At 55.7% G+C, this 69,178-nt stretch overlaps 3 protein-coding genes across 3 annotated transcripts in view; 1 reads left to right on the top strand and 2 right to left on the bottom strand.

The window, feature by feature from the left end:
• The window catches only part of SLC6A7 (solute carrier family 6 (neurotransmitter transporter), member 7), a 12,987-nt gene extending 8,446 nt beyond the window's left edge, over window positions 1-4,541 (bottom strand). Inside the window, exon 1 of the mRNA XM_010578930.1 lies at window positions 4,472-4,541. Coding sequence (XP_010577232.1) covers window positions 4,472-4,504 — 33 coding nt within the window. The 5' untranslated portion in view covers window positions 4,505-4,541. The remainder of the gene's footprint in view (window positions 1-4,471) is intronic.
• Window positions 4,542-11,310: 6,769 nt separating this feature from the next.
• CDX1 (caudal type homeobox 1) lies at window positions 11,311-24,149 on the bottom strand. Its single transcript, XM_010578928.1, has 3 exons — window positions 23,723-24,149; window positions 11,743-11,888; window positions 11,311-11,517 (listed from the first exon to the last, which is right to left on the bottom strand). The coding sequence occupies exons 1-3, from the start codon at window positions 24,147-24,149 to the stop codon at window positions 11,311-11,313; spliced, it is 780 nt and encodes a 259-aa protein (XP_010577230.1).
• Window positions 24,150-46,797: 22,648 nt separating this feature from the next.
• Window positions 46,798-62,479, top strand: PDGFRB (platelet-derived growth factor receptor, beta polypeptide). The gene is made up of 22 exons (XM_010578927.1): window positions 46,798-46,840; window positions 48,356-48,652; window positions 49,079-49,348; window positions 49,633-49,760; window positions 50,110-50,284; window positions 50,863-51,055; window positions 51,268-51,383; window positions 51,924-52,050; window positions 52,206-52,417; window positions 53,184-53,278; window positions 53,571-53,703; window positions 54,107-54,211; window positions 54,321-54,431; window positions 54,812-54,965; window positions 56,352-56,518; window positions 56,781-56,899; window positions 58,120-58,242; window positions 59,675-59,786; window positions 60,074-60,173; window positions 60,293-60,398; window positions 60,895-61,133; window positions 61,641-62,479. Exons 1-22 carry the CDS (start codon window positions 46,798-46,800, stop codon window positions 61,789-61,791), a joined length of 3,276 nt encoding a protein of 1,091 aa, XP_010577229.1. The 3' UTR covers window positions 61,792-62,479.
• Window positions 62,480-69,178: the final 6,699 nt, after the last annotated feature.

The raw sequence follows: 69,178 nt of genomic DNA, 5'->3' as shown, positions 1-69,178 counted from the left end.
GTAGGGAACAAGCCCATGGGATGCGGTTGAGGAAGAGGGGCCTGGATTTGGAGGGATCATCCATAAGGAGTTGTGGGTCTCCCTGCACCAGTATGCACATGTGCTTGGAGCCCACAGCAGACCTCCATCCCCTGGGAGATCAGAGCTGGCTGGTGAGCAGAGCCCGTCACTGCCCTGCCACAGCCCCTGGGGAAGGCGGTGGCCATCTCCTCTCCTCCTCTTCCTCTCTGGCCGGACCACAGGATGCTCTTGCTGCCGGTTCCCATGGAGACAAGGATCTGTGTTGCCGATGGCGATGGCTGTAGGCTCCCACCCTTCGCAGGGTGCACCCCGCTCCTCCAGCCGTGTGCTGCTTGCAGCCCAAAGGGACCGAACACGGAGGTGAACCCGTCCCCACCCAGCGTGCAAACCCCTCGAGGGACAGGACGAGCCGGGGCAAACTCTTCCCAAAGCCGACCTGAAATGCACAGCTCGAGCAAAGGCGTTACACTGAAACCCACCATTAAAAGCCCGTCCCTGCTGGATGCCACCATCACAAGGCAAGGGCCAGAAGAAAAAGCTTCAGAAACACAGGCTGAAAAGTCAAATATAACACTGTTGCTATAAAACAGTTGCTACCTGGCAGCCCTCCTGCAGCTGTTTAACACAGCTTTCTGGCTTAGCAACTTCTCCAAACCGTGGCCATGCCTGCTAATTAACCCAGCACACACAGCAGGCATGACCTGCAGCAACCCGTGTTTGCAGGTGATGGACAGACTGTTCTGCAACATCCTTCCCGAAAGTTTCAGCGGCTAAAACCTGTATTCACAAAGGTTCCTGCCAGGGGGGACAGGAGCTATGGGGCCATCACAGTTTGGTCTTCCCCCAAAAAATACTTCCCAGTCCCTCACACTGCCTGGGGAGCTCTCACTTTCCAGGTTTGTGTCACAGAAAAATAGCAAGTAGTGATGCTGGAAGATCATTAAATCCTCTTGCCTAATTCCTGCACCTCTGTCTGAATCCTAAACAGCTGCAAGAGGGCACCGGTGGAGCTGTGTGACCTGATTAAACCCAGGTGCTCATCCATCAGATGTAGCACGGAAATCAACACAGAAGCAACAAAAAAAAGGAACCGGCAGAACTTTTTCCAAACTGTACACAGCCTGGTCCCCATCTCAGTCTCTCTTTTCAGAGGCCATGGGACGTAGTTTGTCACCCGTGTCTCGATGGTGACTGCCCCCCTTATTAGTATCTTTAGCTGGAGCTCTGCAGTTTAAATTTGGGACCCCAGGGCAGAAAGCAGAGACTGTTCAGGAGTCGGATAGACTCCAAGGATGTCACACGTTGAAGTCCCCACCAGACAGGCTGGGGAGACACGGGCCAGGGATGCTGCTGGAAAACACACACAGTAGGTGCTCCATGACTGCGATGCCCCCAAATGCCCCAAATCATAGCCTTTCCATAGAAATCACAGAAAACCTGGGCTGTTTGCCTGACTTAAAATTAATTGCAAAATGCAGTATTTAAGGATTCTAGCCCATCTTTGTCCCAGATAGCAGAGAGAAGCACACCTCTCTGCTTCAGGCTGCTGGAAATCTCACACACCAGCTTGATTCCAGCCCTTTTTTTAGGATTAATGCTCCCTTTCAGCCTTTGTCATAACAGGAATTTTCTTTTTCAGAAGCAGCTGAAGTGCTATAGTGCTACAATATTGCTCTAGTGCTTTCCACCGTCAACTGCCATTTTTCAAACTGGGCTCCCGTCTCACGGTTATAAACAGACGGGGACTAACAGCTCCCTTGGCAACCACGTCCTCTTTGAACACGGCATCACTTTCCATTATTCACCAGAAGATGCTCCCAAAGAACTCAGCAAAGCAAAGGTCACCAAGAAGAAAAAGCACTTTAGTCTCTGCCAAGATAAGAGCTGCTTCCATAAGGAAATTGCCCTATGCTAATTATTTTCTGTAAACCAATTTACTTAAACCAGTGCAAAACTCAGCTGTGTCCATGAAAAACCAGCTAGTTTAAAGTTACTTTTTCATCACATTTTTTTCTCCATTCAAACTGGCATTGTGGGGTTATTTTGTCAGTGTTTTGTGCGTGGACCACAGCCTTTGATTGGGAGAAATGCCACCCAATGCCAGATTTCTCCCCTGCGGATCTGAGCCATGTGCGAGCACAGCGTGTCTGTAAAATGTGAGTCACTTCAGATTAGTTTGAATTGCTTATTAATCTCTTCAAGGAAAAAAAAAACCAGCCTAAAAATTAATTCGAATGTAATATCACTTAGAAAGTGAAGTAAATAAGGCATCTCTATGCCGTGGAAGAGCCCCTTAAGGGGCTGTGCTAGCCCGGGTTTCCCCCAGCCCAGAATCACAGCACATGCCAGGAGAGGGAGCAAGTGATGCTGGAGCCAGCACAGGGGGTTTGGGGGCTGGAGATTGCTGAGGCTGAAGCAAACTCATTACAGCGATGTCCAGAGCGCAGGGAGCACGCACCGCTGCAAATGCTGATGGTCTTTCATCTGAAAACCCTGAGGAAGGAGCAGGGAAGGTTTGAGGCAGTTTGTGGCAGGCAGAGGAAGGCAGCAGCTCAGGCAGGAGGATGCTGCTCGGCAGCCTGGTCGGGTACAGGGAGGGGAGCCCAAATCCTGGCTCCCACTGCTGGCCTCTGTGGGCTTTAGTCCATTTCTACCAAATAACCCTCAAAGAAAATACTCAAACAAATAAAAAACATCCACTCAGTTCTTCTGGAAATACTATTATGCAAAAGCCAACCTGAAATCCTTAGAGCCTGAGAAAGATCTTCTCTATTAAAGAGGAATTTCCATATGTCTAAAACATGTCTGGTGAGAAGGCTTAAAACTCCCCGCTCACTGATGGGAAGAGGATCATAATGAGAAGGAGAGGAGGCTGTCAGGGTCCCAGGGCAGGACCTGCAACCGGGGCTGTGCAAACTCCTCCGTTGGCCCTGGCTGGCTCTGGGCGAGCCTGATGCCAGTGTCAGACACGGTGGTCCCAAGGTGCCGGGTGGCTGAGAGCACCAGGTTTTCCATCTGGAGTTCAGCAAGAGTATTTTGGGGTAATGAAGGACAGCAGTGCCCTGAACAGCACTGGGAATGGGGGAAATAACTCTGGAGACATCTGCTTTCCATTCCAGCTGATCGCTGTGGGACTAAATGAATTCCTGAATAAATGTTAAACAGGATCACCAGCAGCAGAGAAATTCAAGTATCTCAGAAAGCCTTTGAAAGGGACAAAGACAACTTTTAGTGGATCTTGCAGTCACAAAGTCATCTGAAAAAGCAATTTGTGGGAAAAAGGAGGAGAGGGAAGAGCCAGACGATGCCTCCAAACAACAGTGGAGAAAAGTAGGCAGCCCTGAGGCTGCCAGGGCTGTCAGATAGCTGCTGGCTTTCACCAGGCCACTGCTGGCTTTTTTACGTCACGTCCCAATACCCTAGGAATTTCCTAGCAGGGATGAAACTCTCCTGGGTTTTCATTCATCTGAAGGCTGTCACAGGTTGGAACCGCCCTGCCCTGTGGTCAACGGGCATGGCTTGGCAGAGGGTAGACCCCAAGGGGCTCACAGCCCTGGGTCGCTGCCCGGGATGCTGTGGGAAGGGCTGATCCACTGGCAGCAGCAGCACATCCCCACGCGGGAGCTGTGGCTGCCAGCCTCTGCCACCCTGCTTCACCCTGTCCCTGTGCAGGACGGGCACGAGAAGGGGCTCAGTCCCCGACGTGACAGGACATGGGGACTCAGAGAGCCTGGTAAGAGCAAAGTGGCAGTGGAGGAGAGCCTAGGATAGGAAAGCCTGAAAACTGGGTTTAAAAAGGGTTTCCATCAGGATATAAAAAAGGTTTCTAGCTCTGCCAGCTGCCAAAGGGCACCAGGGGAGTTCAGAGCCCAGCACCACCCAGACCCCTTTAAATCCTATAGAAGAGGAGGCAATCCCAGCTGCAGGTGGGAAAGTCGCTGCCCACATCCCTGTGCTCATCCCAGCGGGGGGGAACCCCTCACCACCCCCCCCCACCCCAAGACCAGGCAGTCCCCTGATGGGAGCAGCATCCCTGGGGTGCTGCACCGCAGGGAGCCAGCTCTGCCCCCGGGTGCCCACCCACAGCCGCCCGGCCAGACACAACATGAATCATCTCCGGCAGCACCTGCTCGCAGAGGAAGGATGGGAGAGAGCATCCATCCAGCCGGAGCGGGCAGCAGGCAGCTCTGCCCGCAGCGTAGGGCCTCCGTGGTCCGCTAATTACAGCGAGACGTGAGCGGTGGTTATGAAATGCCCCCCGTCCCTCTCCCCACGATCCCGCTTCGGCCCCACACATGTGCGCTATCCCCGTTTGCAATCCCTGCCAGGGAAAAGTCTGCCAGCTGCAGACGGAGGTTCCCCGGGCAGGGGGTGTCAGGGTGATGATCATGCCTTGCCCCCGCTCCCCAGCTCCCAGCCCTGGAGGGCACCCTGGCTTCCCGGCTCTCACCTTCCGGAGATGCTGCTGCCGAATGTTCTTCATCCCAGAATCCTGTTGCTATGCGCTCTTCGCTCCGACACTTTTGCTTCTCGCTTTCTCCAGCGATTGGGAGGGAGAAGGGGGAGCAGGCGAAGCGATAACAGGCAAGGAGGGGTGCCACGTTCCTGCTGGCTGGGCTGGCGAGGCGGAGGGAGGCAGGGGGGGACAGGGGGAGCAGGGCTGGAGGAAAGGTTTGCCTGGAGTTGAGGATGGCTGCGTGCTGAGCAGGGAGGGAGGAGGGGATGGCTCTCAGCAGGCTGGAGAAGGGCTGTCTGTCAAACGCACCCCTGCGGGGGGGTGGTCCGGGACCTCAGCCCCCCGCCGGGGCAGCGAGGAGGAACGGCTGCCACCTTACTCATGCCGTGAATGCGTCAGGTCTCCCTAGGGATGGACCTGACTTTGCAGGCACCCTGCCACTGGGCACTCCAGGGGTCCCACGTGCCCCAGGCAGCAGTGGCAGCAGTGCAAGTGCAGATGCCAGAAGCTCCCAGCATCTTTCTGTCCGGCTCTAAGCTGATTTTCCTATGGCAGGACACAGTTGGAGCCTGAGCAGGTCAGAACTGACTTCTCCCCGTGCTGCCTGAGCCCAGTCCCCAGCCCAGGGGAGGGGGATGATCAACAGCCATCGGTCCCTTTGGGTAGGACCAGCACATCCCACCGTGCTGGGGGCAAGAGCAGTGCTCAGGCAGACCCCAGGGTGAGCAGCTGAGTCTAGCATATCATGGACCCAATGCTGGAGCACAGGTCACATCTCCAGGATTTAGATGTCCCTGTTGAGTGAGCAGTGGGATCCTACAGCCCCAAAGTCCAGGAGATGCAGGCCCAGGGAGATGCTGGCTTTTCCCCATCACGCTCAGTCACATCCCCAGTGGGGTGTCAGAGAGCTGATCTGTGGCTTCTTTTCCCTCTTTCATGGTGGGAAATGTCCCCTCTGGGGCTGCGAGAGGGGCCAACCCCACATGCCCCAGGGCCGGTGTGGTACCAGGAGAGCTGCTGTCTACCTCAGGACCCATAGTAATGCCTCTTTCCCTTGGTAATATCCTCTTGTCCTTCACTTTCTCCCTGGACTGTGCCCAGTTCATCAGGATGTGTGTCTTTTCCTTGCAAATGCCCTACAGTGCTCCAATCTGCCCCAGACATGTCCCCAGCTGCTTTTCTCAGGTTTAAGGCTGACCAGGCAGCACTGGGGAGGTGGAGGACAATGACAAGGCTGGGACTGAGAGGACCCAGCCTGCCAGATGTAAGAGCAAATCTCCCTGACATCTAATGGCAATCGTGCTCCTACAGCCCTTCAAGCACTTCTGAAAATTTTCCCCGAAAGGAAATGGATCCTGAGCATAAAGACACATTTCTGCAGAATCTAACATGATGAAGTGGCTCAGCGTTTGCACAGTGGGTCTTTCAGAGCTAACATTTACCTGGATTTCCCAGCGGGAAAGGAGGAAGGAGCAAACTATATAACCCAACAAACATCTTTTTTCACACACTCAGAGCTTCCTCAAAAAAAAAAGTAGTATTTGGGAAAGTCTTTGGGAATCCACACATCCACGTTTTACCTGCCTTGGACTTACCCATTGCTTCTCCCTCTCCCAGGACTCTGGCAGGGAATCCTGAGCCCGGAGCTGGCCAGGCTGGTGGCTGGGGGCTGTGTCAGGCACTGTCCCAGTCTCACCCTTCCTGCTCAGGGCAGGGATCCTTTGTTTGCCTTTCATGCTTGTGTGATCTGAATCACCCCTTTAGCTTTTTCCCTTGGGATACACCTAAAGAGAAGTGTCCCACGGCCACTGCCACAGCATAGGAAGGGAGAGGCTGGTGCCACCTCGTTACAGCTGCCACAGCCCTGCGTTACCAGTATGGACTAAGCCCTGCACAAACCACCCAGCCTTCCCTGGGTGGACTTCAAGCCCCCATCTTCTTGTCTCCAGGGCAGTATTTACCAGTAGAGACATCCAGGGCTGACACTACCCTGAAATGTCCATGTTGATACTGCTGCTGATGGGATGCTCTGTATCTGGAGCTCCCTTTTCTGGTTTGGCTGGTGCTGCTCTGGTAGCACCATCAGCTCTCCATTGCCTGGGACCACCAGGGAGTAGACATCCCACCCTGGGCATCCAGGGTGTTCCAGCATCTCACTGCAGAGCTGGCTCGAGTCTGGCATTGCCCTGGAGCCGGCAAGAGACCCACCTCATGGAACAGCACCCACCAGGGGCAGTAGGAGCCAGAGGGGTGTTCCCGTGAGAAGCAGTGCAGTCCAGGGACCCCAAAAACCCCAGGAGAGCTCAGGCAGAGGACAGCAGTGTTGCACAGCTGCCCCTGTGCCCTGATCCCCAAGGGCCCAGCACTAAGGAGCACACATGGGGCTCGCAAGCATTTTCTAGCAAGCTTTGCCTTCTCCCACCCCACCCCTGAGCCATCCCTGGGACACCAAGTAAACCTTTCCCTTCCCGTGGGCTGAAGCATGGGCGCAGCGGGGTGGTAGGGCAGCAGGAAAGCAAACACGCATCTCCATCCCGATGCAGTGCCCAGCAGGCACCAGCACTGCCCATGCTGGCTGCCATCAGTAGGAAAAGAGAGGGCAGCACACAGGCTGGGGAAACACCCTTGCCCACCCTGTTTGGGCAGCCCACCCGTGTCCCGGCGGCAGCCGCCCGGGAAGAGGCGAGAAGGTGGCTGACAGCAAGATGGGACCGTGCCCAGATCCTCTCCGCAAGGCACGAGGAAGGCGACAACGGCAGTGGCGCTCCGGTTAGTCACCACCGGGAAGCGTGCCATGCCGGAGGCTGCTGGCAGGCCGGCGGCGTTTTCGGCCACCTGGTGCGCGTGGCCTTATTTTAATGACGATTTCAAGACTTCTCCAAGGAGAGGTGCAGCTGGGCAGCGGGAGCCGGTGGGAAGCACAGAGGAAGGAACGGGAAGAAACTGCGGGGGCTTATTGGGGACAGTGCCCAGGGTCCCCTGACCATGGGGCCAGGCTGTCCCTTAAGGACTAGGGTCCATATGGGGCTGTGTGACTCGGGAGGCAGCTGCTGCAGGTGCTAAAACTGGGTGCCTGTGACCTGCCAGGGGTGCAACCAGCAAGGTGACATGTGTCCAGGAGGTTTGGACCAAAGGTCCCAAAGCTGGTGGGGACGTGGGGTCTACTAGCCCCTTTCCTGGCATGGGGGGGACACCACAGGGCTTACCCATCCCTGCCCAAATGACAGCTGGAGGGAGGCAGGGGAGGACACGGTAGCAGGGACGCAGCAGATGCATTTCGTCACCTGGCCAAGGGGCATGTGTGTGTGTTGGGGGAAGGGGTGCCTGGGTGTGTGGGTGCATTTATTGCTTCTTCCCGCCAGTGCTGGCTCCCTGTGCACACACGGGCAGCAGGGACCCAAGGGCACAGCCCACGGTTCGCTGGACTTTTACCCTGCTGTGCAAACAGGCAGGCGCCAGATTAGGGTATCAGTTGGAATTTCATCCTGTCAACGGCACCCGCAGCCTCTCTGGGCGGGCGGCAGAGCATCTTCCCTCCTGCCCGGCCCCTCACCCATGCACAGGCACCCCAATGCAGAGGGTGAATTTGGGAGATGCACATTTCATCCCCCCACAGGACTCCATTCCCCTTCAAGCTTCCCCCTTGCAGGCGATGATGATGCCTGGGGCTGGGCTGCCACCACCGCATCCCCTGCCAGGGCAGGATCCCACCGACTGGTCCCCATGAGGCAATGACGAAATTGGATGTCAAAAGCAGGTGAAGCCTGGTGAGGGAGGAGGATGCATGTGGAGGAGCCAGCCCCCGGTGTGGGGACCATGCTGGAGACTCCATGCAGAAGTGGCCCCAGTTTTCCCAGTCCAGCCCAGCTATTTGGGCAGGTAGCCCATCCAGTCCCATCCCTTTTCCCATATGGCACCAGCTGCATTTCCTTTGCCTCTCCCAGCCTGTTTTAGCACCTGATGCCCCATGTCCCCTTGCAGGGGTGCAGGGAGGCAATGGTCCCATGCCATGGGCAACCCAGGTGCCGTGCTGATGAGTGCGGGGTCACCAGGGTGCAGTGGTAGGTGCAGCCACTGTTGCAAGATCAGGAAAAAACCCTTTGCTCTGTCCCTCTCTCTGCAATGCCACCTCATCCTACCCCTGCTCCTCCATCTCCTCCACCCACAAGGACTTTATCCCGCATGAGGTGTCCCTCCACAGCCACCTGCCCTGCCTGGACACCTCGGCACACATGTCCCCCCCCTTTTCTCAGGCAATGCTTAGCACATTTTGGAGCTGGAGGAGCTGTTTTGGGCAGGGATTCGAGGGCAGCCCCTTGCTGAGTGCCCTGCAGGACCAGGGGGACGTGACTGGGATGGAGAGAGGAGAGTGTCAGGCACCGATGCCAGCTGTCCCAGGCACTATCTCACATCCTCGTTCTCTGTTTGCTCTTCTTGGACAAGGAGGATATTCAGCCCATCAACAGCCATAAAATGAGATTAGAGGCCGGGAGGCACCAATGGGAGGCGGCCACGTCCGTGGGCAGCTGGCCTTGTTCTTTGGCCTCCACCAGCCCAAGCCCAGCCTCACCCTTTCCCCGGCTGCCCCCGGGGCTGCGAATTTGCAGCCGCTGGGTCGCCTGGCACGGCCAGCTCTCTTGGTGGCAAAGGGATGGGACGCGGTCGTGCCGCACCACAGTGTGGGCAATGCCACTGCCGGCAATGGCCCTGTGGGATGGGCACACCGCAGGCTACAGGGGCAAGGCTGCTACATCAAGACATCCACCTGTACCCTTTTCAGTGGGGCTGGGCAGGACCCCTCGCTCCTGACCCGGGCTGCGTTCAGGGGCATCAGCTTGGGTGCGACCCTGGAGCTGGCATCCCTCCCCTGCCGCAGCACCGCCGGCTGGGAGGAGACAGCAACAAACTCGTGGCACACGGGATTCCTGCTCGCTTTTATTTTCACCGATGCCTAAAAAATAAAAAGGAAAACCAGTTCTGCCTTATATACATAAAAACTGAGCCAAAGTCCTGAGCCAATGCAAACATTCATCCTTGCCACCGAGCACAGCTGGAGGTGTCACTGGCCCCTGCAGGAGGGAGACCCAAATTCTATGAGGGCTGGAGTGGGGTGGCAGGCGCAGTGGGATGGCAGGGAAACATTTGGAAAATCCGCAGTGTGCCTGGGCACCTTGTTTTCTGGGCGAGGAGGGGCTGGGAGTGGTGCAAACCTGGTGGCACACAGGGTGGCGGAGGGATGTGATGCACAAGCAGTGTCAGATGCAATGCAGGGGCTCAGCTGGGGGCTCTGCAGGCAGCAGGGGACATGTCTGCTGCTCCACCTTTCTGGAGCTCGGAGAGATGGTGCTGGGAAAGGCCAAGCAAGCTGCCATGCGAGGCTTGTGCTCCCTCATCCCTGTCTTGGTCTTGGAAAACCCCAGCCCGGGAGCACCTGGTGCAGCCCTGAGCAGGAGCCACAGACCCTCCTGTCCCCCATGCTGTGCCCAGCTGGCCTTTGGGACATCTGAAACCGGGCTGTAAGTTAACCCAGGCCAATACGGTGGTCCAGATTCAGCAGGATGAAGGGACATTTCAGCTGCAGTTCACCAATAGGAAAAGAGGGCTATTAGTTACTGGCCTAGGGCACACAGTGGGCGAGAGGTGGTGCAGTGCATGGAGGAGGGGGGAGACAGGGAGAACAAAAACCTGGAGTCCTGTGGGTTTTGAAGAAGATAGGAAAAAAACAATTCTTTGCCTTTCTGGAAACCACCCCTCTATCAGCTAACACGAGGGCACGTGCCAGCCATTCCTTTGCCTGAGCTGGCCCCTGCCCACCCTGGCAGCAGCTCCCAGTGCCTGCGGCAGCTGTGCTCCCTTGGAGCAGCACCCCAAAGCTCTCACGGTATTTGCCCTTCTGGACGGCCTGGGGCTGGTTCTTGCACCCTGTCATGATGGCGAACCTTCTTGTTCTCCTTCCCTTCCCCGTGGGAAGGTGGTCTCAGGGCTCAGCAGGGTGGTCTGCCTCCCGTGTGCCTGTGCCTGACTCCCTTCTCTCCTCTCCCTGTGCTCCAGGTGGAGGATGGCTGCAGTGCCGCCTTGCCATGGCACAGCCAAGGGTACCAGGGCTGCCAGACACGTCTCTGTCCGGCTCCTTGTGGGTGCAGGGGCAGAGCTGGGGGTGCAGGAGCGGGTGCTGCCAGGGTGGCTGGGGGACGTGGGTGGGGATGTGCAGGGACTCCCACCAAGGATGTGCTCCGGCTCGCCACCATTGCCGTGGTTTGAAGGAGTCCCCCCTCGGGTCCTACGGCCGAGGGTCCTGTCTGGCTCCCGCAGTCCAACTCACTCTGCCTTCGGCAGCCTCCTACCCAGCACGGCAGATCCAGGAGACCAGCTCAGCAGAAATTTGTCTTGCCTTGAGTCCAGCCAGGTCTTTTTTCTGGTTCTTGTTTAGACTGCCCCAAAAGCACCAGGCAGATGGATCACCAGGAGGACCAAAGGAACCATCCTACCAGCTCCACCTGAAGCACCGTAGGAAAGCCATCCTCCACCACCACCCCCTTCCTTCTGCTGACGTTAGGACCTTGCTTTGGGCTACAAATACTAGAGACCAGACCCGTGCATGTTTCCTACAGGAGAGCAATACTACCTAACCTATGGTTTTTACATAGGAGAGAGCCCACCAGCCCCTTGGGAAGGTCCTGGTGCCACCTCGCCCAGCCTCGCTGGCTGCCCCATTGGTTCAGCCGGGGACCATCATGTCTTTGGGAAGGGGCTGTCACACTTCAGAGCACACGGACCAGCTGGGCTCTGCTGCATAGTGCTTATCTCTTGGTGTCTATAGCTGGTGAAGGGGATTAAGGCATGAATTCCTCCTTGATCGTCAGCGGAGACGAGGAGACGAGGTTCGGGGCACTGCTGCTGCAGAGGCCTCCAATGGGTCCCAGTGTGCCAACAGCTGGCGGCGTTGGCGTAGTGGTGCTGGTGGGCTGGCTTTGCTGCTGCATCTTCTTTTTGTTCACCTTCCTCTCCTTCGCCCTCCGATTTTGAAACCAGATTTTCACCTGCAGAAAGACAAAGTTGGTGATGCAGAGATGCCGATGGATGCAGCCAAGGATGACAACCCTCAGGGTCCCCCTGGGGCAGGGAGGGAATCCCAGAGTTTGGAAGAGAAGGGAGATCCATCGAGCAAGGTGGGACCACTGCTGCCTGTTTGGGCTGCAGCCCTTCCCCTCCCCAGCCCTATCTCCACCTGGGACATGGTTTTCCCGGGACACCGCAGCACTGACCTGCCGTTCGGTGAGCCCGAGGGCAGCGGCCAGCTCAGCCTTGCGGCGGATGGTGATGTAGCGGCTGTAGTGAAACTCCTTCTCCAGCTCCAGGCGCTGGTGGTCCGTGTACACCACCCGGTACTTGTCTTTTGTCCTGGTCTTGCCTGGCAGAGACAACAGAGTCAGGGTGAGCCGAGAGGGGATGAAAGGGAGCCGTGGAGGGGTAGGAGCATCCACAAGGGCACAGAGGAGATACACAACCACCTGTGAAGAGCTCAGGAGAAACATGGCAATGCCCTGGGGACCAATGGAAAAGAGACTCGTGCGGCTCCTATTGGATTTAATGACGATCCTGGGTAGCACCAGGATGTTTCCCCATGTTAGAAAGTACCTGGGCTTTGGTGGAAAGAGCAGAAGGGATTCAGAGGCATCCCGAGAAGATGGACCATAAATCCCATGTGCCATGACACACCGTCCCTGAGACGAGCAGAGCTGCAAGCCCTGTGGTGGGCTGAGGACAAGCTGTCTGCAAAAATACAGCCTGGGAGGGCTGAGGGAAGCCCAGCTCTTTGCCACGAAGCCCAAACCCAAGGTGCCATCACTTGAAGGCACATGGATCAGGACAGGGGAAAGATGGAAAACCCAGGGATGACAGCATCTCTCTGCCACCAAGAGGGTTATTTTCCTTCTCCATGTACTGAGCTAAGGTGGAGAGCAGTGCTTATTCATCTGGTGCAGTCTTTAAAGATGCACTGGAGAAAGCCCACATGATGCCCAAGCACTCCTGAGGACTGGCTCCACGGGCCAGTGGTGTTTGGCCAAAGCCAGCCCGAATCTCGCCTTGGGCACCCCCAGATATGGACAGAGTTCGGGGCCATCAAGTCCCACATCTCTGTGCACACAGATGCACATCCCACGGGACTGCAAATAGCACCTGCTGCTTTCTGGCAGAAAAAAACCACAGTAAAAAATAGCCCAGCCGTCTTCTCCGTTAGCTCCTCCATTAATCCACACGCACAAGGGGTGAGCTGCAGAGCACGAGCCATCGGCTTGAACTCTGCCTGGGCTGGGGGTCACGGGGGGTGTGGGTGGCACTTCAAGGAAGGATGCCCATGCCCAGCGGTTTGCTGACAAGTCCCTGGTGCTTTCCTCTGCAGCAGAACCCATGGGTGGGGAATAAACACAGCTGTAAGTATTTGCTTCTCCACCCAAAATAACAAAATCCTGTTCCAGGGCGTTGAGAGGGACGGAGCTGTGCTTTCAGCTGAGCAGCCACTGTCCTTCCGACTGGGAACCCAGCCATTTGTTTGCCTGGCAGACACGGTTGCCCGTCTTCTGAATTTCTGCTGCTAAGAGCAATGCTGCCATGGGAAGGGGCAGGATTTCCATGGACTTCCCTGGGGCTGTCCTGGGTGTACCAGCATGGACAGGATACTGCCCATTACTGCTGCAGATGTGCAGGGAGGGATTTCTAGTGACCCAGCAACCCATATAACCTCATTTGCAGCCTGCTTCCCCCAGGAAAGGGGATCTTTGTGTGCCTGCCATCCTGTTAATCCCTTCCCCCTCATGAGTCCTTGGCACATCAGCCAGTTTGGGCCAAATCAGATGGACATTGAGAAGTCACAGCAATATTAAATTCTGACCATTCTAGTGGGAGCAGAAGTTTGGGTGGCACAGAGCAAAACTGTGCTTCAGAGGCGCCAGAGTGGATTCAACCCTAATCAGACATAAGAGAATCTCCACAGAGCAAAATTCTAACCCCCAGGCTGCGAATTTGTTTCTCAACCTACTCAATTTTATTTTTAAGGGTGACTCTTCCCTGCTTCCCCATTGCAAGAAGATGGGGACTTTCCTAAGCCACTTATGCTGAAAGATAAATGTAAAAGAGTGTCAGAGACAGGACAACCCACGGCCACAGTACACTGCGAGTGGGAGAGGGGCTCCCTCGGGGTCATTCCCCTCGCAGCATCCCATAGGATGCAAAAAGGCAGCTGGTTTCCTGCTAAATAAGCAAGAGCCAGCAAAGGTCCAGCTCCTGCCATTGGCCACCGAGAAAACCGCATGTGGAAGCGCCTGAGTGTGTGTGCACCCGTGGGTGCACGTGGGAGCCAGGGTGGGCACGGGAAGTGTCTCGCCCTGCTGGGACTTGACTCCGGTGCTCCCAAGCACAAAAGCAGCAGCCCTGCGATTCAAGTTAGCACCGAATTTCCATGACTATGTCACCCTCTGTGTCCTCCTGCCGTTGCTCCTGGAGGTGCCGGCACGGGCTCAGCGCAACGTGAGCAGGGTAATGGGTGAGGGTCTCAGCATGGTCCCCAAGAAGCACCAAAGCTCTCCAGCGATCCACAGAGGAGGGTAGGAGCACAGCAAGGCTGCCACACGGCCAGGAATTGAAACCAGACCTCCCAGCACCAGGGCTGGGCTTTAGCCACTAACTCCTATCTGAGGGATGTGATGAATTCAGTCACCGCTTTAGAGAGCGGGGAGTCCAGCTCATCCCGAGGCTGTTTAGAAACGAACACCTAATCCCTCCTCACCACCACTGAGGACAAACCTGCCTCTGGCCACATAGGGTGACTCTGCAGGTAAAAACAGGGTAAAAAAGGTAAATTTGATTGAGCAAGGTGCATACGGAGTTGTCTGCGGGCACACGGCTGAAACACAGTGATTTAGTGTGCGAGGGGTCTATGGCAGCATTGCTGGGTGTTTGTCTCCTCTTTGCCACACATCGGTTGTGGTGGCTCGAAACAGAACTGACCGTGGCACAGTGCCGGGCACCCAGCCCACGAGGGACCCCACACTCTCCCCTCACTCTCCCACGGGGTCCCTGTCCCTCCCGTGGGGTCGCTGCCGCCTCTCGCCACCCCGCAGGTGAAAGGTTCATTGGCGTGAGAAGGACTTCTGCATACCGGCCCAGGAGGGACCTGTGCTGAATTTGCAAACACAGCGATTCCCGGGGAGTTACAGAATAAACCAGATGCACCGGCGGAGATTTATGCAAGGTTTAGCAGCTCCGTGAGAAACTGGGCTCCCTCTGTCTGCTCCAGGCTCAGGGACTCCTACATGTTTTTTTCTTTCTCATATAAATGTATCTGGTTTTTTTTTCATTTGAAAGCAAAAACCTTTCTGAAGAGATAATGACTTAAAAATGATCTTATCTGCCATATTGCTATTTGAATACCACTGCTTGGAGAAAAAAACAGCTGGAAAGCAAAGGAATTGACAGATAAAGTAAAAAATATAAATTAAAGAATAAAGAAGTAAGGCGGTTTGTGAATACCACATATTCCATGAATTCCAGCAGGAATTATTATTTCCTGCTGCAGCTGTAAATACATCCATCACAGCTTGTTCTTTGTTATTCCCTCTTCAGTGTTCATCCTTGATAAAGCTTCTGCTTTGCCTTGGGTCTGGCAGATACCCAGCCGTGCCCGCGAGCTGCCGCCATGTGAGCTGGGCACCAGTCTGTTGCTGCCCAATATCAGGTAGCAAAGACTCAAAGCAGAGGACTCATGACCAAGCCAGAGATAGAAAGTTATTCATCTCAACTAATTGCTGGTTTCAGCGATGTTTGCTGAATTTGGGAATGTATCATGGGTGATTCACAAGAAAAAAAAAAGGATTCGCAAGAAATACTATTGACAATGAATAATTCAACTACCTTGAATATGAATGCTGGGTTACACTTAACTCTCTCCTGGAGACTTTTTATGGCTCTGTGAAAAGAAAGAGGAAATTCGGGACAAGCCAGCCCAGCTCCTTACAGGGAGCCCTCGTACCTACAGGGAAACCCCGGTGCCACAGCAGGGAGCATGGCCGAGCAGAGGGATGGAGCCGCTCCTGCATTTCCAGGGAAGCCTCATGGAGGTGGATCGGGCTGTCCCATGGCTGGGATAGCCCGGATCTGCTGCTGCTGCACCAGGGGGGGAGCGCGGATGGGGCACACGAGGTGCAAAGGGTGCGCTGGTGATGCCTCCTAGCATGGCTGCTAGCCCCTTCCAGCCCTGCTATGCATTTAAAGTCCCTCCTGCTTGTCCCCAAAAGACCAGGCAAAGGAACTGCTCAGGCAGCCAAATGGAGCCATTCGCGGGGCCGGTGGGAATGGTTTCGGCTTTGGGATCAAGGCAGGGCCAATGGCTGCATGGGGAGAAGGTATCGTTACTACTGTTAATGTATAACCCTAATAGCACTCACCTGAGCTGTGATTAGATAAGGGAATAGCTTTAATGTGCTGTGCAAACCCCAAGGGACACACTCCTGAGTGTGCACGCACATGCACTCGCACACACGTGGAGGGATGGGGTCCTGACTCCCAGCCCGGATCCGCTCCCCATGGCAGCCCTGCCCCGGGGATGGGGATGCTGGAACTCCTGCCCTGGACCCAGGGTAGGAGCCTGGCAGGGGAAGGAAAAATCAAACTAGATCCCTGTGCTCACCATCCCGGACTCTGCACCCTCATGGCCATGGTGGAGGCTGCCAGGGAGGTGGCAATTCACCTTCCCCAGCCCTGGCCTGCCCAAAGGATGGCTTTCAATAAGAAACTGTGCCCCAAACACCCTAACAGATAGGCAATATCGGGTATTTTGAGGCTGGTGTTGAGCAGCTCTAAGAACAGCTGGGAAGGGGCTGATTCAAATCAGGGAGGAAAGAGACTGCATGGCACTGGCACCCTGGGAAGAGGTGGAAAATAGCAAAGGAGCAAGAGCCGGCATGTGTTATTTGGAACTTCTCTTTTCCCAGTCCCACAGAGTGATGCACCCAGCCCAGTGTGCCCAGCACGGCTAAGAGGGGATCAGGCCAGCTCCGAACAGAGGATCCCCATCCACAGAACACAGCCCTCCCAGCTGCAGCAGGAGCAGCACGGCTGCCAGCAGCGAGGAGCATAAACCTGTGCACTTTTCTAAAGGTCTCTATTTCACAGGTCAAAGCAGCTCGAAATTGCAGCAGCTGCAAACCCTGGCTCTGTGGGAAGCCACTACGCAGCCGTCAGGGCTCTGATCAGGGCAGCCGGGGTACGGCAGCCCCGACTCGCTTGCCGGAGCTGCTCAGATGAGAGCCCACCGCGGTGCTGGCTGTCGTGCCCCACCGCAGAGGTAGGTCCCCGAGGCCTGGGCACATGGGGGCATTGCATGGTCCTTTGCATGGGAGATGCTGGCGTGGGGGATGAAGGTGTTGCTGGCCAGTCCTGTGGCTGCTTGGTGGCTCTGCACGCCCCGCTGCGCAGCGGCTCTTTGCATGATTGGCATGAAAAGTCCGGGCAATGTGCTCCTGGAGCTGCCCTGAATGGTTTCACCTTCCTGGCGATGCTTTGGCCATGCACTGGCTCCATCTGTACAGCCTCATCTACCCATCTGTCTGTACTGGGTGCCTGGTTCCACACTATCTGATGGCACTACAATATTTTAATTCTGGAAAACATCAGATGTGAAAGTCCCATCACCAGTGAGCACCAGGGAAAGAACTTGTCTGCACTGGAGTTAAAGTGCAGCAAGATGGAGTGCAAGGCTGTCCCCCTCGGGGTGGGTACTTTCTTTCCGTGATAAAGCTGCTTCATTCTGAATAAGCAGTATTTGCTTGCAAAGAGGGTAAAATCCTCCCATTCCAGAAGAATCAGTGCTTTTTCAGGATTTGCCATTCCTCCCCAGGGAAAGCATCAAGGAAAACTTACCCCCACCCCTGGCATAGCTTAGGCGATGCTATGGATGGAGAAACTGAGGCACAGAAGCAGCTCCAAACAAGAGTGAAGTTCCAGGGTCAGAGCCATGGGGTCCCTGGACAGCTTCACCCCCAGTCCTTCTGCAGCTCCATGGTGGGGTAAATCCCCACACACATTGCAAAGACAGGGACAGCCAGCAGAGCAATGCCCCATGACAAGAGACCCCAGGCCCGGGAGAGGGCTGGGGTTGTCTTCTAAAGCTCAAGAGACTCCAGGCTGGCTGGAGCCACCCACATCTGGCAGCCAGATGTGCTCCAGCTGCCTCTGTGCAGAGGGGTCGATGCTCCCTCTGCCGAGCAGCGGCGATGGCAGCTGCTCTGCGCAGCAATGATGCTGATGTTCGGGACAGACAGCCCAGCTCATTTCACTGTCCCTAAACCTACTGGAAATGGGAACCCCAAAGTCTGCACTGATGGTGGCAGGGGCTGAGCCCCCTGACGCCCTCCCTCTGCCCCCCCACCCCCACCCCACACACACTTGCTCCTCTCCTTTCCCCTCCTGCTCCAGCAACCGCTCCAAAGCACCCACACTCCTCTGTGGCCTGGGAGGGGGATTAAACCCGAACTCCCCACCCTCCCTGAGTGCTGGGAACCAGCAGGTCAGGCTTTTCACAAGCCTTCCCCTTCCTGTGCGTGCTTCAATATCATCAGCTATTTTTCCTCTGCTGCAGGAAGCAGAGGGGTGATGGATGGGACGACCGACATGGAGCAAAGGACCAGAGCCATGTGGCTTGATTCATCACTGCCAGCGAGAAACGAACTCCTCCGGAGGGCTATCCTTCCTGAGATCCCTGCCTGAAATCATTCCTGCGCCAAAGGGCATTGGATTTAGACAACTGCTGGGTGTCAAAAACTGGGTGAGAGGAACCACCACCCCCCTCTCCCCATACATATTTAATGTCTCTGTACTGCAGAGGGAAGGAGGGGATGCTGGATGAATCCTCACCCAATGGCCCCTGCCGAGGCTCCCCCTGCTCTGCTCTGGGTTGGGAAATGGGCATTTCAGCCATCAGGGTTGAAGGTAGGACTTATCTGTGCCCAAAGGCACTGGGGGCCCCTCCGAGGAGCCCAGCAACCCTCCTACTCCCAGGGTAGCTCCTTGCATGGCTGTTCACCTGACATTGACCCAACCTGGGGATTTCTTCCTGGTGCCAAAGACTTCAGAGCAAACGGTAATGCTCCCATGGGCACCCACTAGCAATAAAATCTGATTCACCTTTGTACATCATACACTGGAAATGTTTCACTTACAAAACCATGCCACTTGTCCTGATGGCTTTCTAGTCTCCCATACACAGAGGGTCAAGCTCTGTGCTTCCAAAAAAGCTTTGCTATAAGTGAGAGCATGGCTGGGAGTTACATGCCTGGAGGTTATGGGACTGGCAGAGCCAGAGGGTAGGGCAGCCCGGCTGCTGGGAAGGGGCAGAAACACCCTGGGGAAGAGCTGGATCTGGAGACCACAAACTGGTGAGCAGGAGCACAGCCTGGCCCCTGGCTGGTCTCTGCACTGCCGGCACAGCAGGATGGGGCCAGATCCACAGTCACATCCTCACACATGGACGAAGGCACCCCTCCTGCAAGGCTCATCTTCCTCCCAGGAGGTGCAAACCCCAAGGGGATGAGGAGCAGGTTGCCGGCGGTTGCAGTGAGCTGGTGGTTCTCCATCACAACCCTACATTCTTGGGCACGGAGCAACACCACAGGAGATGCTTCAGCCCTGGGGGTGGCAGTCTGAGGCTGGGCATTGGGGCAAGCATTTCCCAGCCCTGCAGTGATTCAGTCTTTTATTTTGGCTACTGGCGAATTCCTTCAGTTGCTCCCATGGTTTTATCAATGCCAGGCTGAGCGCCGCCAGCCAGGCTCCCGCGCTGGGTCAAAGACCGCACCAGTGCAGGAGGGTGAGGAGTGCCAGGGCAGCGCACGGGCTGGGGAGTGCACGCAAGCTGGAAACAGCCCATTTCAGAGCATCGCCTTCATGCCAGCCCCACGGCACTGAGCCTGGATCCAGCTCATCCGGATCTGCCACCTGGCTGGATTTGGCCCGGCTGCAGCAGGAGGAGGACAGCAAGGTGGTGGTGGACCGGAGGACCGGGACTCCTCTCCCCCTTCGTAGCCCCATAGGGCTCAGCCCGTTCTTACCGTGGGGCAGCATGGGGGAAGGATCTGGCCCCTTATCCGGGCAATCGCAAAGCTAACAGCAGTGCAGTGGGCGTCCTTGAAGGGTCCCCTGTAGGAAACATCTGCCATTGGCCAGAGGTTTAAAGTGTCCCTCTGCTAATCCCAGGGTATTAGCCAGCCAAGCCCATCACGTAGGTACCGCCAGTGCTCCAGGGAAGCCCTTTTTGTTCAAGGAAAGTCAATTCTAGGAAAGTTTGAAAGGTCTGTACCTTGGCCAGCAGGCTAAGTGGTCAACAAATCCCAGCTGGGGCCAGGAGCAGGTTGTGGGTTAATAATTCAAGGGGAGACTGATGGGGCCCGATGCACGCACACACAGATTGACCTGGAGGAGCAAAGTGTCTCATGGGGAGTGACCGTGTCCTAAAGAGGGGTCCCCCACACAGGGACTGACCAGAGAAATGCACTGTTCTCCAGCCCCCACCATCACCCCAAAAGGTACCATGCATGGCATGAACCCCACCTGTCCATGGAAAACGTTTCACTATTTCATTAACAGGGTTTTTAGTCTTTCCTCCAACTTTCAAGGACCACACTAGGGCTGAACAAAGAGCTGGAAAACTGAGCTGCAAATAGTGAAAACTGAGATGGAAAACTGCATACCCAGCAGATTGCCGCTCGCCCACGCTCCGAGCATCACTGTTTGCTCTCCATCACCCCAAAACCTATTCCGGCACCATGGACACTGATACCACATGAAGACCCAAGCACGTTCCCCTCCCCAAGGGATGCCCCAATTGCACTTTCACTTGCAATATTTAGCACTGCAGGCCCAGCTCGATTAGTGACCTAAAAGCCAGACCCGAGGCAGTATCTGAGGATTTGCATAACTAACGAGCAGAGGGTGAATTTCAAAGTTCAGCAAGCTGCCGTTTCCAGCCACCTTCCTGAGCTTTTTATAGAGCTGGGGTGCAATTCACAGGGAAGTTTGCAAATAATTGTGAATAAGGAGGAAGCATGAGGCTCTGACATGCTGCTCGTGAAGATTTTATGAGCAGAAAAAGAGGTGACATCGGAGAGAGAAATGAGGCCTGGGGACATCTTCCAACTTGGTTCCCTTTAACTCTGGATTTCCAGCAACCAGCCCTCTGGCGTCGCAATCCCTTCTGCTGCAGGGTTATCTTGGCTCAGCTGAGTGAAGCACACATGTATTTAGCAACAAGTATATAAAATCATCCCCCTGTAAGCCTGACTCTGCGTGAGTCACTGGGAGATTTCTCATTGATTTTTCTTGGGCTCTGGATTGCATTTGCAGAAGCCCCCAACACACTCCTATTCCCTGTGTAACATTTTGTCTTACCACTGCACAGCTCTTTCCCAAAAGCTTTCAAACTATGGCCAAGAGCTGTTTATACAAGGGAAGACGGAGAAGGAACCTTAATTTACAGCCCTCTGAAGTATTACGATTTATAGCATTCGCAATGAAACTGTTGATATTTATAGCAAAAAGGTCGGCGTATTCATTTCCTATTCCCACTGCGGTGAGATGGGTAGTTAATCAATCCAGACTGATTAAAGTCCAGTTTATTGATTTCAATAAAACGGTTCATCTAAGAATTTCACCTTATCTATGTCAAACCCATCTCTGCCTTGCTCTCTTTCAAGCTTAATGGAGAAAGGCTCTTTTTTTATTTAAAGGGCAGCCCTGGAAAACACAGGCTGCATCCCACTGTCTCCCAGCACATGGTCCCACCATGGCCGAATCCTGCAGCCGCTTGGCACCAGCAGCACTGGGCTTGGACCCGGCAGAGACGCAAGGACAGGTCCTTAATCTGCAAGTGCCTTAAAAAGGGACCTCGCTGGTCTTCCGACCTGTGGAAGCACCATAAGAAGGGGCTTTCACTGCAGCACCCATCCCCACATCGCTGAGGCTGAGCTGGGGCAGCTCCTCCTCTGTGTGCAAGGGGAACGAGGCTGATTTATTTCTCCCTTTGTATGTATTTAATCTAAGAGATACAAACTAAGCAACTAATGATATTTTTCCAGAATTCAATCAACTCAATTGTCATCTAACTCAATCAGAGGCACTTTCAAGCCCCTGTTTTATCTCAGCCCCACTGCTGGGTGTAAAACTGTGCCCTTGATCCAGAGGAGAGGTGTGCCAATGTCTTTCTCCCCCCATTAATTTTCCCTCCCACCTCTCTCCTCAGAAGAAACCGAGATGTTCGGACCTACAAAACCTGCAGAAGTAGCAGGGTCCCAGCTGCGGGGGGGGGGGGGAACTGCAGGATCACACCCCCCCTTCCACCCCGACGCAGAGGGAAGCCCTCAGCCCCAGCATGCCTGTGGGTCTCTATCACTGGGTATGGGGGGAGACATTTTTCCTAAATAGGTATATTCAGTACTTAAAATAGGCCAGGAAATACCAGCCTGCCTCTCCCCCCCTCTTTCCAGACCAAGGCTGGTTTTTTCCATTTATCGGGATATTCTGCCTGCTCCACTGCAGCCACTAGTTCCACTGGGACAACCCCATCCCTGCCATGTGGATCTGGCCAACACGAGGAGCTATTTTCCATGCTGGAAGACCCTAAGGACCTCTCCATGAGCCCCTTGCATGAGGGTCTCTGCATGGGGCTTGGCCAGCAGGGCCAGTGGGGAACCAGAAACAAGCCTAAAATTGGAGACACTTTGCAAACAAGGAGCCCCGGCCTCGATCCCAGGGATATGGGGCAGTGGTAACCAAAACCAAACTTGCCCCTGAGAGATGCCCAGAGCCACTCCTGTAATGAGTTTGGCCCCAGCAGGGCTCTGCAGACCTCACGGCCAGCACAGGCAAGGGAGAGGGGTGACAGGTCCGGCCAAGCCTGGCAAGGCAGAGGGTCCTGCTGCGGGCAGGATGGGTCCAGGCTGGGCTGGCAGTGGCGATTGCAGCCTGGAGGGGAAGATGAAAGGGCGCGGGCAGGACAGGACAAAGGGCCCCCGCACCTCACCTCGCTGCCAAAGGAGCCGGCCACCATCTCCATGACAAAGCGAAGCCCTTGTCAATTTGGGCTGGCCCCAAGGGGGGATCTGCCCACCGCCTTTGAAGTGGGCAGCAGGGCCCCCTCGCCCAGTGCGGGCAGGGGGCTGGGGTCCCCCAGACGCTTCCCCCCCAGCCTGCCCCCAGGTCAGGAGTTCAGCGGGGACAGGACCCCAGGCACATGGGGACATGGCAACAGGACCCTTGGGATGGCATGACCGCTCAGTGCCCACGCCGGGGGTGGGCACAGGAGCGGGGGCACCCGCTCACGCGGTGCATGGCACCCACGTGCTGTGCACAGGCACCCGCACCCCACTGCACCAGGAGGACCCACACGCGCCCTCCGTGTGGCACCGACCCCAGACGCACCGCACACGGCACCGTGCTCAACGCCCAGCACCTTGCACACGCGTGTTCGGCACGTAGCATGCCCCGTACACGCTCAGCGACACTATCTATACAGCAAGGCCCATACGCACATACAGCTTATGGTACTGTATGCACACAGAGCCTATAGCACCTCATGTGCACCGAATACACTTTACATACATACACACAGCACATGCAGCACCTTCCCTACACATATATACATATGGTACCTTCCCTGCGCACATATACACACACGCTACACATGCACACAGCATAAGGCACCTCGTGCACACATATGCGCACCCCCCCATACGCAGGCTCTCCCATGCAGCTGCACGCCAGCTCACACCCCCATGCACAGCCACAGCCCTGCACGCTCACCCTTCCATATATGAGACACCCTGTCCAACACCCCCTCGGGGCTGGCAGGACCCCGGGATCTCAGGGGTCTCTGGCTCTGTCCATCCTACCCAGTGACAGCAGGCGAGGGCAGGGGTGCGGGGACAGAGACCGGCCAGGGAAAAGGATTTTCCAACTATATAACCCCAGCTGCCAGCAACGCGGAAGGACGGTACCCTCCCTGCCCATCCTCGGCCCCTGCCACGGCTCTTTGGGGACCAGGTGCCATGCCGAGCACAGGCCAAGCATGCTGTCCTTCCTAGCAGTTCCCACGCAGGGAGACCTGCGGAGCAGGATCCGGCCCTGCAGGACTTCAAGCCCAGGGATCCTCTGCACCAAGGAAGGCGCAGGGGTGCAGAGCTGGGAGGGTTTCCTTACCGCTGCTGCTGGTGCTGGGAATGCTGCGCCTCATCCACTCGTACGGGGTGCGTCTCTGGGCGTTAGGGGAGAGCTGGGGGACCGAGCTGCTGATGGGTGGAGGCAGGAGTCCAGAGCCCGGGGGCTGGATGGGGTTAAAATCTGGGGGGCTGAATCCAAACTGCCCCGGGCTGGCGGTGGAAGGCATAGCAGTGGTCCCGTAGGAATGCCAGTCCTCCTTGGCAGGGGTGTAGGGAGAGCCCCAGGCAGCCGCCGGCTGCCCGTGGTGCGGGTCGTTGTTAATCCCCGGCACATGGTGGTAGCTGGCGAAGTCCGAGTACTGGGGCGGCCCCGGCACATAATTCTGGGGGTTGAGGTTGAGGCTGGGATGCCGGACGGAGCTGGGATACATGTTGGTGTCCTTATCCAAAAGATAACCTACATACATCTTCCCCGGCAGGCTCCGCGCACATGCTGCTCCGCCGTGCCGCCGGCTGCGGGCCGGGTTTGGTTTGGCGGGGAGGCGGCCGCCCCTCCTTCGCCACTGCTCACCTGGGCGCCTTGGGGAGCTGTGTCCCGGGGCCAGGCACCTCCCTGCCCACAGGCTTTTATTGGGCCCAACCTCTCGCAGCATTTGCATTGAAAGGCAGGTTTGCATTTCAAAGTGCAGGAACCCCAGCGGGTGAGGGGGACGAATTCAAACCTCCCACCCCGGCTGCAGTGGGGTCGAGGTGGTGGGTGACCCCGGGGAGCACCGAGGACCCCATGTCCCCTCCGCTGTCCCTACCTCACAGCTGTCCCCATGCCACCAGCCATGATCCCTTGGTAGCAACGGGCTTTGGGGACACTAGGGCATCACGGGTGTCACCCACGAGGATGCCCCAAGTGAGCCCACCCCATCCCTGCAGCCATCTGTACCCCAGGAGCAGGGAGCCTTGGGCTGAGCCCTCGTATTAAAGCCCAGCTGCAAGCAGGGGACAAGCTGGGCTGTGCCTGCCATCAGCCCTGTCCCCACGTTGGGAGACACCAACCCCTTGCTCCGGGGCGATGCTTTCCCATGCCCGATGCCAGCATCCTCCTGATTCGGAAAAGGGGGGCTGGAGGGAAGGGAAGGCTCTGGGTCCCCCTGTGTTTACTCCATTCGGGGGCAAACTCAGCCCTCCAACCCCAATAGCAAAGCTCAGCTTGGCTCCGGAGAGCAGGACAGACGGACAGGCAGAGTCAGCTCTGTGCAGGGGGAATGCCCCCACCATGGACCCAACAGGGAGTCCCTGGGTTCAGACATGGCTCCAAGGGGCTCGCAACCCTGCAGGAAGAGAAGTTTCTTGTCTGTTTTTTCTCTTAAAGAAGCAAAAACATCCCTGCATGTTTTCTGATAGGGAAAACCAAGCAGAAACGAGACACTCATGAAGCCATGTCTGCCTGCAAGGCAGGAGGTGGAAGATCACCAGCTTGTCACCCATCACGCCAGACACACCTCCGCTCCGGAGGGGGACGAGGGACCAAGGACCAGCTCTGTGCCATCCAGGCTGGCAACCCCCACCATCTGCAGCTGGGATCCTCCTCCCCGCTGACGTCCCCCTCCCCGCCAGCGTCACACTCCAGCTGCACTGGCCACCACCGCGTAGTCACAGTCGTCATTTGCAGGCTGGCTTTTTCTCTTCAAACCAAAGCACAGCCCAGCAGAGGCGCCAGGAGGGTGTTTTGTCACCTCCCCAAGACCACCTCTGCCCTTTTCTCTGCACCAGCCCCTTCCCCTGCTGGAAACATGAGCAGGGCAAGGACTGGTCAGTCCTCAGCCTCCCGGGACAGAAACAGCCTGGAATTTGACAGTAAGGAACAGAAAAAAAACAAAGCAAAACAGGGAAAAAAAGATTTAGGATGAAATTGGGAGGACGAGATAAAACAAGAGACTTTCAGAGCTTTTCCTGATCACACATATGACTGTGGGAAGTGTTTCAAGTGTGGAATTGCCTCCCGGATTTGTGAGGTTAAAAGGAAAATGGTAACAAAACCGGCAAAGCCTCTCTAACTTGAGGAGCTCAGTGCATTTGATGCACGGCCATTTCTTGCTTTTCCCTCCTGCAGCTGGTGGCAGATATCCCCAGCGTTAGCCGGTGGGTAGGGGACAGCACCCATCCAGCGGTGTTCCCCGAGGCCTCACTCGCTCCCACACCAGCCCTTCCTCCCCACAGCATCCTGAGCTCTCCCATGTTCGTGGAGGGATCGGCGCGTCCCCGAGCCCCCGCAGCACTGCTGTCATCTGTTTGTTCAAGGTGGACTTTGTGAGATCTCGCCGTACCCACCTCGCAGCCCTTCCAGCCACAGCCAGACCAGGCTGCTGCCATTCCCACCCTGCAATCAAGCACGCTGCGCTGGAGCCATAACAGGGCAGCACCCCCAACCCTAGAGCTGTGGACCCACAGTGGCTCTGCATCAGTCCTGGGCACCTTGCCGCATTGCTTCAGCCCCAATTCCGGCTGAAACTGGGTGAAAATATTACACAGATGCCCCTGTGCCACTTCTACTCCCTGCAAGGAGGTGGGAGCCAGGACAAGATTGAAGGGAGTTGGGGTAAGAGGGAAGGGATCTGGTTTGCAAGAAAGGAGCAGAGTAAAACCCCAGTGATGGGAAATCACCCCCCCCAGAGCTGGCATCGCCTAGGCTATCCCTCCTGAGACCTGGCATGGCCAAAGGTACTGCAAGAGGTGAGCGATTTGCAGCATCGCATCCTCCTCTCCCTTCCCTGTGCCCCCCAGCATCCCCGGCCCCTCGCCCAGCCTTGCCCGGGCTCCCTCCCTCGTGACATAGGTGACTGTCATGACCGTCCCACCTGGTGACAATCTCAACTTACGCCGCAGCACAGATTGATTGATGCCCCATATAACCCCATCTATCCTGGATTTTTCCCAAGGTGTCAGCACAGCCATGGCTTTGTTTAAACAAGAGAGCCAAGGCCTTCTTCCTTCTCCTCCTCCCGCCAGCAAAGAGATGCTGGCTCAGGGAGTGGGGAAAAAGAGAAGAAAAGAAGAAAATCCCCCCCTGAGCAGATGGTGGGACGTACGGAGGAATGCAGGTGGCTGCTGGGTCCCACCCCAGGGGTGGCTGCATTTCAGGGACGGGGGATGCTGGGGTTATTCCTGCCGCTGGCTGTTTCCCGCAGGCAGTGACGGGTGGCCCGGGCCCCAATTTCCCTTTTCCCAGCCCATGGAGCAGACACCAAGGGCTCAGGCTGGGGACCAGGGGGTTCAGGGGTCCAGGGGCAGCACCCCACACCTGCATCCTCCCTGCAGCAGGTGAAGGGCTCGGCAGGGCGCAGCATCGCCAGGTGCCTGCTAACAGCCGTGCCATGAGCTCCCTTGGCGCGGGGCGAAGGGGGCAGGGGAAGACAATTGGGCCATAAAAATCCAGTGACGATAACTTCCCTCTTTTCCTTTTCTTTGGCCTGTTTATTGCTAGTGGGGATTATGGTTGGCAAAGTTTATGCTGGGGAAGAGCCAGGTGAGGAGCTCTTTGTGGGGTCCCCTCCATGGATTCCCCAAGGAGCAGCCCAGCTGCTAGACTGGGGCTGAAGGGTGCTGCTGGGGACCCTCAGTGCCCCAGGATGCCACCCACACCAGGGTCCCATGGGTGAGCAGGCCAGGGGCTGTCAGAGCCCCCGGGGGTCTCCAGCTGAGTGAGAGGAGGTGGTAGTACCCTCTCCATCCAGCCCAGAGACCCCCAGCACCAAACCCAGCCTGGGGAGCTCCAGCTAGTCCTCCAGACATGAGATTCCTGGTGGAAACCAGGTGGATGCAGCGGAGAGGGAGAGCTGCCAGGGTTCCCCCGACGCTCTCTGGGGTTCGGTGCTGCTATACGTGATCGAGTGATGCCATCTCCTGGAAGCAGGAGGGCTGGGGAAGGGAGGGCTGGGAGGTCCCCAGGGCCAGTCTGCAAGCAGCTATCACAGATGAAGCAGGTTTGTAGGGGAGACCACCCCACCGCCTCTCGTGGAGGAAGCACTCATCCTCGGAAACCAAACCCTGCCTTGTCCCCTGGCTTGCTCTGAACCCCCACCATGGTTTCAGCAGGACAGGGAGATGCCCGCAGAGGGTCGAGTAGGTGCCTCCCCTCACTCCCCTTTCCCCCCCTCAGAGCCTCCTGCCCCACCACCTCCCCGGCAGCCCCAGGGGTCCGTGGCCTCCCCACTCCCCCCAGCTGCTGTTGCTCCCAAAGGCAAACCTGTGGCCTCAGACCAGCACATCCCAGAGCTACGTGGCCCCACACACGCTCCAGCCCAGCAAGCACCTTCTTACCATTCCTGCAGCAGGAGGAAAGGGAGAGCAGAGCACGTCTCTCATGTATCATTCCTGCCATACACCTTTGGAGCAGCATCCCAGAGAGCAGGGGAGAGATGGGGCAAGCACAGCCGCCCCACCAAATGCCCTGAGAGCATCCCCTCCTCTCTGGCAATGGAGACATCAGTGCAACCCTTCTGCAGACCACAACCCCCTGCCCCAGCTCCATCAGCCCCACTGCAGACTCCTGCATGTCCTTTGGCTTTTCCCAGATGCCTGAACTGTGTCTCTGCTGGCACCTGTGTCCCTGAGCTGAGGAGGGCTCTGCAGAGCTGGTCCCCAGAGAGATGGGCACTGGACTGGGATAGCCCAAATCAATGTGCTGCCAGGACTGCCGTACAGCCCCCCACTGCCCTCCCCAAGGCTTGGTGTTGCTCTTCAGGATCTGGATCAGCTTTCCTGGTAAAATGCAAATGCCACAAATCTTGGGACTATCCTCAAGAGGGCACTGGGGACAGGGACACATGCTGGCACCTCTCATTGCTTTCCAGCATGTGTGGGGTCCCTGCTCTCATGGGGCTGGTGATATGATTTCCCCCTGCATCGGTACAGAGTTGGGTGCTCACCATGCAGCTCATGGGTGCTGAGCACAGCTTGCCCACCCAGCTTGTGATGGGAGACACAGGGTCCCGAAGGCGGCTGGGGCCTGGCAGGGAGCATCCTGGCCGTGCTTTGCTCCTTCACTGCATTTCAGGCACTGCGTAAGCAGAGGGTTAACGATTCCCACATTAAGTGACTGCAGATGTGTGGGAAAGTCTGGGGCGACCGGACGGCATCGCTATTAGTATTCACCCAGGAGCCTGCTGCTGCCTCCCGGGGCTCCACAGAGCACATTTAATACCAAGACTCATAGTGGGGGTTAGGAAGAGTGCGTGGGACGGTGGCAAAAAGGCCCTGAGGCGGGAAAGGCAGCGGGCTAGCATCCTCTGCCGCTGGCTAGTGCCTCCTCCAAGCATCCAAACCCAGGGGTTGTAGGAAACAGGCCAGCATTGGTAGGGACACAGCACCATATGGTGTATGGCTCAGTGCTACCTCCTGACACCACTGTCACCCTGCGGTACCCGCGGCTGGCACTCACGGTGCTGCGGGATGCTCCCCAGTGCATTGTGCTCGGCCATATGGTCACTTTGGAAGGAGCCCAGCACTTTCCGCCTCCCCTTCCTCCCTGGGCACTTCTGTCACCCATCGCCACACAAGCAAAGCAGGACCACGCACAGGGTACCGGTTCCTCCAGAGGCTTGGGTAGAGCTCTGGAAAGGGCTGGATGAAGCCTCTGTGCAGCTCTCCCCAGGGTCCAAAAGCTGGATCCAGCCAGGAGCAAGTGCTGGCAGCTGCTGTGCTGGACGGGTTGCCCAGATGTGGTGCCGTGCTCCCCGGCACCCGCCACTCGTCTCTTGTGGTCTGTGGCTCAACACCACATCAGAGCGATGCTGAAATTCCTGGGCTGACTTGAGGTTGATAGAGGCTCGGAGGAACCGAAGCCAGGGGTGAATCTGGCCCTTGTTAAACCTTCGGAGAAGTGGGAAAGGCCAACATCTGCTTCTTTCCTACCTGCCTCTCACCTGCTGGCACATAGGATCTGTCGCTGACTCCAGCACAGCCATTCCCACCATTGTGTCGGGTCACCTGGCTCCGGGGTCTCTTCTCCACGTCAGGCACAGGATATAGGCTTTTCCCCATGGTCCCAGCTCTGCCTGGGATGGGGCAGGAGGTTGAAGAGCTGCTTTGATCCAGGTGATGCCAGAGCAGTCAAAATACCCTGGAGTGTCCCTGTCTCAGTGGCTGCTGTCCCCACCAGAGATGCTGCACTACATGACCCCAAGTCCCTGCCAGCACTTAACGATGCTTATTGAGGCTGGAAATCTCAGCCGAGAGTGGCTCTGGCAGCCCACACTGCAGCTGTCCCAGCCCCGGGGGAATCACTAAGTCCTGCAAGCGCCACAAACAGGGGCGCAGGTGCCAAAAATAGAGGTGAGCAATGAAGGGGGGATGAGGCAAAGGTAGCTGACCTGCTCCCCTCCGCCCACGCGCTTGCACAAGCGAGTCCCTCCGGCTTCGGTGCTTCCTCCAAGCTGGCCTTTCCCAGGAGCTGCCGTAACCCCAAAGTGCTGTTCCTAAACAAAGTGCGTGGCCCTGGATGCTCCCTGGGGACATACAGCATGGGCCACCATGTGCTTGCCGGGATGCTGTGGGCTCTCTGGGGCTCTCCCAGCATCCCAAAACAATGAACCCTGGCCTTCACAGACTTCTCCTGGGAGAGGGTTTTGTTTGCCCAGGTTGTCCCTGCTCCCAGTCTGGGAGTGGGCATTGGGGTCCTCCATTTGCAGGGGGAAGAATGGGGAATATGTCCTTCCTCAGGATCAGGATGCTCTGCCCTCAAGCATGGTCCGTGCTAGCTTTTCCACCCCCTGCTCACCCCAGGTAGCCCATTCCCGGCACAAGGGGCCCAGCAGGATTGTACCAGCGCGTTTCTCCCTCTCTTGCTGTGTTGTGAGCAGTGATACTGTCCTCGGAGGGGGAATGCTGCAGGGAAATAGCTCTGCTGAGCTATTCCCAGCAGCCCACATGTCCCTGTGCAGGGACCTGTCAGACACGTCTTTATCCCTTGGGAAAAGTGTCGGGAGGAGCCATGTGCGCAGCACGTCCCCTCTGCCGCCTGCCCCCCATATGAGCTGCTCTCACGCTCGCCGGCTCCTCTTCTGCACGACAGACTGTCTCGGCTCTGGGGGGGCTGCCAGGGCCCCCCCAATACGCGGCCACCACCACATCTGGAGTTGGGCAATCCAGCCAGCCCAGTGCAGGGGAGCAGCGGGGTCTCACCCAGCCATCACCATTTCACCCCTCCACGCAGCCCAGCATAAAAGCCCGTCCAGCTCCTGGGGGGGGCCACCTCTCCAGCGTCCTTCTTTTCCCCGGGCTCCCTCTCCTGCCCGGGCTTTGCCAGACCCACATCTCCCCTGTCCTGCCTGCAGCTGTACTTGCCCAGCTGCCAGACCCTGCCAGGCACAGAGCCAGCACACCAGCCCCATGCAAAGTGCCGCTCATTGCGTGCGGATAACCATGGGTGCTGCAGCCCACCTCTCCTCACCCTCCGTGGCTGCACAGAATAAAGACCTTCCCTTTTGTTTTTTCGTTGGTGCAAAGAAAATGCCGAGATAATGGGTGATAAGCGGCAATCTCTTGGGCTTGTCCAGCCAGGGAATCATTAGCTGTGCCCATTGTGCAGACGTTCGTTAGCGAGGCAGGAGGGGATGAGTCTGCCTTGCAAACAGACCAGGAACTCAGATTTCGGCAGTGTTGTCTTTATGGGAAGGGCTTTTTCATTCTTGGAAAGGAAAAAAAAAGAAAGATAGAAAGGTGTCTTTTCAGGGGAGTCTCCTTTTTCAGGATGCCAGTGCATTTTTGCAGTTTTTCTTGTTTGGATCAGACAAAAGCACATCCTCAAGATGGAAATGATGGCAAGAACTGATGGGTCAAAAGACAGTTTTGATCCAAAGAGCTTCTGCACCTTGTTACAGTGCTGAAACAAATTACAAAAAAATCCTCTTTCGGACAAAAGATAATATTTTGCCTATTGACAGATTCTCAGAAACTTTATTTGAACTCATCAAGGTGTGGGGAGGATTTAAAGCAGGTTCATCAGCTGGCTTCCACCCCCCAAAGCAGGAGGGGTGCAGGACATCTGAGATGATGGCACGGCTGAGGTGGAAACTCCTGCCACCTCTCCCAGCTCCGTGCCCTTCGGCAGCTCAAATGGCCCCGAGTCCCCAAACAAACCCACCCTCTGCTGCAACATCCCAGTTGCACAAGACATTTTATTCCCCTTTGCAAAAAAAAAAGGACTGGGAGGGTGCGTTGGTGGTCCCTGAGCGGTCGTGGCCAGCCGGGGGTCAGCGGGGCGAGAGGCACAGTGCCGGCTCGGCACGGCCCGGGGAGGCGTCCGGGGGGAATACGCGGAGTCAGTTCAGTACAGGCCTTCTTTAATAAAAACATGAGTCAGCTGCTGGCGTGGGCAGCGGATTTTCTAAACATCCCCTCATATCCTGAGAAAGGGAAAAAAAAAAAAAAAAGAAAACGGGAGGGGGGGGCTCGAGGGGAAAAAAAAAAAGAAAAGAAAAGAAAAAGAAAACAGGGAAAAAGGCCAGAATTGAAAGCAGACACAGGGAGAGAGCAGCTCCTTCCCTCCGGTTTAAGGAGGCGAGAGCCGGGCTGGTCCGGGCTCCTTTTGTTTCCCGTTAGCTGGGCCCTCTCCGCTCCAACTCATCGGCAGCCTGCGGCAAAACTCCCCTCTCCTTGCAGCCACTTCGGCTTCTCCTCCTTTTTTAAAATTTTTGTCCCCCCATCGCGCTCGTCTGCCGGGCTTTAATCGCAAGTTTTGCTCTGCAAAGGGTCCCCGCAGAGGGTGGAGGGAGGAAGTCGGAGGGACTCCGCTCCTCATTGGCGAGGCAACCTCCCCCCTTCTCCTCCTCCCGAGGTCTCTTTTATTTATACACGCACACACACACGCGTGCACATCCCTCGGCTCGGGGCTTTACTCCACGCTGAGGCCCAAGGCGGCTGGACCCCCTCCCAGGTGGGCTGGGGGCTGCTCAGGGTGCTGCTGAGATGCACTGGAGAGCAGAGCGAGGGCTTGGCTGCAGCCCAGCCCTGGCACAGCCTTGCCTCTCCTTTTGATTTTATTTTATTTTTTTTTCCCCTCCTCCCCTCCACTTCATTTCTTCCCTTCCCTCTCTTTCTCCTTTAAGTGGAAAAGCCTTGCCAGCTGGGGAAGGCTGGGAGGGCAGGGAGAGCCTCGGCAGGCAGCAGATAAAGAGCGCGGAGGAGAGGAAAGAATTTGGGGGCGGCCAGCGCCCGTGGGACGTGCGGCGCAGGCGCTCGCCCGGTGGGACCCTGCCCAAGGTAAGCCCTCGCGTCGCCCACCCGGGTGCCGGCTCACCCTCCCGCTCTCCGGACGGGAAACCTCACGCTGGAGGTGATACAGACCCCAGGTACCCTCTCCCCAAGTCAGGCTGGTTGCTTTGGAAGGGGCTTTGCTGCCCTGCAAGGGGCTGGCACCCCAAAATGCCCCGCCAAGCCCTGGGGAGGTGGTGTTTGGTGGAGAGCAGCCGAGTTCTGCGGTATCCAACGGGAAAAGCCGTCCCATCAGCTCTCGCCGGGTCCTGGGTTGGGATGGCTGCAGGGAGCCAAGGGGATGCTGCGGCTGTAGGGCAGGAGAGGGGACCCCGCTGCAGCGGGAGCAGGGCCTAGGGGATCTCTGCTTCTCCCTGGGGAGCTCTCAGTCCCTCCCTGGGTTGGGGGGTTACCCTGGCTCTCCCAGCCCGGCGGCTGTGGGAGGGCTGGGATGTGCGTGGGGATGGGGCTTCTCGCTGTTCCCAGTGAGACATTTTGGAGGCGTGAGCGTGCCCCACAGCAGAGCAGCATCACCGAAGCGTTAGACCGTCCGAACGCATCCATGGTCATCCCTAAATGCAGGGTGCTCCTAGGACCACGACGCTTCAGCCTGTGCCCTTGGTGGGACTCCTGTCCCCATGGGCCAGGCCAAGGTGGAGAAGGACATCTGCAAGTCCTGCTCTCAGCCTGCGCCCTGGCGTGCTGGGTACTGGAGGGGGGTAAAATCCCTCTGGGCATGGATGTGGGCAACCGCTCTGCTGTCCCAAGAGCCCAGGAGCTGAGGGCCTCCAACAGGCTGGAGCTGGTCTGGAATGAATCTGTGCTGACTCAGGCAGCCCTGACAGGCTGAGGACAGGGAGTTGCATGATCCGCAGGGTTTTGGTGCTCACTCTGGGACCATTGTGGGCTCAGAGCATCCAGCTCCTGCACTCACCTGCCAACTGGGAGACATTCAAAGCAGGACTTGTGGTGGAAAGGGATGTTGCGCTGCTCCATCCTTGCCCCAGAGCACCTGGGGCTTCTTAAAGCAGTGGGCAAATAGCTAAAAGTAGTCGGTTTGGAGTGCAAACCCTGTTTGTAGGGGCTCGACAGTCTCAAATCTTTTCAGAAGGTCTCCCATCGATGACAAGGACCAGCAATGTTGAGCCCCAGTGCTCCCCAGGGGCCATTGAGGGGCTGGTTGAAGGGTCATTTCCCCCTCAGCACCCCGCAGGACAAGGTGCCTGTGCACCCCATGCTCTCAGGAAAGGGGCACGTTTCATTCCGGCAGCCGGAGCCAGTGGCAAAGATGTGGCTTTGCCTGGCAGAGGGCATGTGCCGGGGGGGGGCTCAGAGTGGGAGCCACCAGGTAGCCACCCTGGTTGGCAGCCAGCCCTGACCACAGTCTGATATGAGGCTTGAATTCACTCCTTGGTATTGATATCACTCAGGCTCGGGTGTGTTGTGGCCCTGGTGGCAGCTGCCAACCCTGGGCAGTGTCCCTGGGTTCAGGAAACACCCCCAAGTCAGTCTGTGCATCAAGGGGGGTCAGTGTGTTGGAGAAGCATCAAGTCACAGCGACCCATTTGCAGCATGCAAAGGGCTTTTCTCTCTCCCTAAAACCAGTTGTCCCTTCCTTCAGCTCAACAGCACGGAGGGTCCTCGCTGAAGGAGCAGACAGAGGGACCGCAGCCACCCGCTTACCTGCCCTCGGCTCATCCCCCGCATCCCCACACAGGGCTGGGGGTTCAGGGTGCCCGCGGTCTGAACGGGGAGCACGGTCTGAACACAAGCACGGCCAGCTGTAATGCTGCAGTCAGGGAGGAGTTAGCCATGGCTTGTTGTCCAAAGTCCTGGGCATTGCTAGTGGAGTCCCACAGGGCTGTGGCCTGGGCTTGGTCCTCTGCGATCTCTACATTAACTGCCTGGATGATGGATGAGCACACGTACTAAATTCTGGGCTGGCACCAAGCTGGGTGGGCAGCCGCTGCGTGGGCAGATTGGAGCACAGGAGGATCCCACGGTCTCCGGGAGGAGTCCAGCATCAACCAGACAACAGCAAGCTGTGACAGCATGCTGCCATTAGGAAGGAAATATCAAATGGCTGCGCATGATCTTGGGAGCTAATAGCCCAGGCAGCTTGTACAGTGGGAAAGGATCTGGGGGCTATAGTAGACACAAACCAGATTGCAGCGTGGCGCAGGGAAACCCGCACCTCTTCCCGTGGGATGTGCTGAAAGGCACGCGGCTGGAGGCAGCACGAACAGGCAGGGTGGAGAGAGCAGGTCCTTCCCAGCAAGTGATGCTGAGCGCTTCAGCAGGGATGCACATGGAGTGGAAAGGCTCAGGGAGAGCAGGGAGGGTGATCAGAAGCCCAGGAGAGGCTGCAGAGGACTGGGAGAGGGGTTGATGGGGCTCACTGCTCACTGGGTGTTGTGGGCTGGTAGCACAAAGTCTTTGTGCATGGGAAAGGTCGTTGCAAAGAAAAATGTTAGCTTTTAGGGGAAATGTCTGTAGGTTTAAAGACATGAGGCTGGGTGCCTTCAGCCCCACAGGTTTCAAAGGATGTGTCGGGCAAACCTCTGGCTGGGGAGATGTGGGCACTGCAGCAGGCAATGACCCTGTGATCTCTTTCAGCCTCATTTTTGATGGGTCTGCAACAGGATTTCCAAAGCATTCAGAACACTGTTAGGAAGAGGAGAGCACTGGGCCCTTCTCCAGGACTAGGGCAAGATGAAATTGTCTTAGCGAGCACCAGAGGAAAGCTGAGGTTAAGAAATGCTCTCTAGGTGCGAGAGCAATGCCGTGCAAGAAGAGACCATGTTGGCTGGCCGCAGCATTGGCCAAATGACGGACAGGTATGACCAGCCGCTGCCAGAGGGTCCGGGCAGGGGCTTCTCCGCCTGGCTCCACTCTGGGACCAAGCTGTCCCTGAGGTCCCTCTGGCCCTGGGGTCTGATGCCATGCTGAAGCAGGATGGGATTGCTATGGTGTTCATAGGGTCAGCCTTCGGCAAAGCGTCTTCCTGGGATGCAGCAGCAAAGGGCAGGGAGCAGAGGAGCCGTGTGGTGGCCAAATCCCATGGGAGCGCAGCTGCTGGCGCTGGCGGTGGGGGCTGCCTTTGGCCCAGAGCTGAAGAGAGCTGGGGACCACGCAGGCTCGGGGCTGGCTGGATGCATCCTATCCCTGTGAGGGAGGATCCGGGCCGAACACTTCGTGGAGTTTGTTTGTTTGTACTTTAACCAAGGGAAAGAAATCCCCTGGAGAGGAACTGCAAGGGGAGGGTATAGACTGGGTATTGTTTCCTGAGAGGCTGGAGCGGCTCCAGGAGGCTCCTTCCGCTCCGCCAGGCAAATTGGACATAACGAGGCTTGTTTTAGGGGTGGCTGTTTCCCCTCCTCCTCTCCCCGGTTGCCTAATTAGGCTCCCCGAGCCAAGCGCACCTCTGCCCTGCTCCGCTCCCACTGGGACACCTCCTCCTGGAAGCGCAGCGCTTTCCCGGCACCACGGGGGACACAGAGCAGACCCTGCCGGGACAGGGACACATGCCGGGGAAGCACAGAAGGGTGCTGGGATGGGTCATGCGCTGAGCAAGCGGGTCCCACAGGTCCATTGCCCCCCCCCAGCCTGGTAGGAGGAGACATACAGTGGTGCGCTGCCCCTCACACTCTGCTTTTTCATCTTCCCTGGGCGCAAACCTGGGACACAGGCTGTGGCATGCCCTGGTCTGTGTTTGTACCTTTCTCCTGCAACCACCAACCTGCAGAGCCAGAGGACTGTGGCGTGGAGACCCCATGCAGGGAGCTCACAAAAGATCCCACAGAAAGGCTGCTGCCAGGAAAGCCAATCTGGTGTAGTGCGAGCGGTGTATGTCCTGCACCCATGGATGGACTCGCCTTCTCTTGGGCATGCCTGCAGGGGCACCTGCTCATCTCTCTGGGTCTTTGCTAACACCCATCTTATGCCGTTCCCCGGGCTCAACGAGACCCAGTACGTGATGGGGCTTGCAGGAGGCTGTGGGGTGCAGGAACAGGGAAGGGTTGGAGAGTGCAAGGATATAACCAGGGCACTGTGCTGGCTGTCAAACCCCGGGCTGCAAAGCAGGAGACAGATGGAGGAGGACGTAGCTTCTCCCCGCTATGGAAGGGGACTTCTCAGCACATCCCCACAGGCAGCACCAGGGCTGCTCGCAGGGACGAGGGTCCCAAAGCAGGCAGGAGACAGGCAAACCTGCCCCTCAGTGTGAGGCCCCATCCTGCCGGTCCCTCTGCCTTCCCCCTTCTGGCCCATCCACCATGCGAAAGAGTCTGTGACTGAAATCTTAATGCTACCGAGACACAGTAATTGGCACCAATTAAATTGCTACATTCATGTTTGAATTGCTTTAACTGGCGAGACACACTGTCTTATTTATACAAAAAAAATATGTTTGCTTGCGGGTTTGTCTGAACCGGGGCCAGCAGAAAATACACCATTTCGAGCCCTGCTCTCTGCAAGCACATTCTCCGCTCCCAAACTAGAAGTCACCTCGGCTTCAGCCTTTGCCAAGCAAATGGTTGCAGAACAGAAACCCTGCTTTCCTCGGGGCCGAGCGCTGCCGGCATCGCGAGAGGGGTCCCCTCCTCTCTCCCTGCAGGCAGCTGCCAAGTTTCCCTCTCCAGCCTGGGAGCTGTTTGGGAGAATATAGTCTGATTCTGGAATTCCTGGTGCGGGGAGCAGGACTTGGTGCCCATTTTAAAGCTGCACTCAGGGGAGGGCAGGGGGTGCTGGCAGCTGCCAGCCCCAGCGCTGAGTCCTGCCTCAGCTTCTCTTCTGGAGGATCCGTGGAGTTTTGGGGGCAGGAGATATTTGCAGAACATGGGTGCAGAAGGGAGCTGATTTTTGCTCTGTGAGGGAAGAGGAACCGCTGGAGGTTATAAAGGACCCTGCACACAGAATGGCAAGCACGGCTCATGCTGCGTGGCCAAAGCACATAGGAAGAGGTTATCCGAAAGGGAGGCATCCCTTGTGCAACCTGCAGATGCACAGGGAATGCGTTAGCTTCCTGCACCCCCTGCTCCAGAAAGCTCCATCGCTGCCCCCAGGTCCTGCTGTTATACAGAGGTGGGGGCCAGACCCTCATCATGTGGAATTGCCTGCGGGGGATCTGACCACGGCTTGCCAGCAGGCAGGAGGGGAGGCATGGGATGGGGGAGGCATGGGATGGGGGTGGCTGATCCCAGCACTGCAGCTCGGCTGTCCCTGCAGTCCTGGTCTTCCTGCCCCACAGGTGAGCTTAAGGAGGAGGGGGCAGGATCAGACCCTGGCACCAAGAGCTGCACCAGCAGCTGTGTTCTGCTCCCTCTCAGGAACCCAGAAGTAGCAGGGCCAAATCAAACACAGCCCCCCTCTAAAAGCAGCCTCTGCCCTTTGCACCCCAGCACTACCTGGCCCCATCCTCTTCTATCCTGGCCACAGTTTCAGGCTTCTCTCCGGGTCCTGCAGATGGGCCAAGTGTGCCCTGACCGCAGAACTGGTGAGTGCCTAATCCTGGCCACGAGAGCCTAAAACCCCAGAACAAAGCAATTAAGCTCGGGTACCTCGCAGGCAGCCGAGAACAGAAAAGCCAACGCATCCACGCAGATTTTCTCCTCCTCCCTGGCAGATCCACATCTCAGGGAAATTTTCAGAGGAGGATCAGATTGCTCAACCTTCACTGGAATGTGGGGCTGGTAAGATCACAACACTCTGCTCCTAGGGCTTTGCAAACCCCCTACATCCTACTAGGGCTCAGGATAGCTCTTTTTCTCCTCCTGCCTCCATCAGCTGATGATTAGTGGTTAATTAGAGCCAGTCGGGACCTTTGGCTCCAGCCCTGGCCCCATTATAGCAGCCACCCTCAAACAGTGACTGTAAGCAGGTGATGGAGATGCTGATGTGCTGGGAACTGTTTTCCTCCTCATGTATACCTTAGCAGAGTGCTTCCCTTGAATCACTGCAGGAAGGCAGCCACCGCTTTCTGGCAGCCACGGCAGAAGAGCAAGGAAAGCTCTGGGGGTGCCAGGACATGGGATGAGCAGCCAGGATGGTGCCTGACCCTTGGTCCCACATGCCCTGCTTCCCATCTCCGCTCTGCCAGTGATGGGAAAAAGCAGCAGGCGAGCGGATGGGCTCTGCTCAGAGGCAAGCGCCATCCAGCCCCACGTGCTTGGGAACTGGGACCCCCCGAATATGCCAGTTTGGGGGTGGAGGGGCCAGGGAGCTCTTTCAGTCACTGCTGCCAGCCAGCCCTGAGGCTTTGCTAGCCGGCTGGAGAGGCCAGCGGTGAAGCGACGCAGGGAGCTGCGTGGGTCCTGGCCCGTGGTTTAGGTGCCCTGCAGCCACGCTCATAACTTGCATTGCTCACATGCTTGTGAAGCAGCGTGGTGTGTTCTCCTGAAAATGTCTTTGCTGTCGGGGGCAATGGACAAGTTGGGGGATGGTCACGGACAGCCCCGGCTGGGCTCTGTTGCGTCCTTTAGAGCATCCTGCTGGCGAAGGGCAGTGGGAAAGGCTGAAACGCTCCCAAGGGGCACGTTTGTGCCTCCCCTGGGGGGGTCATCGCCCTGCAAGGGGTGAGCCCCGAGGCTGAACACAGCCCTCCTCCCCACACCCGGCGTGACCATCCCCAGTCACGCACGCCAGACTTCAGGGCTGTGCTCCAAAATGCTGGCGAGCCCCCAGCACCACCATAGACCAGTCCCAGCACTGCCACAGACCAGTCCCAGCACCACCACAGGCCAGCCCCAGCATCACCATGACCCTGGCACCCACCGGCTGCCCTAGGGAGACCAAGGTGGGGGCAAGATCCAGCCGGCGCGAGGAGTGGGGTACGCAGCAAGGGACAGCCAGGCATCACATCAGCCTTGCCCGGCACGTGGCAGCCGTCCCTCCCGACACCCCCATCCCTCCTTCCTCGGTCCCAGGTGGGCCCTGGTCCTCGCCCAGGGTTTTCCCACAGCCCGGGCCAAGATCGCAGGCTCCGGGGAGCAGCCCCACCAGCCCCCAGGGCCCGGCCTTTCCTCCGAAAGCGGAAGCGGGGGAGCATGCGCAGCCGAAAGGGCCACGAATACCAACACTCGGGGGCTGGGGGATTATTTATAACGCTGGCACCTCTCCAAACAGATGTTTCGTTTTATTTTGAACTTGCACTAAACAGGTCACTCGTTTCCTCCGTCTCCCATGGGCTTAAAACAGAGGGGGAAAGCGGGAGGGATTAGGGGTGAGAGAGCAGGGCTCGCCGTGGTCCCACGTCCCCCCGTGCCAGCTCCTCACAAACGATGGGTTGCAAATAGATAGCCCATGGCTGGAGGTTTGCTGGATCGCTTGCATGGACGTCGCAGTCGCCCCGCGCTCGGAGAGGGAGGATGGCTGCAGCCAAAGCGGGGCTGCGTAGGGCTCGCCACCCCACCCCATTCCTCACATGGCTGACCCCAGGGCTGCTGAATCATGCCGTCGGGGCTCAAACGTGGACTCGTCATCCTCCCCGGCAGCCTCCCCCCCAGCTCTGGAGCCATGGTCCTCATTTTCAGCTTTCTGACAGATGTTGTCAAAGCCTGTGATAGCCCGTGGCAGGCTGGCCCGGAGGAGGCTGGCTGCGCTAGGTCGTGTCCTGCCGTCTTGCTGCAGGACCAGCACCCTCATGACCACACAGCCACCTCCTCCAGGTGCCACCAAAGCTGGGGACCAGGATCTGGGGTCCTGGGCCGGGGCCCCGGTTGTGCCAGCCCCGTTCTCTGCAGCAAAGGCAGGCAGGAGAGCTGTCCCTGCCTGTGGGCATGGTGGCCCTGCGCTCGAACTGTCCCAGAGGTGGCATCTGCCCCTGCTTTGACCATCTCCTATAGAGCTTGGTCCACACCAGGGTTGTGGCTTTAATCACGTCTTCACAGACCAAGGAGCTCTGGCAAAACCACTCAGAGGGTTCAGGCATTCGCAACGCTGCCTGTGAGTGCTTGTAAAACCTCACCTCTGCGTGACTAAAAGAAAACCCCAAACCTAAGCATGCTGCAAACTGGCACCAAGGGCTCTCAGCACCCCTTGGTCTCACCAGCGCCTGGGTAAAGCCTCAGGACCCCCTTGGCGCTGACAGATGGCTGGGTGAGAAGGGTTTTGCCCCTAGATGTTCATCCCTTGGGCAGGGATGGCCTGTGGGACCCCGGGGACTCCCCAGCCCCTCTGCTCCTCAGCCTGGTTTCAGATTTCCTACCTCTGTGTTTTATCAGCAGCTGTTTATGAGCCTTGGGACGACAGGCTCCCTATGTGTGTGCCCTGCCTAATTCTAGCCATGTGCTGGGAAAAAGAAAAAGGGCTCTGTGATGATAATCTGGCCTGTGAGTAAACATGGTGTCATGGGAGCCGAGGGACCCCAGAGGAGAGATGTTGCAACTCCGCACGGTTCCAGCCAAAGGAAGAAAAAAAAAACCGCTCAGTTTTATTTAGATTAAAGGGTGGGAAAGAAGCAGTCGCGGAGGACGAGGGGAGGGTGGCAGAGGAAAACAGGACAAGCCAAGGAGTTTCATTGCCGGACAAGCAAGGCTTGGGTTTCAGGGGTCACCAGCCTTTGCTCGGGGAGCTGTTTGCCTTCAAAAGCGGGGGACGGTGCCCCCCCAGCCAGGAGAAGCCCTCACTCCCTGGCTGTAAGGGCATTGATCATGGGATCCATACGGGGCTTTTTTTATTGCATACGGGCACCCATGATCTCACTTAATGACTCAGATGCACTTAGACAAAGAAGAAATAAAGTATATTTTACTTCCCGCTAATTTGCACCAGATGTCCCTGGCCTGCTTGGCAAGACGGCGGGACCAGTGAGCATTGTGGGAGCGCCTGGAAGCGCAGCCCCAGCAAGAAAAGGGGCTAGAAATAGAAAGACAGAGGAAGAGAAAGGACCGGCGGCTGTGTGAGAGGCCTGGCTTCGCTTCTCCGCTCCTTCCTTTGCCATGGTCGTGCTGCCGCCAGCCGAGATGCTCTGGCGGGCTGGGCCAGCGGCCAGCACCTCTGCCCAGCATCACCGGAGTGGGGAGGCTCAGGCAAGGGGAACACAGCCAGGGGAGAAAAGCAACGCGGGGCAATGGATGCAGGAATTGCCCCTGGAAATGCAAATGGGAGTTGCTGAGAGGGGGCTGTGCACCCTGATTTCCAGAAGACAGCACATCCCCTGGCTGGTGGTCGATGGTCTGTAGGGACCAGAGCTCCTTCCAAGGTGGCTGTCAGGGCAGCCGTGGCTGCTCTTCTCCTCTCTGGCATGCCGAGCCATCCCCTTCCCTGCACACCAGCTTTGCAGGCTGGTTCCCAACTCCCACAGCTCTGGGGGTGCTTGCGGGACGCCCAGACTGGTTCTCTGCAGGGCATTAGTGGTTGTGGAGGAAAGGCGAGAAACGTGGTCTAGGCATGCTCGGGAGGAGGGCAGTGGATCAGGAGGGTCTCCTTGGTGTGGATGCCCATCTATGTAGATCTCTCATGGTTTAAGGCAGTTGCAGGGCTAGAAATGGTCCTGGCCTATGTGATCAGTGCTTGGGGATGAGCAGCATTGTGATGCTCGTGCCAGCAGTGGCTGCCACACATGCTGAGATGCTCTGCCATAAGCACTGCACTGTACACATGCTGGGAGCAAGCACAGAGGGAAGGGGGCTCAGACGTGTGGCAGGGCACGCTGAGTGAAGTCAAAGGAAATTCTTGCCTTGTTACCCAAGAATAGTCAAGACTGAGCCCACACAACATATTTTGGGCATTAGCAAAGGCATCTTTGGTTTACTAGCACCCTTAAACTAGAGGTAGGTCTGGAGTGGGGGAACAGTAATAAATCAATAAGGTCTGGTGATGCTTGAGCTCCTTAGCAAGGCACTGCAAGGTGGGGAGGAGTGGCAGAGATGGCTGAAGGATGGTCCTCCCTAAATAAAGGTGGGACCATCTCCAGCAGAGGCTGGATGTGGCTCTTGCTTGTATCCAAAACCCTGGGCGTAGCCCTGCTCCCGCTGCAGAAATTCCTGTCCAAGTTCATCAGCCACAGAGGCATCAGCCCCCGGCCACCGCTCACAGCAGTGAGTGGGGGAGTGGGAGAGGAGGCGGAGGAGAAAGCTCAGCTGTCATCAGATTTGGGATGCAGGAGAAACGGGAGTGGGCTGCTCTGGAGAAGTTGCAAAGTCATGAGACGGGGAAGCACGAGACTTGAATCCCAGTCCTGGCGCAGCCGTGGTTGTACCGCGTGGCCTTGGCTGTGCCGTTTGACCTCTCTCCTCTGGCCCTCTTGCCCATGTTCTGCCTACGAAAGCATGGCTCCGTGGGCCGTCAGAGCCTGGGGTGCCCTCTGCACAGTGCTGCTGCTGCTGCTCAGAGATGTCAAGGTGCCCCCGTTTATCCCATCGCCCCATGCAACGCACTGCAAAAACACGAGGCTAGAGATGCTCAGAGAGGCTTCAGCAGTGCCTGGCCCCAGCCAGCTATAGGACACTTTCCTTACACCAGCGCGGCAGTGGGCTGGGAAACCCAACAGCCCTGGAGCTGGCTCAGCTCTCCCTCATCTCGCCTGCAAACACGGCTTGCCGCTCTCCATGTCCGGAGGAGGAGCGACCGCCGGGTGCATTCCTGCAGCCACGCGTGCGGCGTGCCGGCCAGGCTGATGTGATTACAGAGGAGAGATAAGGACAATGCGGTTGTGTCACCAGGCAGGGACGGTCGCCTGTATCTGTGTCTTGTTTGGACTCAAAACCCTCCCAGTCATTCACGGTCCTGTGGTGCCCAGCTCCCAGCCTTGCTGGGCAGCAGCACGGAGGCGAGCAGAGACACGTCGTGCGGGCTGGCGTGGAGCCGTCCTCCCCCGCGGCACTCGGAGGAGCCCCAGCGTGGCCCCAGGGACCCGAGCTCCAGGGAGAGTGCAGCCACCCCACAGGCTCGTGGGGCTGAGTGTGGGCGCGGGGCTGCATCGCCCAGCCAGCCTGGCCTCCCTGCAAGCCAGCTGACCTCCTGTCTCCTCTTCCAGCCAAATTCCTCTTTTAGAATAATAAACAGTGCAGCTCAAGAGAAAAGCTCCCTGCCCTGTTGGGCCAGGTCGCATGACGGTGCTGGAGAGGGACAGAGGGAAGGTCTGTACCCGTGCTGGTGGGGAGGAGGGTATGGTGAGGGGTATAATGTGGGGATGGAGAGCTGCGACTTCAACTCGGTGGCTGCAAGGTGGGAGGCTGCTGCGGAGCTGCAGGGCTGAGTGAAGGGCACTGAACATGGCATTGCTGCAGGACCTCCCTGGCCTCCAGCCATGTGCCAGGATGGGTGGAGGCAAATGGTCCCAGGGCTTGAAAATACTCAGGTCCTAGCCTCTGGGAAGGATGTAGCAGTCCGAGGGATCCATGGCACCCTGCTTACCCATAGGGATGGGAGGAGACAATCCAAGACAGCGGTGCATCGTGTAGGTGCCTTGTTTGGGTCCCTGGATGGGATAACCTCTGGGCACCTGCTTTTGGATCACTGAGTGGGTTTGCACCCACCTCAGCTTCTCCTTGTCTGGCACTCATAGGGTGCATCTTACTGCTCTTGCTGAGAACAAAAGCTGAGATTGAGGAGGGAAACAGCAAGTGCTCTCAAGGCTGGCAGTGAGCTGGGTGCATTTGCATCCCTTATGAAACGCCTGTGTGCACGCACATGTGCAAGCACACATGTCCCTGTGACAGGGTGAGAAAGGTTTGTCCTTCTGCTAGCCAGGCTCAATGTGCATCCTGCAAGACAGGCAGAGCTCAGCATCTCCAAGCATGCCTCTCACCCTGGCTAGAGCAGACAAACAAGGGAGAGGTCACCACTCTTTACGAGACGTTGCCACCCTCCCACTCTGCTTGGGAAGCATCTCCAAGAGAAATGCCTTTCTGCAAAACCAGCAGCTTTATTAAAACCAGCTATGAACACAGGGGAGGCGGCCAGAGGCAGCAGGCGGAGGCTGCAGGGCTCTCACTGAAGCAATACCCATGCTAGCCCAGCACCAGCATGCACCCGCACCCAGCTCCCCGGCTCCAGCAGAGCAGTGGTGGAGTGGTGGATCCTGCAGACATCACTGGTGGAGTGAGGGACCTATCTGTGTGGGTAGAGGAAGCCACGATCTCGCCTGCAACAGGACTAACAGTGACAGCCGTGAAGCTGGACAGGCATCTAAAAGCTGAGCATGAGCTTGGGAAGACCTTAGCTGCTGGCAGGCAGATAGTGGGGTGGGGGGCGGTGAATACAGCCTGGCTTGTGCATGCAGGCAGGGAGGGGTGAAAGGAGAGGATCCCAGTTGTTGCTTACAACCTTGAACATTGAATAATGGATGAATCACACACCTTTGTAAAGGAGAATTGGGAAACAAAGCTAATTGTTCTCATGGCAGTGCCTTGGGGAGCAGTGAGATTAGGTTGTCCATCCTCCTCTCTCCTGCAGGTTGGTGCTCTCTGAGGGTGTGTGCAGTGAGGCCACATTCATTTACAGCCTGAATTTCACTTTGGTCCTTTCATCCTACCCACCCCCAGGTCTTCCCTGTAAATGCTCCCATTCCCCCTGGCAAATGCAGAAGAGAGAAGGAGTCACAGAGGGGTTTTCTGGAGGGGGGAGAGAGAAGCTGCTGAATAAGCTGGAGACCTGGAAGGATTTGCTGGTAGATCAGACTTTTGTTGAGCCAAAGCAAGAGAATAATAAAAACATCTGACAAGCGCACGTCATTTACAAACCATTTCCTCCTTAACATCAAGCAGACCAGGAGGCCACTCCAGGGCCAAGAGGCAGCAGAGCCGCTCAGTAAGAGACAGTGCCTGGGGCCAGGTCAGCAAGTCCAGATTGCCACTAGCCGTCCTCGTGCCTGGCAAGCAGCTCCTCAGAGCACTGTGCTGGCATCACAGGGGCTTCTCCTCAGGGTCTGCCTTGGGAGCAGGTTCAAAATGCCTCTGGCACTGGGAGAGGGGAGGTGGCCCAGTGGCAGGGTCACTGATTGCAGCATGGCAGAGCCGTGAAGTTCAGCTCCATGCAGGAGCATCCCCAAGTTCAGGACTACTGAGCTCATTTCCCCCCAGTTTTGTCCAGGCACAGAGGAAACCTTTTCTCCTTACTCTTCCCCTCGTTAGCATCTTCATTTTGCTTTTCCAAAATACTTATCCCCCTCCCTGCAGGTGCGATGGGGAGGGTTACCTGTCACCCCATTACACGGGGGACAGATCCCACTGCTCTTAGGGACCTCTGGCCTTATCTCTTCTGGGCTGTTGGTTTGCACCAGAGAGGGCTGAAAATGCTCTGTGGGAAAAGATTTCTTGAGAAATGTCGGTAAAAGGGATTTTTAACTAAAAAGCCTCTTAAATATTCCCTTTAAATATATATATATTTAAAAGTTAAATACAAAGAACTCAGGGTTTTGTGGGGTTTCTTTGGGCTTGTTCTATTTCATTGGAAGGAGCAGAAAATGTGGGAGGGTTGGAGGGAGATCTGTTTTCTAGCAAGTTTTATCTCACTGGGACTGAGGGAAGCAAAAACTAAGGGGAAAAAAGGCAAGCAGTAAAGCAGAGGGAGGGAGAAAGGCAGGGCTCTGCAGCGGGGGGAGCGGCATTTCGAGCAGACATGAGCAAGAGTTGACACAACTGCTGGAGCCTCCAGCAAAATCCCTGTTTACCAGCGGGAGATGCCTTAGAAACAGCTCCTTCTGCAGATCCAGCGTGAGGGAGAACCAACCACCCCACGGGGAGGGAAAGGCTGAAAACTGGAAAGAGACGGGAGGTTTCTGAGGTGGAGAAAGGAGCCCAGGGCTCGAGTGAAGGCTCGGGGACCCCCCTGCCTGGGGTGGCCGAGGGACCCCTCCTCTGCCGGCAGTGCTGCGCTCATCTGGCTTTGCTCTTGGCAGGATTCGGTCACTGAGCCACGGAGCCCGCCATGCTGCACCCCTCTCTGAAGACATGTCTCTGGCTCCTCACTGGTGAGTGCTGTGGCTGGGGAGGTGTGTGCAGGATTGGGCCCTGCGCGGGGATGCTGCCCTGGGATGCTCACTGCGGGGCAAGGGGAAGGAAAGGAGCAATGCCGTGGGGAGGCACAGGAGCGCACAGCGCGCTCCAGGCGCATTTGTCCCTGCTAAAGACTCAGGTCCACGGCTCATGCCGACCCAATCCTATGGCAGGGTGGGTGTAAAGTCCTCACCTGCTTCATGCTGATGCACAGCTGGGTGGAAGGAGGAGAACTTTGCAGAGGGAGCACTGCCATGCACGCTCAGCCCTTAGCAGACACCCGAGAACCCACATTAGCTGGGCATTACGGACACCCCCACAGCAGGAAGGATTCGGTCAGACCCCATATATACAATAACCACCCACAGCAAGGCAACGGGGCATGTGGCCGCATCTGGGCTATTTACAGCATTGCTGTGAGTCCCTGGGGGCTGTCCCCAGCTGCCATCCCCACCCGTGGGGACACCAGAGAAGAGCACATGTCCCAGCCCCACTGGGACATCTAGGCAAAGGGTGAAGCAAGGAAGCTGGGAGAGACACAGGGAGCCATTCAGGAAGACCTTGCCTCCTCTATTGCTTCCAAAGGATTTCCTGCAAGGTTTTGCTTTCATTCCTTTTTCACTTTCTTGTAAACCGACATTGTTTCAGCCTAGTCTGTGTCCTGTCTGACACTGTCCCTGTGGAGAGGCAGCCAGCAGAGCAGGGAATTGCCTCATCTCCTCCTCTCCCCCTTGCCTGCTAAATGCATGGCCTTTCCAAGCCTTTGAAGGTGCATCCAAGACCTATCTCTGCCTTTACAGAGACAGGGTCATTTTGGGACCAGCAGTACTATCTATACTGTCAGCTCCCAGGTTATCTAGACCACTCACAGGATGTATAAAAGCCAAGGAACTGAGCAAACATGTGGGGGAGGCCCAGGTCACCCCCATTTCCAGCCCCGTCCTCACCAAGGGTGCCCCTTGGGCTGGGGCAACAGCATCACAGCATGGCTGCCTCCCAGCACAGCCCTGTTTGCACCCACAGTTTAAACGGCTGCCCCAAATCCCTCCTGAGCCAGCCTTCTGCTCCTCACTGCCTGACGACACTGGGCAGCACTGGGTGGCACTGAGGGTGCCGTTACCTTGCAGAAAGGTTGGATGGGGGCAGACATAGTTAAAGCACAAAATGGGGGGTTCTCCACCCAGCATTGCCACAGACAACACGGGCAACTTTGAACATCGCTAAACCCCATGATGTCTTCTTTCCTCTCCAATAAGGGTTTCAGGAGGTATAGGGAATGAAGGGTGACCCACCAAGGCCTTGGTTGACAGGACACTTCTGAGGAGAGCATGTGTTTGTCAGTGGTGGGTGGCTACCCCAAGGAGGACAAATCCAGGAAGGTTATTTTTCAGTGTAAAGGCTGACACTACAAACCAAGTACATTGGCATGACGTTGTGCTCCAGCGTGCTTCTCCTTGGATTTCAGAGGTCTCATCTCCCTTCTCTCCCAGGTCTGCTGGAGGTAACGTCTGGGGGCAGCAGGCTGCATATTGAACCCAGAGACGCTGAGCTTGTCCTCGGCCTCCACAGCACCTTCTCCCTCTTGTGCTATGGGGACAGCACGTTGGTCTGGGAACGGGAGGGTCAGGCCCTCGCTGCCTCGCTGGAGCAGAGGGATGGTGTCTTTGTCAGCAACCTCACCCTCAGGAACGTGACAGGCCGTCACACTGGGGAGTACGTGTGCACCTACAGCCCTGACCAGGCTCCAGAGCCAGCAGAGAGGAAAGCCCTGTACATCTACGTTCCAGGTAGGGGACAGCACATCCTTGTCTCTGCATTTCCATGGGGTTTAGCAACCAGGAGAAAGAGGGCTTTGAATTATCATTCTGTCCCCAAGAACGTGGACTCCCAAAATCCTTTCTCCCACTGCAGAAGAGCCCTCATGGCAGGTCATCTGGCTGTGGCGTGTCTCTGGTACGCCAGGTCATGGGAGAGACCCAGGTGTGGTGTGTTGGGACAAATGGTGGGGGAGGCAATGGTGCTAAGTGGCAGCATCTGGGTCTCTCACCCTCCTGGGAGAGGTTTGGTGATCCTACACCATGGGGAGTAAGTGAAGAAACATCCCACCAGTCTGGAGACAGAGGCCTGTGTTGGAGCAGTCCTGGAGGAGCACAGAGCAGCCCTGCTTCAGCTTCAAGCAGCTTTCTGCAACCAATGTTCCCTCTCTCCCGCAGATCCTTCCCTAGTCTTCCTCCCCACAATCACCTCCGAAGAGCTCTTCATCTTCATCACAGGCTACACAGAGGCCATCATCCCATGCCGTGTGACCAACCCACAGATGCAGGTGACCCTCTACGAGAAAAAGGTGGAGAACCCCATCCCAGCTGCTTATGACCCACAACAGGGATTCAAAGGCTTCTTTGAGGATAAAACCTATTTCTGCCGGACAATTGTGGATGACCAGGAGGTGGATTCAGACACCTTCTACGTCTACAGAATCCAGGGTGAGGTGCCATTGTCTTAGCATATCTGTGCACCTGCTGTGGCTGTTCCTTCAGCCCTGTGGCAGAGGACAGCAAAGCTCTCCCCCTGTCTTCTTAGAGATGCCCCTGATCAATTTGGAGGCTGGATTTAGTCCTGTTTCTGTTAGATAATGGGTTCTGCCAAAGTGTCAGCTCCAGTCCTCAGGGAAGAGACTTTCCGCTAGACCAGTCCACCCAGGATAAATGGACCGGGTACCCACTCATCCCTTCCTTCATTTTTCATTCCTTTCTTTCACCTTTCCCAGTCTCATCTGTGAACGTCTCCATCAGCGCAGTGCAGACCATAGTCCGTCAGGGAGAAAACGTTACCCTGATGTGCACCGTGAGCGGCAATGAGCTAGTCAACTTCAACTGGGATTATCCCCGCAAGCAAGTGAGTGCTCCAGCCCCACAGCCTCCAGGCAGCAGCTCCAGCCTTTGCCCAGATGTCCCATGGCAATCACTTGTCAAGATCCTAGGTGAAGCTTCATAGGAAGCTTCACCCCATGGCAGAAGCTGTGGGATGATGCTGCTGCCACACAGGGAGGCTTGATGGGGAGACCCTTGGATTAAGGCTGTCTGTCTCAGTGGCCTCTGATCGGTTCATGTTCCCTGTCCCTGTGGCAGCCAGACCAGGGTCCTCTACCCTCTCCTCCTCCCTCCCTGTGACCCTGGCTTTGTAGCTCCAATGGCAGAACATGCTCTTGACTTCTGAGACCTTATCTCCTGTCCCCGTTGTGCAGGCAGGGAAGACTGTGGAGCCGGTGACTGACTTCCTGCCCGGATCCACCCATGAGATCCGCTCCATCCTCATCATCCAGAATGCGGAGCTGGAGGACAGTGGGACCTACGTCTGCAACGTCTCTGAGGGCTATCATGAGAAAACAGACCGAAAAGACATCACAGTCCATGTGATCGGTGCGTTGCTTCCCACGCGCCCAAAGCCAGCAAATGATGTGGGCCTCCAGGCAGGATGCCCCAGAGTAACACTCTCTTCTCTCTGCACAGCCTCCAGCTCTCTCCCCTCCTCGTCTCTGCCCTAAGTAACCATGGCAAAAAGCCAACCCTCACCCCATGTCACCCCTGCCCACTTCTTGTCTTCAAAACATCCCAAGCCTTGTGACCCTTTAAGACACTTGAGGGTACGGGTAAGAGCTCTTCTGCACTGCGCAGTGCCAAGGCGATGCGAGGTCATATTGTCACCTCCCATCCGCATCTGTTCTTTTTTCATGTAATTCAAGGGAACCTGCACCATCTCCACAAGATAGCAGCCTTTCCCCCACATGCTGCCTGCCCCACGAGCCCCTCTGCTCCAGTGTGGCTCTGCACCCACACTCCCCTCGGGCACAAGCCTGAAGCCTTGGGGGATGGATCTGGAGCTGCCCCACCACTTCTGGGTGCTCAGAGTGTTTTGTTCCAGATCCGTGTTTGTCCAGAGGGCTGGAGAGAGGGTTGTTTCTCTCTCTGACCCCCCCATCCTTCCTGCCCCCTCTCAGAGCGTGGCTTTGTGCACTTCCACACCCACCTGCCCAGCACAGTGTATGCCGAGGTCCACAAGAGCCGCACCATCCAGGTGGAGGTGGAGGCCTACCCACAACCCAGCATTGTGTGGCTGAAGAACAACAAGACGTTGACCATGGAAAGCAGCAGTGAGTTCACCATCACCAGCAGGAACCTGTCAGAAACCAGGTGAGGGCCCATCATTCTTCACTGGGTTGCTGGGAGGGGATAATTCACAAAGCAACCTCCAAATTGCTGGTTGGACATGGTTGGTGGTTGAATGCCTTTCCGTGAGTGGATTTCGAGCATGCCTCGGATGGGTGGGAGCTGGTTGCCTCTGAGCATTGTCAGTCCCCAGGTACCTTCCCACACCCATCACTCTGGGACTGTGTCTCCTCCAGGTACCAGACAGCTCTGGTGCTGGTGCGGGTGAAGCAGGAAGAAGGAGGATTTTACACCATCCGGGCTTTCAATGAGGATGATGAGCAGGAGTTGTCCTTCCATCTGCAGATAAATGGTGAGGATGGGCATGCAGACATGGGGCTGAGGAGTGTGGGGGCAGTCTCAGGGGATGGCTCCATCCTTTGCTGCAGGACCCTCAGGCTGAAGCCCTTACTCTTCGGACTACAGCTCCAAAGTGGTTTCGGTTAAAGGAAGAGCGTTCAAGCAAGAAACATGCTCATTTGAAATATCACACACTTGGTCTGAGAGCAAGGGGGACAGGGAGGGAGTGCAGACACAAGCAGCCTGGCCTTCATGCCCTGGCCCAAGGTAGTAAATGCAGAGATGATTGCACAGCTCTGACGTCCAGGACTTTCCCCCGTGCTTGCCTGTGCTCTCCAAGCAAGCTAAATGGGGGCAGGTCTCCTTCATAACCCCCTCAAACCTTTCTCTTTTTGCTGTTAGCTTTCAAAAATAAAACAAGATTGATGTGATGAGTCCTACCTCACTGTCTCCTCACCCCCAGGCCATGTCAGGGGTACAGTGGAATCACATTCCCCTTCCATCATGCAGTCAGAAAGGAGGATTAATTCCCATCACTATCTCTTGGTTTCAGTGCCAGCCAAAGTGGTGGATCTCAAGGAGAACAGCAGTACCAGCAGTGGGGAGCAGACAGTAACATGCTCTGCTGAAGGCATGCCCCAGCCAGAGATCAGTTGGTCTACTTGCAGTGACATCAAATGGTAAGTGGGTACCCATGGGAATGGCTGGACTTTCACATTTACTGGAATAATAGACTATTATTTTATTGTATTCTGCTGGCCCACATGCCTGGGCTTCCCATGGTAGTGCATGGCCCCAGCTGCCTCTCAAGTGCCTTTATCCTCCCCCGGACCAGGTGCAGCACCAAGGGGCAACCCACCCGGCTGCTGGGGAATGAGTCTGCAGAGATCGGTCTGCAGACCAATGCCACGTACCACGCGGAGCTGCAGGTGTACCGCGTGAACAGTACCCTACAGCTGCACAGGGTGGATGAGCCCCTGCTCCTGAGATGCACCGTGCAAAACTTCCTGGGCACCAACTCCCAGGACATCACTCTGGTCCCACACGGTGAGCACTGAGGGAAGTGTTTGAGCCAGTGGTGGGGAGTTAGACTTTTCTCTGTGTGTCTCCAGCCTGGAGGTGCTGGAAGCCAGGACTGTCCTCTGATGACTGCAGTCCTCGGAGGCAGGAAACCTGGGTATTTCTGCCCAAAACGAAGCCTCCTTTGGGTTGGCAGGAAAGGCTGCTCCAGGAGGAGTCTGAAGCCCTTATGTCCACTGGCCATGGACATCCTCTTCCCACCACCGGCAGGTTAATTCCTCCAGGGACGCAAGATGAGAGTGCCTGAGCAGGTCCCTGGTGTCTTGTTATTAGCCCGTGGGTCACTAGATGGTGCCACGGACTCGAACATCCATACGCTGAGCATCCCAAATATGAGGAAGAATGGTCTAAGCCCAGGCCCGGAGCTGCCAGCTCTCCCCCAAGCAAACCAGCCCCTCTAGCTCCTTACACCCTCCCATGGTCAAACCTCTCCCAAGGCAGCAAGCCCTTCCACAGGCTGTAACAACCCATCACCCCATTATCACTGGTGTGCTGGCCCTGCAAATGTTGGGCAGGTCTGCCCAGGAGGAGAGGTCAGGGACTGCCCCCACCCAGAGGAGAGCTCAGGGTCGATGTCTTGGGGGGAGGTGTGTAGCAGGAGGGGAACAGTGGCTAGAGGACGGAAAGGGAAGGCTGCAGGGACCCCTCTGCGCTGCTGTCCCCTCCTTTCCGCAGGGTACTCAGGCCATGCAGAGGTGGAGGAGTCTGACTGCTGTCCCTGTTATCGTTGTAGCCTTGCCGTTCAAGGTGGTCATCATCTCTGTCATCCTGGCTTTGCTGGTCCTCACCGTCATCTCCCTGATCATCCTGATCATCCTGTGGCAGAAGGTAAAAGAGGAGAGTGTCCTCAGGCTACCACAGTGGTACCCCCATGTTAGGGTGCCTGGGAAGAGCAAAGCTGTGAGCTCCTGCTGGTATGGGCTTGACGATGTCCCACCTGTGCCAGGGACCATGGGCCTCCATCAGTCTCTGCGTGCCCCTGGCATCTGTAGGCTAGACGGGGAATGAGGCAACAGCTGCAGGGACCAAAGACTCCCTGACAAAGCCTATCCACATCCCCCATGCCCTTTCTGACCCTCAGCCTCTTTGATCTCTCTTTTCCCTTTGTTCCCCTTTCCAGAAACCTCGTTATGAAATCCGCTGGAAGGTGATTGAGTCAGTCAGCTCCGATGGGCATGAGTACATCTACGTGGATCCCATGCAGCTCCCTTATGACTCCAGCTGGGAGGTGCCCAGGGACAAACTGGTGTTAGGTAAAGGCTCTGCAGATCCCACTGATGGACCCTTGGGGTCTGGGGGTGATAGGTTTGGGATCTCCAAAAGAGTCCAACCCAGAAAAGGCACAGAGATCCCTGGAGATACGATGTGGTCCTGGGATGGGGGACCATGGTGGGAGGCCAGCTGCCCCCTTTGGCATGAGGCACTGGGTTATTCCTGGCTATCCTTTCTTGCAGCTGGCAGCTCCTTCCTTTCCCAGCCAGATGAAAACCAGCCCCAACCCCAAACATCGTAGCTCATGATCACCTCCATGCCCACAAGGATGACTGCAGCAAGGCTGGTGTAGTTTCAGACAGGGGACTTGTCTTTTCCAAGCTCCTTTCCTCACCTCTCCTTGAGGACCATCACCAGCTTTATCTCCTCACTGTTTCTTTGCAGGACGTACTCTCGGCTCTGGTGCCTTTGGACGTGTGGTGGAGGCAACGGCTCATGGCCTGAGCCATTCGCAGTCCACCATGAAAGTGGCAGTCAAAATGCTCAAGTGTGAGTTGTCCTCCCATCATACCTTTCCCCCGTCCAAAAGCTGTGAGGCCGAATGGTGTGCATGCACTCCCATCCTTGCCCTGACGCTCACACCAGCTCTCCCCAACAGCCACTGCCCGGAGCAGCGAGAAGCAAGCCCTTATGTCTGAGCTGAAGATCATGAGCCACTTGGGACCTCACCTCAACATTGTCAACTTGCTGGGGGCCTGCACCAAAGGAGGTAGCTGAGCCCCGGGTGCCTTTTCTCCTCTCCCTGCTGCCTTGAGCTGTGCTGAGGAAGAGAACTGTCCTCAGAGAGAATAACTCCTGTTTTCTGCTTCAGAATGATTCACCCTTCCCCTAGGAAAGCCTCCTGGGGCTCTGAAATCCTTTCTTTCCAACCTGACTGAAACTGAGAAGGCATGTTTCTGTTAACCCCTACCTCCCTCCCCAAACACAAATTTCAAATTCCAAAAATGCTCGGTACCAGAAAGATAGCTTTTGCCCCTGGCCCTGCCTAGACATCCTGCAATGTGATAATGTCCCTGTGGGATGAAATTCATTGCCCTAGGGAGCAAGCAAGGTCGAGGCAGGGCTGACACGGGTGCTCTCTCCCACCAGGGCCCATCTACATCATCACCGAGTACTGCCGCTATGGGGACCTGGTGGACTACCTGCACCGCAACAAGCACACCTTTCTGCAGTCCTACGGCGAGAAGGCACGGCGAGAGGCAGAGTTGTACGGGAACACTGCCAAGGAGGACCACGTGCAGAGGTACCTGGAAAGCAGCACTCTCCTCCCTGGTGCCTACCCCATCCTAGCCCCCACTGATGAGGGAGGCTGGTACTGCCAGGAAGGATACCTACATTTCCTCCAGACCAGTACAATAAATGCTGGCCCAGCACTGGGACACAGCTGGCCACTCTGTTACCTTGTGAGACCAGCCCATGTGACAACCAGCCACCTCCAAACAGCTCCTGGCAGACGGGGAGTTAGCAGACGGAATCTGTGTGTCCTGGAGGCTGTTAGCTAGCACACACACCGGCTGCTCCATGCCAGTTGGGAGTATTCCCTGGCATCGTTAACTTTATTGGCATAACCATAGCTATGCATTGAGTACAGAGATGAAGGTTTCCCAGCATGTCTTAACCCTTGGAGATCTCAGGTCTGCATTTTCAGGGCAGGTTGCACTGCTACCAAGCCTAAGGGAGAAGTGCTAGAAGGAGTGCGGTTGCACAAGAGGTGCTATAAGGAAAGGGGAACAGTTCCTTGTCCAGTTGCCAGCTGTAAGGGATGCAGGCACATGAGCATAGAGAAACAGTCCCATGGGAAGTTAGAAAGCAGCATTTCCTTCCAGCACACCAAAACAATAGTAAAATAGAGCAGTGTTAGGACATCAGCACAGCTGCCCCCTGCGCTTTCTGCTTGAAGGCAGCTGAGATCCTCCTAAGCACTAAGCACAGTCTCCCAAGCCCCTGGGGACATGGCCCACAGCTCTGGCAATGCAGAAGGATTCCCTTGCCCAGCACCAGCACATGGAAGGCCTCAGGATGCTGCTTCCCAGATGCAGTTGTTGCTCACTCAAGGGAGAGGTGCTCAAGGGTGCAGATGTTTGCTGATCCAAACTGGTAAGGTTTAACTGTGAACAGAGTTGTGTCCTGCCCACTCAGTTCAGCCTTCTCCAGGCCAGTCCGAGAACGTGCACAGCCAAGGTAGAGGGTTTTCCCTGCCCACTCTGGCTTGGGTCTCGCACATTCCTGCCCTGTGGGTGCCTGTGGAACTGTGTGGCCCTGGGTCCCCCTTCCTGCCCTCCTCAGTGCTGAGCTCATGTGCTGACCAAACCTGTGCTCTGCCAGGCAAGGTGAGCATGAGAAGTTTCAGCCTGTGGGAGAGGACACCTGGAGACCCGTAGGGGAATTATGGCAGGGCTGTTTAAAGCTAGCACTGAGGACACCTGAGCTGTTAGGTGGTGGAAGGAAGTCTCCAGTGCCATTTGCACTTCTCTGCATACATGATGCAGGGCTTCTTTCCCTGCTGTGTGGGACATTTCAGTGCTGGGGCTGAGGGTTCAGGAATTGCAGTCACACAGATCATTGCCCTCATCCCTCGCGCCTCCTCCTCTCCTCTGGATCTGAACAGCCTCTTTGCTTCCCCCCATAGTCACCTCTCCTTGTCTGTCGAGAGCGATGGGGGCTACATGGACATGAGCAAGGATGACTCCCTGGATTATGTGCCCATGTCTGACATGAAGGGTGAAGTCAAGTACGCTGACATTGAATCCTCTAACTATGGCACCCCGTACGAGCTGGACAGCTATTCCCCATCAGGTAACAGCTCAGCCATAGTGGGAGGGAGAGGTGCTTGCAGTTTGGGTGCTGGGTGCCTTTGCTTGCAGAGACAGATGGTCCATATTGCAAAGGTCACCTTTGGGATGAGTCCAGCAATAGTGGCAGATGCCCTCACAGTTGGAACTCCCGGCTCTGTCCCTTTGTTGCTGGAGGAAGAGCAATCCCCAGTGGGTCCTTCCCCTGGCAGGCAGCCCACGAGTGTGCTGCGTAACGCCAACACCCATCTCTGCTTGCCCTCCAGCTCCTGAAAGAACAGACCGGGTGACGCTGATAAATGAGTCTCCGCTCCTCAGCTACATGGACTTGGTGGGCTTCAGCTTCCAGGTGGCCAATGGGATGGAGTTCCTGGCTTCCAAAAACGTACGTACGCTGGCTGGTCTGTGCTGCCTGCAGCAGTGGAGGCCAACAACACTCTGCCGTGTCCTGTGGTCAGCTTCTGCTCACTGTCCCTCTGTCCATGCCAACCTCCTCGTGGGAGAAGTGGCCATGCAATTGAAGAGCTGCTGACCACTTCTCTTTGGAAACACAGCCCTGGGGATCAGCATGACTACATTTGCACGTGATAGCTAACCCTGGCTTAGACTGAGCTTCAGACTTCAAATTCCCTGACTCTGAGCTCCTCCCAAGCCATGTGCAACACAGCTGTGGTGTTATATCATCCCTATTTACCAGGATGACCAAACAGTAATAACCTCCCCATGCTAAAGCACAAGGCACTCCGCAGCAGAGCTACTACTCTCCACAGACACTGCTATTGCCCCTCATGCTCTGAGCCCCCTAGGCCTCATCAGAAGTCCTTGTTTAGTGGAAATTAAGCCACCACAGAGGACTAGGCTCTGGGATTTCCTAAGGTCTGCCGTAGCGCAGGGCAGGCAGTAATATAGTTGGACCATGTGAAACATCACACAGGGCAGGGCTAAGAGAAGGGGTAGGGATGGCATCAATGATGTGCGGAGAGAAATTCCTGGCACTCTGCCTCCAGCCAGCCAGGCTGATCGCCAGAAGTGCATGGTCAATGCCCCCCCATGGAGCACAGAAGAGGAGCTCCCAGCTTCCCACAGCTTCCCACAGTCACGTTTGACAGTGGAGTAATACCACCATGCTCGCTAGTAGCGTCTGGCAGGATCTTGAGCAAACCTTGGGGCTGTTCATATGGAAAACATCCAACATGCTGGCAAACCAGAAGGCACAAGCTAGGCTGGTGTAACTCTGATGTCTTCAGACTGCTGGGTTGGATTGTCCAAACAGAGATGGAGACATCCCCTCCCTGCCGGCCTGCTAGCCCACCAGCCCCCTTGCTTGGTCAGGCCCTGGCAATCCCCTCTCTGCTGGGTTGTTCAAATTGCCCTTGCCAGATTTGGATGGCTGTTGCTGTCATGGGGGGTAGCAGTCCAGGCGAGCAGCAAAAATGTGGTAGCTCTGCTAGTGGCTTTGAGCCATGGTTGTTCCTTCAGGAGGAGGAGATGCCTCAAATGATGTGTCCCTACAGCCCCAGAAATGGACTAGTGCTGGAGCTGGGCTGCTTCCTTGGGCTGTCTGGGGGCCCCTCGCAGTGACAGTGCCCTGCCTTCCCCCTACAGTGTGTGCATCGTGACCTGGCTGCCAGGAATGTCCTCATCTGTGAGGGGAAGCTGGTAAAGATCTGTGACTTTGGCCTGGCAAGGGACATCATGAGAGATTCCAACTATATCTCCAAAGGCAGCGTAAGTACCAGGAGCCATGCAAGCCTCTTCTTCCCAGGGCTCTGCGCCTGGCACCCCCCTATATGCTCCCCTCTGTGAGTTGCCTGTCCATCACTGTGCCCAGGGGTGGTGACAGGGCAGGACTCCCAGGAGATGGTGTCAACAGCCAACCATCCTGCACCTGATGTGCTCTGCACACTGTGGAGTAGCAGAATTGCATGCCCATATCTCTAGGCTCTTACAGAAGAACCTGGGTAGCAGCAGCAAAACTAAGGATTGTGCCCTGTACAGCCCATCACTGGCAGCAGTGCTGCATCCCTTCCCTGCATGGCACTGAGTACAGTCCTGAGCTGCAGGCAGGAGGATTCCAAGGTTAGGCAGCTTGACATTGCCGCAGTGAGTCACTGGCCACTCTGGGAAGAGGTTCACAGACTTCTGCTCTAACCACTAGACCACAGGGTAAGAGGAAGTGTTTTCCTGCGAGCAGCTACTTTCCAGAAAGACATCTCCAATCTTTCGAGGCAGGAGAGGATGAGGCTGTAACTGAGCTTCCCCAGAACCTCCTCCGTGACTTCAACAACAGCATCTCCTCTCCAGCCCTGGGGCATTTGGGAATGTGCAACCCCAAGCAAAGCAGGCCATGTAATTCCCAGAGAAACTGATGCTGGGGGAGCTGAGGGTGGAGCCAGGTCTCTCAAACCCCAATCTTTATCTACTCTATGAACTACTTACCTTCTCTCGTGCTTTCTCCCATTTGCATGGGATGGCAGACAGGCACTCAGTGCCTGGGCAGGGAGACCCTCCTGCAGAGAGGCTGGGGTTTTCTAGTCCAGGCTTGGCATAGCTGCTTTTCCTTCCAAAACAGGAAATGAAACTGGCCCCCTTTGCAATCCTTCCCGGAGATTATTTTGGTATTCATTGTGCAAGCAAATCCCAGGAACAGCACAGCCAGTGCTGCATAAAAGCTGGTCAAGGGAGGCTCCTTTTCATGTATCACTCTGAGTGAGTAAGAGCAGGAAAAAGCTGGATGTGTCCATCGGCTCTTTTCTCGTCATCCCATAGTCCTCTCCAGCCTGGTCTTAGATTTCCAAAGTCCAGATAGGCCCGGACTCCCTTCAGGAGTGCTGTGGTCATGTTGTGCAAGTCAGTGGACTACCCAAGAACTAGGGCACAGAGAATTCACACTGTGACAGCTCATCGTGGCAGACAGTGATGGAAATGGATGTAGTACGCCCACTCTTTCCTCCTGCCTGACGAGTTCATCCTGCACAAGGAAAGAGGAAACTGTTCCCTCCAAGAAGTGGCTGACAGCAGATGACAGCAGATGTGTTGGGCTGATGGGTAGCTCTGAAAGGTCTTCTCTCCTTGTAAATTGGGTGTCAGGCTCTCACCTGTTGAAACAAGTGTTGTAGATGCAGCTGACTCTGTTCTTATTCCATTTTTCTCCACTTAGACCTTCTTGCCCCTTAAGTGGATGGCTCCAGAGAGCATCTTCAACAACCTCTACACCACTCTGAGCGATGTGTGGTCCTTTGGGATTCTTCTCTGGGAGATATTCACTCTAGGTAAGTGCCCTGGAGATCATGGTGGTGTCTGTAGGTCTGATAGCATGTCAGCATGTCCCTTCCCAGAGGCAATAGAAATCCATTTCTAATCCCCAAGTCCCAACCTTACCAGTCAGAGTAGCACTTCATTCCCTGTCTCCTACTTTTGCATGCTGACATTGCCATTTGGAAGTGAAATGAAGCAGGAAAGGTAAAGAAAAAAAGGAAACCTTGGTGTGAAATGCATGTTGGCATGGGGGTGGCAGGCAATCCACCAGCCTGAATTCCTGCTCTCCCTTGACACCCAGGGGGGACTCCATATCCTGAGCTGCCTATGAATGAACAGTTCTACAACGCCATCAAACGTGGCTATCGGATGTCCAAACCCACCCACGCCTCTGATGAAATGTAAGTGCTGCCCATACGTGTTTGCCCTGGGCCTGCCCTACACAAACTACAGAAGCATTTCTGCCACTGTTTTCCCCACCTGCTAACTCACCAGAGTGCTTTCTGTTTCCTTTTGTTAGCTACGATATCATGCAGAAGTGCTGGGAGGAGAAGTTTGAGATCAGACCATCCTTCTCACAGCTGGTGGTGCTTATGGGAAACCTCTTGGTGGATTGCTATAGAAAGGTATGTTCAAAGGACCCAGTGCTGGATGGACAGAAGAGGGTCAGTGTTCTGTGGAGGATGCTGCCTTGGTTAGGGCCCTCAATCAGGGTTTGGAGACCAGTGTTTACTGCTGCCATACCACAGGATTTTGCAGTGACTAAAGCTGCATTAGTTTGAACAGCCGATGAAGGTGGTTTGGGCATCCCGGGGACTTTGCTGAGACAACTGGCATCGCCAGACAGGCAACTGGTATCTCAGCAACTGCGGAAATCAGAACTGGCAGGAGATCAAAAACCTGCCTCCAACTGTTTGGTATTTTGGAGCTGTGGAGTTGTGCCCTGATCTCTCCCTTAGGAAATGTTCATGATCTTTGGTGGAGTCAAGGTAGCTGAACCCAGCTAGAAGATGCGAGCCCCTCTAGAAAAAGCCTAGCAGACAGGGAAAGTGAACACAACACAAGTGCATTTTCTCCACTCACAAGACCTTGTTTCTTTGGTAACCTGCCCTACGAGAGCAGAGGTACCAGCAGGTGGATGAAGAGTTCATGAAGAGTGACCACCCCGCTGTTGTCCGCACAAGACCCGCAATCCCTGGGTTGAACAACTCCAGGCTCACAGCCAGCTCCCCCACTGGCAGCATTCTCTACACAGCCGTGCACCAAAATGGGGGTGAGAATGATTATATCATCCCTCTTCCTGACCCCAAACCCGACGCAATCTGCGATCTCCCTCAGGAAGCCTCCATCAGCCGGGCCAGGTAAAAACATTGCTTCTGAATGTTGTCTTTTCCCCCGACTATGCAAATCTGAAAACGGGGGCCTCAGGAGGAGATGGGGATGCTCTGCTGAGGGATAGACCAGGAGTGGGTTTACCAGGAGAGGAAGGCAGTGTCACCCCCATCTGAGGTGCTGTGACCTTGCATGAGCCTGCAGGGATGGAGATGAACCAGAGGAGCTGGGACATGAGCTAAGATAGGGTGCCATGTCACATCCCTGTACATCAGCCAGCACAGCTGGGGACAAGTGACCCCACTCACAAGGAGGAGGGCACACAGGGGCCCACGGTCTGTAGAATCCAATCTGCTGTATGTTGTGTTTGAGGGCTGAATAGACCCAACCAATATTGTCCGTTCCCCTGTGGAAAGCTACTCAGATAGAGTGGGGCTGCTGGGAGCTTGACACACTTCTCAGCTGTTGGGAATCCTCTCCCACCAGGAGACGTGGGACAATGCTCTCATTTCTCTCTCCCTCTTGTCTTCCTTCAGCTCTATGCTGAATGAGGCCAACACATCATCTACAATATCCTGTGACAGCCCTCTGGGCCTCCGGCAGGATGAGGAGCAGGAATCCGACCCACAGCCAGTCTGCCAGGAGCCGACCACAGGGCACCAAGAGGTGGAGGAGAGTTTCCTGTAGTCAGAGCTGGGCTGACTCTTCATCTCTCTATGGAGAGGCCAGCTGAGGGGCTGATCCAGACGTCAGAGAGCTCCATGCTTTGCACTTGTACATGGGGACATCCCCACCTGTCCCAGCATTCCTCCTTCCCTCCTGGCTCCCAGTGTTGGGTGGGGAATTAAAGACTTTTCCCCATTTCCATCCCCTTCCCCCTTACAAAGAGGTGGCTCCGTGCCAGCAACCTTCCAGATCACTGCCACATCCTCCTCAGTGATCAAACCACTGCAGGAGGGAGACATCTCACAGACCAACATCTTCTTTTCAAGTGGAAGACATGGGTTGGATCTCCACAAGAGACGCCACTTTCTGCATGGCTAAGATGATACTCCAGCCTCTTCCCCCTCCATGGCAATGAGTTTCATCTCCTCTGCACCAGCACTTCTCTGATGGTCTCAGCACCAGCCACACTGTGGTTCTGTGAAATGCCACCAGGACAGATGATTTGCTTGGATCCCGTTGCGGGGGTGTAGACAACCTGCAACACCAACCTTCAGCTGCTGGAGATCAAGAGTACATTGGGTAGATTGTCCTTCAAGCACAGCCAAGTCCTGGAGAGACCAGCCAGCGTCTCAGAGATACTGAATCAGCATTTTCCTTTCTTGACAGGTCTTCTATAGATACAGAGTCCCAAACACTACAGGTACCCATGGTTCTGGGGCACAGCTCTGCACCCAGCTAGAGGGGCTGTCACACCCTGAACCCTTTTGTGCCCAGCATGGCACCAGGAGCCCCAAGGGCATGCCAGGAACTCAAAATGCTCTCACAATGACTCTGTTGTAGTAGCAAAGAGGGCAGTCCAGTGTTGTTCCTGTCGTCTGTGTGGACACTAAGCTAATTATTTTCCATTGAAGATTTAAAGGGAACAAATATATTAATCCACTAGCCAGGGCCAGTATAAAGAAGCAATATGGCTATTCATTAATCTACTGCCACTAAGCCCAGCTTATCTGCTGGGAAATCATATAACCCTGCCAGCTGCAAAATCTTTGTGCCTTATCTTTGGGAACCAAGGGCTCCCTTTTGATAGACTGTTCACCCGAACACCGTTTTTCAGGATGGGAGATCTCACCAGTCCCTCCTGAGTCATAGCAAGACTATGGGGAGCAATAAGGATGCCAGAACACCAACCCAGGGACATCTCAAAAGAGAGAGAGGGAAAGAGGCTGGGAAGCTGTTTGGGTCACAGCTAAACTGTATCTCACACCCTGCCACTTTCTGGGGGTCAGGCATAGCCACTTGCAGCCTGCCAGGGCTGTGGATGAAGTGTCATGGGGAACCAAGCAGAGCAAGAGGAATCAGGGAGGATTCCTCTCTCTTGGGGTGTTTTGAAGGGCAGAGATCTTCCTCCTGCTTCTCACTGCCTTCCTCGCTTCTTGCAGGCAGGCCTGGGACTTCTTGTGCTCTCAGCTGGCACTTGAACGAGGAGACTCAAAGCAGGAGGAACACCAGGCTTTTAAATCAGTTGTGAACCCCACCTCTGCAGAGATGAAAGCTAGACCCCCAAAACTACAGGTCTGACACCATAGAAACTAGCAGGGTGTTTTTCTAAAAGGAGAAGTTTCCCATTGCACTGAGCTCTGTTCGCTGCAAGCGCCCCACTCCCATTAACCCCTTTGTTGCCCTACTCATGCACATATCTCTGTGCATCCTACAAAAACTGCACAGGCAGGTTTACAAATTCAGAAATTCGGTCAGCATCTTGCTGGGCTTTTGCCACCTCAGAGCCACTGAGAATTTTTTTTTTTTTTTTTTTTCAAAATATGAAACATCTGCCAGAAATCCACAGCAAAACAGCTTCTGTTTTAAGTTGTCTACTGCTGCAATGCTGCCATTAATGCAGTTAAAAGAGGAGTAGGTGTTTTTTGGGCTGATGTCCTTGGTAAAATGTGAACATAAGAAATAGCACTTTTACTGGCAGCCGGTGGAGTGTATTTTCAGCCCATGTGGTCAGATTCCCCACCATCCATAGGAAACACACTGTGAATGACAACTGTTTTTCCATGCTCTGTTCCTCCTGTTTGTAATGAAGGAGCCATCTTCTGTGGCCACAGTTCATGAAATGATCCTAACCACAGAGAAGCAGTAACTCATGAGATCCTTGGGGTCAGACCACTTTATTTTTCTAACATGTAAGGTGCTTTGTAGGATCTGTGTCATTGCAGCTTGAGCCCATAGGATGGCACATCAGATCATCCTAATAGCCGCTGTCTGTACCAGCTTCATTTTTAATTTGTCCTTCTCTATCAAAGATGACCAGAAGTACCCAGTACTCCAGGTGAGGTCAAATCTCGACCTCGCATAGGGCATTAATAGTTCTGGTCTGTACTGGATTTGACTTGCCTGGTGTAGCTTTGGATAATGTTGGCCTTTTCCCAGCCACAACATACTGGTAGTTTGGAGTCATCCTCTGACCAATCTAAGCACCTACGTCTTTCTACTCTTCCAGCATTTCTAAAGAAGATACTCCCTGCTGTTCCAGACATTGGGTCATCAGCACATTTTGTTAACAAACTGTTATTTTTGGGCTGGACTGACTAATAAAAATACTAAATACTTCCAGCATCAAGAGCAACCCTAGAGAGCTACTTTTACTACCTCTGTCCAGCCCAAAGATCTCCCCATCAATTAATCCCTTCTCACCCTCCCTTTGGCCATTTGCTTATTTACTTCACAAATCCTGTACTAAACTCCATCTTGTACAGGCTAATTACTAATGAAATTACTAATTTCCCACTATCAAATAGTTTTGACAGTCCTGAAAGAGATCTATTTCTTCTCCCTGTGTGGGCAAATCAGGTATCCTGTCCTTCTAGCTGGGCATTAACTACACTTGGATGTCTATTGCATTTTGTCCCATTTGTAGATCTATTGCAATTATTCTTTGCATCAAAACCTGTTCTGGCTGCTGATGGGGTGCTAACCCCACCTCCCTCTTCATTCTTAAAGTAGGTACACCAGACTCTTTGCAAAATGGTACCATTCTCCATTCCAGAGACATATGACCAAATATTTGCCTTTGGTCCTGTGATTGCAAGGGCCAAGTCTTGCACTTTGTAGTACTTTCCTGTCCTTAACTATTCCCGTCACCACTTAGTGAGGGCATGCACACCTGCTGCAGCGAGCAGATCTTCTCAGCCAGGGACAGGCTGGCAGCTGGGCAAAGCAAACATTTTTTGCTAAGCATCCTTGCAACTCTCCTCAAAGAGAGGGCTTGGCAGGGCTGAGGCTTCCAGCAATCCCCCAGGCAAGCTCTCTCTGCTCAGGGAGCCAGCTCCAGCCCCCCGCTCCCTCTCTCTCTGCTGCCAACATTCCAGTCCCTGCATGGCCTGGCAGGTGAGGGCCAGGAGAAATGGTCGGCTGTTCTGGGCCCATCAATTTTGTAGCCATAATTCCTCCGGTGAGACTCTGAAGGGAACCGGTTCCTCTGGTTTTTGTTTTGATGATCAGTATTTTTGTTTGGGTGTGGTTTTGTGTTTAGAGGTGGACCCAAACTGAGCCCCCCAAAAAGGGATACATGCCACAGCTTGGGCCCATCTCTAGTGCAATATCTTTTATTTGTAGATTATATTTTACTCTGCAGCTGTTACATCGTTATCAGCACCAATATATGCATAATCCTACTGCCAGTCACTATTTCATGCATACCTAAGTGTATCCCAGAAACTAATGTGACACTCCAGTGTCTCTTTCCACATTTAAGATGCTTCTCAGACTGATGTGTGCGCAGATTTTAATCCTTTTGTCTTTCTTGGTTTGAGCGTGTTATTATTTTTTTAAGCGAGAGTGTCACGTTTAGTGTTTGTTTGTGTCGTGTTAAGAAATCTAGAGCACAGTGGACTTTACTCGTAACTAAATTGTCTCTGTTCACCTGCCAAGGGGACTGTGGTGGAGTCCCATGGGGAAGGGAGGCAGAAGTGCAGTGCAGATGTGCAGCCAGGAGGTAGTCAGACAGAAGTGAGAAACAGCTCTTCCCCTTCTTCCCAGTCAGAGCTCTGGGCTGGGGTAGAGACAGCACCACAAATACAGGGTACTGGGCGGTGGGTTAGGTTTTGGCTGTGAGGAAGCCCAAGGTCTGCCTGTGTAAAGCTGTGCAGATCCGGAGAAGGGGATTTCACAGATGTCTCCTTTTGGGGGCTTTTTCTAAAATGAGATGTCAGCTAATGTGCTAAGGAGGCAAACCCCGTGCTCCAATGCACAGGCGTGAGGAAGGTCTCTGGTCGGGCTCAGTGCTTAGCTCAGGTCCCAGGGTCAGTGGTGGCCAGTTCACAATGCAAACCGTGGGATCTCTCACACAGACAGGAGAGCAGTGGGCTGCCAAGCCAGCCCCAGGGAGCCCGGACGCAGCCTGGCTGTGCTCCCATGTGGAGGACATGAAGATTGCCCTTTGGCAGCCCTCGGCAGCCTTTTGGCAGCCTTTGCCCCAGGTGGTTGCACAGGCAGAGAGCAGCCAGGGTAGCTGCAGTCCTCACTGGACACCAGGCAGCTCCTGGGCCATGCACAGGTCCTTCCTGCAGCAGACCCCAGCCCTGCCCAGATGCTGAGCAGCCAGCACTAACTGTAATGGTGGAAGCACCATGTTGTCTGCAGGACTTGCCCTGAGCAGGCCAGGTATTCTTAAAAAATCAGATTTCATGGGCCAGCACATGGGTTGCTGGGCTCCCAGCATAATTCCCATTGTTTCACCTGGAGGGCTGAAGTCTCTGGGACATGCCAAGATGGATCCAGTTGACTTTGGCAAAGGCAGGGGAACTGCTCCAGTGTAGCTCCAGTGGCACTTTGGAGAGATGACCCTTGCAGAGGTGGGACGAGGCAGGGAAGCCAGCTTGTGCTGGGAGGCCTGCAGCGTCCCATTGTTCCTGTCCTTTCCTCCTTCATGGATTGCACCAGAACTGCAAAGCTTGCCCAAAGCATGCCCTCTGTCCTCTCCCCCTCCCGCTGTGCTGGCTTGCTGGCATCATGCTGTTACCCTGCAGCATCTTGGAACAGAAGCAGCACCTGCCTCCACGCTGTTTGTCAGAAACCATCCTGAGGGCAAAGGAAAAAACAGAGTTCAGACTAAGGTACCAAAGAGTTAACATTTTCCTAGGTTTACAGATGTATTGGTAGGATTTGTACTATGTCACATCTATAGCCATGAGATATTATTTTTATGCTGTAAACTTTTACAAATATGTTTTTAAAGAAAGAGTTTAAAAATAAAGGTGTTTTTCTTTTTGCAAAGTTCCATCTCTTCCTTTGTTTGCCTGGTTTTGGTTGCTCCCACACAGATGGGGCTGGGAATACAGCTTAACCATGTCGTGAGCAAAGGCTAAGCATGTTAATACGCTGTGCATGACCCCAACGCTTAGCGAAAGCCAAGCTGGGAGCCAGGCAGAGAGAAGCACAGCAAGGCAACAGCTGAGCCCAGAGACGTGGTAAGGAAAAGGGGCTGTGAGCAGGGCAGGATCTGCCCTGTCTCTCTGGTAACAGGCCAGCTTGTGGGTCATGTTGCACTGGGAGGAGGTGGGTAGAGGGAAGGACACTGGGAACAGTTCCCATATGTATCCCCTGTCCCTGAGGTTTGGACCAGCAGCCCCAAACAAGGACTTGTTGTGCTCCTTGGGAGCATTGCTGGGTCTGTGCTAAGATCAGAGTAGGGATGCGGGAGATGTCAGACTGAACAGTGCTGGGCTGAAGGAGGTGGGAGACACCACAGCACTGTTGATTTTTCCACATAGTTTAATAGCTCAGGGTGGTGGGAGAGACTGGAGATAGCAATGGGGCAGGGCACCAGAAAGAGCCACACTGCAGTGCACAGGGCTCCCCATGTCTGGCTCTGCTCTGAGCTGGGTTCTCCTCCCCTCCCTCTGGGATGAGGAATTCACTGATACCCTTTAAAGATGCAACCCCAAAATACTGGCTCCCCACATTACCACTCCCTCAGGTCCACATGTCCCCCTGCTTTCCTCCTCCCCTCATCTTTCCCCAGTCACCTCTCCAGAAGTGCTGGGGTCCCCCAGCCCCATGAGAGACAGGCACCTCCTGAGTCCAGCCCAAAGTTTTCTCCTCTCTCTGGCTCCAGTGAAACTACTCCTCCTGAAAATGACCCCAGGCTGCTAGAGTGGAGCTCTGAGCCACAGTGGCTCCAGCAGCCAGCTCTGAGCCACATGCTTGGAAAGCCTGGGGTTGATGCAAAGAGGGGATTTTGAAATGACGTTCAAATATATCAGTGTTGACCCTGTCTTCAGGCTGCATGATGCAGCCCCGCCTCAGCTCCTGGGAACCCTGTGTGTACCCAAAGGCCCAAGGCACCAGCTGCAGCAGGAGACAGGTCCAAGTCTCAGCAATGCTCCCCTTCTCAGCACGACCTGTCCTGTGCTGCTATCTTTGCTCAGTTTGCCAGAGAGGAGGTTTGCAGGCTCCCTGACCAGCTCAGACTGATTCTCCCTAGATATGCTCTGAATCATCTGGCATGGCTCAGGCATGACAGGCAGACAGGGCATTTTTCTCCAGAAGCTGAATCAGCAAGGAAAAAAAAATCACTTCATCTCCAGAGAGGCTGCAGCAAAGGCTTGGGGGGAAGCAGGGAGAGGGAATTGGTAGACCTCAGCCCTGAACCCAGCTGAGTCCCACTGCCCAATCCCTGCCTGGCAGACTTTTTACATGTTGGGATGCCCTGAGGAGGGGTCATGGGCCTGGGAACAAGTAGGTAGATATGGGGACTCCTGGCAGGACATTTTCCCCACCTGAAGACAAGTTTCTTCTCCAGTGATGAGACAGGCACCTCATGGAAGAGCTCAGGGAAGTAAAGAAACTCAGACTGCAGAGACAAACCCTGGCCTGCTGCAACCACTTTGGGTACCAACAGCTCACTCAGGACATGGGAGTTTCACATGTGTCCCCAGACTGCTGCAGGGCAGTTCAGGCAGGCGTGACACCATGGCCAGCTGTACTCTTTGCAGGGGTCCTGTAGGGCTGGAATGGCCCAGCCCCACTCCCAGCCTGGGAAACAAGTCTGAGCTCCCAGTGCTCCCAACTAGGACTCACAGCAGCCTCCACTCTCCCCTCCACAGCCAGCCAGGCACTCAGCAAGTCTCGTGCCGTCTCTCAGCACGCCTTCCTGGCCATCGGGGCCTCCACAGACATCTCTGGGCTTCAAGTGACTCAAAGTAAGGCTGCAGCTCCTCTGAGAGCATCCCTGCTCAGAGCTGCTTGGGCATGTGAGCCCCAGCAGCACTCCTGTGGCTGAGCTGCTTGCTTGCAACCACAGGATTTGGGGTGCAGCCTGCCGACAGGAAGAGATGGCCACCAACGAGGGAGGAACCCCAGCAGACAGCTTGTCCCACTGAGCATCCCCAGGTGTGCCCAG

This window comes from Haliaeetus leucocephalus, unplaced genomic scaffold (genome assembly GCF_000737465.1).
Source record: "Haliaeetus leucocephalus isolate CR32 unplaced genomic scaffold, Haliaeetus_leucocephalus-4.0 Scaffold656, whole genome shotgun sequence".
NCBI classification, from domain to species: Eukaryota; Metazoa; Chordata; class Aves; order Accipitriformes; family Accipitridae; genus Haliaeetus; species Haliaeetus leucocephalus.
The sequence above is the reverse complement of the archived record's forward strand: the minus strand, read 5'-3'. Positions and strand labels throughout refer to the sequence as shown.

Coding starts and splice junctions, on each gene's coding strand:
- CDX1 (XM_010578928.1), bottom strand. CDS start 24,149: ATGTATGTAGGTTATCTTTTGGATAAGGACACCAACATGTATCCCAGC. Junction 11,889..23,722: donor TCCCAGCACCAGCAGCAGCG/GTAAGGAAACCC, acceptor TGTCTCTGCCAG/GCAAGACCAGGACAAAAGAC. Junction 11,518..11,742: donor TCGGGCTCACCGAACGGCAG/GTCAGTGCTGCG, acceptor GTCTTTCTGCAG/GTGAAAATCTGGTTTCAAAA.
- PDGFRB (XM_010578927.1), top strand. CDS start 46,798: ATGCTGCACCCCTCTCTGAAGACATGTCTCTGGCTCCTCACTG. Junction 52,418..53,183: donor CATCACTCTGGTCCCACACG/GTGAGCACTGAG, acceptor TTATCGTTGTAG/CCTTGCCGTTCAAGGTGGTC. Junction 56,519..56,780: donor GGACAGCTATTCCCCATCAG/GTAACAGCTCAG, acceptor CTTGCCCTCCAG/CTCCTGAAAGAACAGACCGG.